This window comes from Monodelphis domestica, chromosome 3 (assembly GCF_027887165.1).
Source record: "Monodelphis domestica isolate mMonDom1 chromosome 3, mMonDom1.pri, whole genome shotgun sequence".
In the NCBI taxonomy this organism is placed as follows: domain Eukaryota; kingdom Metazoa; phylum Chordata; class Mammalia; order Didelphimorphia; family Didelphidae; genus Monodelphis; species Monodelphis domestica.
In genome coordinates this window covers 185,712,765-185,784,853 of record NC_077229.1, presented here as the reverse complement: position 1 = coordinate 185,784,853, position 72,089 = coordinate 185,712,765, and the positions used below count along the sequence as shown (strand labels likewise).

The following is a 72,089-nucleotide window of genomic DNA, read 5'->3' as shown; positions in this document are numbered from 1 at the left end:
ATATTTGATCCTATTGATTAGTTAGCTTTCCCCATGTGGGACAATGAAGTTGTTTCTAACATAGTCATAGTTCTTTCTCCAAAGACAGAAATCTGTAAGTTTCTGAAGGTACCCAAAGAGATGTCTATTACTCAGAATTGCTATTAATATGTCATAAAGCAATAATTTAGGCTAAGATGAAGTTAAGATGAACTCCTGACAAAAGAGATATGTATGTCAGTCAGGATCTGATATTGTCTCTTGATGGTAAGTCATTACTATTTTTAAACTGCTTAGAAGAATGAACTGCCCCCACTGAAAATGTGGCATCCTGTTTCATGCTTTATATGCAAAAGTGGATGCTTTCTTTTCCTGTTACACAGAGAATATCTTCCTTTTATACTGAAAACATCTTAGTGGAAGGGGCTATTTCTAGTTTACTTGTGTTTTTATGATGCCAAATACTACGTTAAAGAGATAGAAGTATTTAATGTGTCTGTTAAACATTAACTATAATTATGTAAATGTTTTCCTCCAAAAACCTAGTTGTTATCCCTTTACTTTCTCTATGTTCTTTAGATATGCACACTGTAAGCCTTAAACAATTATTTCTTCAGAAAGAATCCTCGCTTTCAGGACCCAAAGGAAAAATGTTCTTGACATATGAGGATTTATATTTGTGCTTTGATTTTTTCTCCATTGAGATGTCTGCCAACTTCACTAAACAAATTCTGACCTCACTGTAGTTTTTATCCTAAGCTTACAGTATCCATGTACCAAAGCATTTATGAATTCTCAAAAGACACAGGGGCTTTACAGCTGAGTTCAGCCCGCAAGAGTAAATAAAAGTTGACATGATTATTTGTCTACAAGGAGGAAACATTTGTTTTTGTTTCTTGCTTCCCCATGAGATAGAATCATGAACATTAATAGCAGTATGTACCATGATAGACTTGAAGATAAAACATTTGAAGAAGAGAAAAAATAAACTCATTATATACAAGTTTATGCCTAGGCATTATTGTGATAACTTGATTCTAGGGTTAAAAAGGAGGAAATTTACATGTAAAATTATAAGAAATATTTTAAAATGATAATACTTATAAAACAGAAAGCTATTGCAAAGCCAACAATAGATTGATAGTAATTTTAGGGAATTAGCTATGGTCCCATCTACATACTCATGCCTCTGATAGGTATGAGGGACCGAATGAGACTCTGACAACACTAAAAGGAAGAAGTTGAAGATTTACCCAGATAGAGTTATTGGTCAAAACATCCAGAGAACATCCACTGTCACACAGAGTGAAAGAGAAAAGTTAATATATTAGACAAAGTAGACGGTTTGATCACTAGGAAGCAGAGATCAAGAAGAGTTTAGGAAATCCAGGTATAAATGCAGACGTCAATAAGGAGATGATATGTAAATATAAAAAATGTTAGTTCATAGAAAGAAATTGAAAGTTGCTGACTAAAAATGGCTTCAAAACATTGTGGTTTCATAAGGTATTGAGATCACAAAATCATAAAGAATGCTCTAGTCATGTGGGATCATTTAACAACTAGTTTTAGATAAAGCACAGAACAGAATAATCTGTCTCCTAGAGAAAGTAGCAAAAATATTCAAGGAAAGTCTCTGCTTTCTACATTATCAGACATACATACATACATACCTACATATATATATGCATACACACACTCACATCATATTCTCCCATCAATGTACTCAATAGCTATGGTAAAAGTGGGTATCCATTTAATGGGAATCTGCTGGAAAACACCAGAGGGAGGTAAATATATGAATACACAGATTTCAACGTCATTGATTCATTGAGGAATATCTGCACCAAGTAAAACTACTTCTCTGCTCATTGATTAACTGCTGATTCTTACAACCCTTCAGCAGAGGATATCGTTTCTTCTCTATTGGGAGAATCTTTATAAATTATTCCAATAAATAATCAGCTTTAAAAAGGTTTAGCTTACAATAAGAATAGCACTTATCTTTAGTCAGTTAATTGACTAGCATTTATTTATTAAGCATTTGCTAAGAATCCAGCCTGGGTAATAAAAATGCAAGTAGATAGCCCTTGCCCTCAAGGAGCTTCAGTTTAATGGGGGGAAGATAATACAGAAAAGTAAACATAAAAGTGGGGAATGGTCACAAAGATATGTCAGTACACTGTGGCATGGTATAGATAGTAGGTCCTATGTGTAGCCTCAAGAGGAATAAAAGCATGGCTAAACTAGGGACCCTCCTTACATTGATATTTTGAGAGAAGTTATCCAAACACAGGGAAAAGCTATAGGAATCCAGAGTACTCCTAATTTGTGGATTTCCTGTCTAGAGCAAAGCCATGGGATAAAGACCTGGTGGTGCATAGTAAATGAAGTAAAGAGGGCAGCTTGGAGAACAAGGAGGCATGGCAAATATACCAAAACATTAGCAATGCTTACTATTCCATCCTCTAGCCAGATGTAGCAGCAAGGAGCAATAAATGCTTCTGAAAGGCTCCAACTCACTAATCCTAGGGGTTGCTAAAGGATACAGTTGAGTGGGGAGATCTGCCCATTTTTAGATTTAGTAACCAAAGGTGTTATAATAGGGTGACCATCCGTGTGCAATAGTGGGTGACCAATCAGAGTTAAACTGATTGCCTCTGGGCAGTCCTAAAGCAAAGTTTCAACTGTGATTGGTAGATATAAAATTAGGAAAAGGCACAGGAAGTGAAGGAAAAGAAAGTATCTTTAAAAGGGAGTTACAACTTCCTGAGTAGAGTTCAACCTGGACTTTGGCTTCTTCTGGAGATTTGAATTCGAGTTGGAGGCTGAAAGAGAATCTGCTTACTGGATCTAAGACCCTGTTCCTGATGAGACTGTTCATAAATCTCTTCCTTTGGACTGACACATGGTAAGTGAAATAGCTGACTCCTTCCTGGATTTTTCTGAGACACTAGCCTCAATAGAGACCTATCTTCTTAAGAGAGACATCTTCAGGTCCTCAGCTATAAGTGCTGAGGCCTCTCTGGTTAAGGACTAAACTTCCATGCCCAGGTTGAGCCAGGGGTCAGAGTAAATTACTTAGTGCTTAGGCTAGATATCTTACCCGAACCTCTCTCTGATTTTCTTACTTCACTATTTCTATATTTTGTAAATAAATTATAAATAAATCTCTTGGGAATAAAGTAAATTCCTGACAAACCTTTCTTAAATATAATTCCATCCAACCTTTTTATATAATTAACTCTTTTTCCCTTACAGAAGACACTTAACATCTCTTCCTTTACACATACTTAAACATAAATAAAACAATAAGATAAAAACTTTTCTGCCCTTTACAATATTATTTGCTCCTTATGAAAGTATTAAACAATGTACTTGCAATTACTTCCAAAGAGCTTACATTCATAAAAAATATTAAAAAATATATAAATATGCATATGTAGAATAAATATTAATAAATTAAATGTGCAATTAATATGAGATAGTTTATTCATATAAATATAATAGGAGTCTGGCATACCTACAGAGTAGCTTTAATGGAGTCTTCCCATAATAAGACCCGAACTAACTTTCTCTCTGTATCTAGGAGACTTATGATGACATGGAATTGCTTTATAGAGATATTATTTGAAACCTACGAACATTCTGTAAGTGGCTTTCATTTGCTAACATTGTAGAAAAAGGGAGGTTCATTCTCACCCTTCCAACTTCATAGGAATTGCACTTTGCTACCATACCATTTGAAAAATCAAAAGTCATCCCATGCCTTAATGAGAAAACCAACTTAATAAAAATGGCAAGAATATCTCTACCTCCCTTCCCACCTTGTATTTTTTCCTTACCACTGCTAGCATTATCAATAGAGCTTGAGAAGATATATTACTTTTAAAATTAAAGAATTAAGCCTGCCAAATTGAGATGAATCTCTTTAGTCTGGTGTATGTTTTGAGTTTGGAAAGGGGAATAAATTAGCTGGGAATGTCACTCCTAAACCAGAACAGTGTACATAGTAACAGCAATAATGCATGATGATCAGTTGTGAGTGAATTATCTGTTATCAGCAACGTAAGAATCCAGAACAACCTTGAGCAACTCATGAGGAAAATAAGCAATTCACTGCCATAGTAGGATCTGATAGAGTCTGAATGCAAACTGAAGTATACTAATTTTCACTTTATTTACTCTATCAATTTATCTTTAGTATAAACAATATATGTCTTCTTTCACAACATGATAAACATGGAAATATGTATTATATGATTGCACATGTATAATATGTCATATTAGGAAGGGGAAAGGGAAGTAAATAGGAGAGAACATGGATCACTTATGCAGAAGGCACTGTGTCAGATGCTATAAATACAATGACAAAAGAGTAAACAGTTTCTCCCCTCAAGTAGCTTACATTCTACTACTTTTAATTCCACTTCACAATCTTAACCAAAAAAACATACTGGAGCTAAGATCTTGTCTAATTTAAAACTTTCCTCAACTCATATGAAATGACAAACTAAGAGAATAAAGCCAATTGATCAAAGACTGATGGCTAGAACTCTATGTCTAGAATTTTACTAAGAGTTACAAAAATAGTCTAAGATATGGTCATTGGTTTAAAAAATATTATAATCTAATTTAGATAGTTGAAAGTAATTACATGATAATTCTTGGTGTAGCAAATTAAATACTTCTTGGCTCTCCAGTCTAAAAATACCTTTAGCATGCAATTGGCTATAACTTTTAATGAAGTTTCTGGAAATAGAGTGAATAAAGTGGCTTGAATTCATTCAGGTTATTCCAAATATTCCCCAAAGTCCTCTTAATTTATTTGAAATAGTCTTTGCTCACTTCAGGGAAGGTTTGTCTTCTTCTTGATTCCTACTTCTTTCAGAGAAAGGGAAGTAGTGGCAGGGTTATATGTTTCAGGTTGGAAAAAAGGCATCTGAATGAGACCTCAGCTTTTAAAATGTTTTGTCACCCTCTAAATCTGAGTGTTAAAGACTTTTTTTTGTTCTTTTGATCTGAAGTGGAATGGTTTTTAGTGTTCCTATAAAAAGTTGTTACTGTTAGCAAGCCTTTTACTATTGATTCATTTCCAGGTCTCCAGCTAATCCAATTTAATGATTAAAATTCTTTAAGTGTTTATTTTCTTAATGTTGCTGGTTGTAAAGGAATAAGAAAAAAGAGCAGATGAAGGAGTATATCAAAAAAGAAGACAATTTTCACCTATTTTCTTTCTTTTTAAAATATTGTCCTTGGGAGAATAGTTTGAATTTTTTGGGGAAGGGGAGTTGTCTTCTCTCTTCAGTATGGTTTTTGGCTCCAAACAGTGTATTTTTTTAAAATGATCACCTGAATAAAAGATCTATCTCTGGTGAGATACCATTTTGGAATTTTCATTTTTTAAGTTTTGTCTATCCTGAAGGGAAATCTAGACATTCAATTCCAGATAATTTTTCATAAAGTGTATTACATCTCTTTGAAGTCAACTATATGATATTTTTATAAGTCAAGTCATGTCAATGCAGTAAACATTTGTTAATTGTCTGTTATATGCATGGCAGGATACCAGGTGCTTATACCACGTTGCCCAGGAAATAGTTGGGGTCTGGGGTCATTTCAGACAAATTGGGGATGTATCTTGGTAGAAAGTTCTTTGCCTTAAGCTGTTCAGAAAATATTGCCACTTAATTCTTCTTTTCATAAAGCCAAGTCTAGGTGGGATATATAGAAAAAGGAAGGATATTTATACCTGATGGAATGAACAAGTGGATTTGCCATGCTCAAGGCTACACCACTCCTATAAAAAGATTTTCAAAACTGATAAATCTTATTACTTTTCTCCCCCTGCTTAAATGAGCTCAATCTCCTGGTCATAGACTAAAATATCAAACCAACTTGGATTCATCTAGAACCATTTTTGGCCTATGATCTTTGGATTTTTTTGGTACCTTACTGAAAGGCAAATATACTCTTGCTACAGAGAAACAGAGGTTTAGAGAGGCAGATATTACATAGAATTTTATCTGCAAAGTCAAGAGCAAGTCCCAAGTCTCCTAATTCTCAACAATTTTTGAACCACTATTTCTAACACAATATTTACCCAGAATATTTTGCATGCGCCATTTCACAAAGAAAGACAAATGAATAACAGACAGGTAAAACATCAGTATGATTATTATTTTACCCCAAATCACTCTATTTTCCTGACAATGTGCCTTTCATCTGACAATTTGAAAACTGCCGATCACATTCAGGTAAATGAATGTTTGAATGAATGAAAACAAAAATATTAAGTGATACTATTTGCTAAGCACTCTCTTAAAGACTGGTGATAAAAAAGCAAAAGCAAAGACAGTCCTCTTCCCCAAGGAGATGATATTTTAGGTGAATAAAGTGACACACCTAAGAGTGATGGCCAGGGAGAGGTCTAGAAAGTGAAAAGAACAGTGAGTGATGGCACAGAGGAGTGTGCTGACATATCCCATCCTAGTGTAATGACAGAATGGATATGATCTGAGTTAATAGATATGGAATGGAAGAGCTTCAGCAGAGAAAAAAAGGTCATGAGCCCCCTGTCAAGACTGTTGATTAAGGAGGTTGTGGACTATATGAGAAAATAAGAAATAGTGAAGTAGAGTATTGCTAGAACTTTCATAAAACAGGGATCTGGGAAAAGCAGTCACCAATCAGGGGACCATGCCCTCGGGGACAGGCATCCTTCAAGGATGTTGGTCTCTAGGAAGGGCAGCTACTTGCTAGGATGGAGGTTGGGTCTGACATTTGCTGGATATGTGATCCTGACCAAGGCACTTAAGCTCTTAGTGGTCTAGAAAGGATCCAACTCTGAGTTGCAGAGTTTCCGCACATAGGAATCCTATATACCATTGCTAATACAGATTCAATCTTGATCCTTATCATATCTGCTATTATATGATCTAGAGGAAGTATAGTGTTATGTGATGAAAAGAACACATCACAATAGGGGACAAGAGTGGTAGGTTTGGTCCTGACTCCATCAGTGATAGTCTAAATCATCTTGAACAAATCACAACTTTTCTGACATTGTTTCCTCATTAGGACTAGATAACTCTAATGAGCCTTCCAGTGCTAGTCTTCTATAATTTAACAATCTGGTTTGATAAAACTTAAACTTCTTAAAGGACACAAAATATTAATCAAATGAAGAATGAATCATTTTAACTTAATTAGCATTGATCTTTCACTGCTGAGTTCATTTTTATATTTGCAGATTCATTTAAAAACTTGCCCGGTGAATATTTGTTTATTTGTGTAACTGAGGAACCAATTAATTTTAGGAGTTGTTACTTTTCACATACAAAATTAGCTATCCAGTTCATTTCTACATGTAATGATTTATTACCTTCTGTATGGCCAGAACCTTGTTGGATTCCATTCAAGGAAAGTGTCATGAAAAATATAAGTCAAATTTGGGGAAAGAAGGTATATGGGCATCAAGAAGCAAGTAAATAACATCAATTGGTATGTAATTAAGTATTGGATTTGGGGGTTCAAAACTCAGAAAAGGAATACATTTATTTAATCTGAAAGTATTGGTCATGACATTACTTCATAGTGGTGGAACATTAATTAAAAGATACATGTAGAACATACAGGCAGGAAAGGAATTTAGAATGTGTTGTGAAATTCTTGAGTTTTATTATTTTTCTTAGAGATGATTTCTATCTTTGGCAGCTGACTTGATATTAATGTTTACCTTTGCTATAGCTTCTGTATCATGACCCAACCTTTATATGTATGGCAAATATTTTTGCTACAATTGTGGAATGCCTCTAATCCAAGTTGTAGAATTATGTGAAAATAATTCCTTTCTTTTTTTCTGACTTCTTTCTTTGATTCCAGATAATACCAGTCCTTTATTAGACTGATCCATCTGCAATCTTGTCTGAAACATTCTCTTGTACCTTCCTTTCATTTACTAAGCTGCTGAGATGCTGCTTTTTTTCAAGTCTACTTTGATCTCTTCATTCTGGCTTAAACTGAAATTCTCAAACAAATAGATGTCCTAACCCTATGTGAAGAGCAAGAAGATATTGTGAGAGGGAATTTTTATTGTCTATTTTAAGTTAATCAACCAAGAACTTAAAGTACCCTTTACTTAACACTTAGTAAGTCACTAACAAAGAAAGTTCATAACCTAAAAGGTCATAAGCACTGTCCCCCTTAACCCCTCAACCCACAGTGCTAGGCAGATTAAAAGGCTATGATTGGTTCCTGAGAAGGAGAAACCAGAGAGACGGTGTTGATAAAACTGCTTATAAAATAGCCATCCAAGAGCATTCTGATCAATTCTGTTGCCTTGGTGGTTCTCGCTGAGTGAGGATTTCTGTGTTGGTGTTTGCATTGGATTTCATTTTGCATTTGTGGCTCTTACTGATGAGACTACCACAACTTCTGGTTGGAGATCAGGACCTGAGGGAGCCTTTGTTGGAGCTGAGTTGGATTTCTTCGAATAGACAATTATAGGGTATTTAGCTAGGCAATATTTTCTACCTCTTTCCTACATTTCCCTTTCTTACTATCACTATTTTTCTGTAATAAAGCTACTAAAGCTACTAAACAATATTATGACTTAAGAGTTAATGTTTATAAATGGTGACCACAATACTTTTTAAAAGTCTTATCTTTGTCAAATCAAATTTTTAGTCATTACATTTGGGCCACCCAATTTTAAATATTACAATGTGATTTCAAATCATTCATATAGAGAAGAAATAAATTGCATGTCTGCTGACAAAATTAGTATACAATTGTTACTGTAATGATTGGTGAGGCTTGGGAACCCTCAAAACAAAAAATTCTCAATAACTCATATATGTGAGCATTACAGTTTACAAGATTTAAGACTTACTTTGTAAAATAGGTAATGTGAATATTATTAGCCTTCTTAATTATGAAAATAGTACTCAGATAGGATACAGCTTGTCCAAAGTTACATGAAACTCAAACCCAGATTTTCTGACTCAAGTCAAGGTCTCTGTCCATTATATCCCCCTACATACAATATTTAATGTGCAAAAAAATCTAAAGTAGAAATTAAGTGAGGCATTTGAAATATTCAGATTCTGTCTCCTTTCTTTTCTCGTGATAAACTATTATTTGAAAAATGTAGATAAGTAAAAATATATATAAATAATCATGGGAATTTATAACAAAATTCCTTGAAATATGTGTCTTCTGTCACCAAATTGAAAAAGGATGGCATGATGGGAAGAGTCCTGGATTTGAATTCTGAAGATCTACATATGAACCTCAGATCTTCCACTGACTATAATGCCTTAGGTGAGTCACTTGATCTCTTTAGATCTCAATTCCCTCTTCTATAAAATGAGGGGATTGGGTTAGATTATTTAAATCCTATTATCCTCTAACTACTCACTTCTGGGATTTTGACTACATGGTAATCCTATGTTTTTCTGTTATACCTCAGATATTGAACCCAAATTACCATGTTACAGTATAATCTTTAACCATGAATGCATATGAGAATGATGACCATGTTTGGACAGTCAATTCAAAATTATTTATCATTCCTAAATTGATTTTAGGCACAACCAATATATTCCACTGCTAAATAGACTATCTACAGAGAAGCACATAAGTCAGAAGAACTTCAAGTAAAAATCTTGTGAGAAGTGGAAACAAACATTATAATTTTTCCCTAAATCCCTTCCTGTAACATATTAATGAATTATCAACCATAGCCTTACGTCTATTCTTTTTCCTAAAGACCCCTACTTATTAGATCCCAACTCAATGTTCTAGAAACTCTTTACCAACTAGCCTTAACTTTACTGTAATGTATTTTGTAGTAAGCTCCTCCCATCTCTGGAGCTTAACTTCTTTTTATCTTTTAGCAGTAGCTATAATTCTTCTTACCACCATTTCTCCTAAAACCTTCTTTCTTCTCTAGAATAATTTCCTGCCCTACAATTCAATTATTAGTGTTGCCACATTCAGACCATTATCATCTCTCACCTGGACTATTGCAATAATCTCTTAATTTTTCTCTCTGCTTCCATCTTAATCTTTTCCAATTCTGTAGATGTTTAAATTATCTGTCTTAGGGTTGGTTTTTTTTTTCTTTTTAAAAGTAGCAATGGTAACACTTTTCATTATCTATCTCATATGGTTATTGTGAAGATGAAATCACAAAATTCATTTGAAATGCTTAGTAATCAGAAAATGTTCTATGAATGTAATTTTGCAAAACACTATTATTGCATTGTCATTATTCTGTAATTATCTAATACATTTGCATGTAAAGAAGGTCCTTACTGGATTTGGGTCAGTTTTACAATGAAAATTACTTCCATTTTTATTAACCATACAAATCTACTTTCTGTTTCCCAAACTCAGCATTCAGTCTCCACCATTGGTGCCTTAGTATAGGCCAAGTCCTAAACTCTGAATGCATTTTCACTTAACTTCCACCTTTTGTAGTAGGCTATAAAATCCTTGATAGCAGAGATATTTTTGGCTTGACTTTTATCTCTAAAACCTAGCTTACAGCAGATAATTAATGCTTTTTGGGTTAGACTGGATTTATTGGAGAGGTAGTAGACATAGAAGCTAGAGCACTGTATAATTGAAAATCTGTTACCCTAAAAAAAGAACTATATTTCCCAAGAGCCCACCAACTTCCTGTCATTATGTACTTCCTGTAGACAGAGGATATAATGTGAGGACAGGGAGAGTCCTGCCTCTTCTTGGGTTTTCAATCAGCAGTGATAGTGGTGAGTGGGGATTTTTTTAAATGGTTAACCAGCCATGGGCACATGATTTTTATTTTGTATCCTTTTTATTCTTGATTTCTAATGATCATTTAATAAATCCCCTTAAAATATATTTTTTATTATTGAGATTTTAATTTTTACAGCACTGAATTTTAATGTTCTGAAGACCTGGGTTCAGATCCTTCCCCAAGAACTTAAAAGTATTATCACTTTAGGCAGATCACATAATCTTCCTGGACCTCATTTTCCTATTCAATGAATGAGAGGATTGGACTTCATGACCTCTACTATATATTCAATTTAAAACCTCCAAATCTATAAATTACATAGCAAATAAGTTTAACATCATCAAAGTGAGCAAAAAAAAATCAATGGATTTAACATACTTTCTCTTCTAACTCTGCACGATACCCAATTTATATTTGTAGATAGTAAACATTTCTAATAGGGCTATGTCTGACTCACAAGCTTACTGCTGTGATATTACATGAAGAATCTTACAGTAAGGGATGTTAAAAAGTAACTTGACAAGAAAAGATAAATGTACAAAATGGTATGATAAAAAACAATAAAAACAGTACTTCCCAGCATTTACCACATGCTTCCAATTTTGAAAAACTGCCTTTGACATGAAGTCATAGTTGGCATGGGAAGGGCAAGCATATGATCTGATGTACCTAAAATGTAGCTGCCTGTGCAGGCTCATATTTTTCAAATGTACTTATTGTTGCTCCTCAGGAATGGGAAACTTCTCTATTAATATCCTCATTCTATCATTTGATGTTAGAAGCACAAGGTAGTCATTTGAAATCTCTTCATCTATATTTCCCAAATCACCAAACTATTAAAATAATTCAGGTACATTTCCCCCCATGGGGAATGGAGGGTATGGATGCCAGTATCTGCCATGCACACTCGAACACTTCTCATTTTCTCATTACTTTAGTGATGACAATGGCCATCTAACACAAAGCTCATGATCAGGTTACTCCACTAAGGCAGTATTGTCTCATATGCTCATGTTTCTTTTTTTTTTCTGTACCTTTTGCAGGCAATATTTGTGGGCATAAACACCTGCACATGGAACAAATTACAAATTAAAGATGAAACAAAATTCTCTCAATGTGGTAAGTAATGCAGGGATTGTGTTTCATTGCAATGAGGAAAGGCCTGGGACCACAGATGGTGATCTACGGGAAGCAATGCTGCTTTCCAGTTCTCCACAGGATTCTCTGCAGAACAACAAGAAAACAAAGATATTAGAATATTGTATAAAATGAGATCATAGACTACACAAAGACATGCAGGGACACCTAAATGACATCTGGTCCTGGAGCCTCCTTGCTAATCCTCCATAGGAATGACTATGAAAGGACTGTCTTCTGAGTGAGGTTTGAAATGCCAAATCATACTGAGTTAAAATATATACCCTTATGAAATGTAATTCTTTGATATTATTATACTCAGACCGAGTTGGAATTTCATTTGGTTGCAAAAAAAAAAGATGGAATCAGCAAATATTCTAGCAATATTCCATCCACCCTGTGGCAGGGATAAACTCTTCAAAAGTCAAAATGAAAAAGAAAAGTAGCTTTCTTCAATTCCATAATTGTTCCTAGAACTGATATGATAGAAATCTGAATTTTAAAAGGCTGACAGAGATCCTTAGAAGAGTCAATTGTTATTCATTTGAGTGGTGGTAGAAGGGGAAGTTCTTAAAAATGGAGCTCCGCCCCAATTCCCCTTGCTAGTCAGTTTCCTCAGTATCTTGTGCACTTCAGAAATGAGATGCTCCTAATGGAACAAATACATTTATCAGAATTCAGATAACTTTTATACACATATACAAGAATTTCCCTGAGAGACAAAAACTAAAAAGATCACAGAACTAAAATGCCTCTAGAAGTAAAAAATTTTAAAACTCAAAACAAAAGTATAAATCCTATGAAAATAAGATCTGTAATTTAAGAATCTATCTTTTAATATTAACTCTTAAGATTTAAATATACATTTATGTTCACAAAAGGAAGATGGTATTAGATTTTATTATCAAAGTCCCATTTCTAAATCTAGAAACGACATCATATTCCAGATAACAGAAAAGGAAGGAAAAGATAGACAGACAGAAATATTACACACAGACACACACACAGACACACACACACACAAAGACACAAAAAAGAGATATCTAGACACAGAGACACTAATACAGATGTTTTAGTTCCTCTATGCATCTATGTTTATAAAGGTAGAAGTAATTAGATAGTATTCCTGAAATCCCATCCATTCTGAGCCACATGATAGGTAATAGGACAGATAGAGTAAGGGAGACACACTCACAAAGACAAAGAGACAGATACATAGAGACAGAGAAAGAGAAGGGCAGAAAGAGAGAAAGAAAGAGACAGAGAGACAGGGACAGAGACAGAGAGTAGTGCAGTCTAAGTCTCACCAATTGACTACCTCCCTCATACATCCCTTTAAACATTTTTTCTTCCTTTTTATTATTTCTCTTTATTTTTTTTTATTTAGTCAATTTAGAACATTATTCCATGGTTACAAGAATCATATTCTTTCCCTCCCTCCCCTACCCCAACCATTCCTGTAGCCAACAAGCAATTTCACTGGGTATTACATGTGTCCTTGATCAGCAGCTATTTCCACATTGTCAGTGTTTGCATTAGGATGTTCACCCAGAGTCTACATCCCCAATCCCTCTCAACCCATGTGATCAAGCAGTTGTTTTTCTTCAGTGTTTCTAATCCCAGTTTTTCCTCTGGATGTGGATAGTGTTCTTTCTCATAGATCCCTCTGGGTTGTTCAGGATCAATTCATTGCCACTAATAGAGAAGTCCATCACATTCGATTGTACCACAGTGTATCAGTCTCTGTGTCTAATGTTCTCCTGGTTCTACTCCTCTCACTCTGCATCACTCCCTGGAGGTTGTTCAAGTTCACATGGAATTCCTACAGTTTATTATTCCTTTGAGCACAATAGTATTCCATAACCAATATATAATACAATTTGTTCAGCCATTCCCCAATCGAAGGGCATCCCCTCATTTTCCAATTTTTGCCACCCCAAAGAGTGCAGCCATGAACACCCTTTTACATGTCTTTTTCCTAATTATCTCATTTGGTTACAAACCCAGCAATGCTATGGCTGGGTCAAAGGGCAGACAATCTTTTAGCACCCCTTGGGCAGAGTTCCAAATTGCCCTCCAGAGTGGTTGGATCAATTCACAATTCTACCAGAGTGCATTAATGTCCCAACTTTGCCACATCCCCTCCAGCATTCATTACTTTCCTTTGCTGTCATGTTAGCCAATCTGCTAGTTGTGAGGTGATACCTCAGAGTTGTTTTGATTTGCATCTCTCTGATTATAAGAGATTTAAAACACTTTTTCATGTGCTTATTAATAATTTTGATTTCTTTAACTGAAAATTGCCTATTCATGTCCCTTGCCCATTTATCAACTGCAGAATGATTTGATTTTTTTGTACAACTTATTTAGCTCTTTAAAATTTGAGTATGAGATCTTTGTTGGAGATTTTTGTTATGAAGATTGATTCCCAATTTGTTGCTTCCCTTCTAATTTTGGTTGCATTGGTTTTGTTTGTACAAAACCTTTTTAATTTGATGTAATCAAAATTATTTATTTTACATTTTGTGATTTTTTTTCTAACTCTTGTTTGGTCTTAAAGTCTTTCCTTTCCCAAAGATCTGATATGAATACTATTCTCTAATTTACTTAGTTTCCTTCTTTATATTCAACTCATTCACCCATTCCAAGTTTATCTTGGTGTAGGGTGGGAGATATTGATTAAAAACTAATCTCTCCCATAATGTCTTCCAATTTTCTGAGCAGTTTTTATTAAATAGTGGATTTTGGTCCCAAAAGCTGGGGTCTTTGGGCTTATCATAAACTGTCTTGCTGAGGTCACTTTCTCCAAGTCTATTCCACTGATCCTCCTTTCTGTCTCTTAAACAATACCATATTGTTTTGATGATCACTACTTTAGAGTATAGTTTAAGATCTGGGACTGCAAAGCCTCCTTCCTTCACATTTTTTTCACTATTTCCCTGGATATCCTCCATATTTTTTTCTTCCAAATGAACTTTGTTATGTTTTTTTCTAATTCAGTAAATTGTGGTTCAACTCTTTTGATAGTTCAATGGGTAGGTCACTAAATAAGTAAATTAATTTGGGTAGGATTGTCATTTTTATTAGTTTAGCTCATCCTACCCATGATCAGTTGATGTTTTTCCAATTGTTTAGATCTAGTTTTAATTGTGTGGAGAGTGTTCTGTGGTTGTGTTAATATAGTTCCTGTATTTGTCTCGGCAGATATATTCCTAAGTATTTTATTTTGTATAGGGTGATTTCAAATGGAATTTCTCTTTCTAATTCTTACTGATGAGATGTGTTGGAAATATATAGAAATGCTGATGACATATGGGGTTTTTTGTATCCTGAAACTTTGCTGAAGTTGTTTATTATTTCGACTAGCTTTTTAGTTGATTCTGTAGGATTCTTTAAGTAGACCTTCATATCATCTCCAAAGAGTGATAGCTTGGTCTCCTCACTGCTTATTTTGATAACTTCAATTTCTTTTTCTTCTCTAATTACTACTGCTAGTGTTTCTAGTACAATGTTAAATAATAGAGGTGATAATGAGAATCCTTATTTCACTCCTGATCTTATTGGGAAGGCTTCTAGTTAGTCCCCATTGCAGATGATGTTTGCTGATGGTTTTAGATATATACTGTTTATTATTTTTAGGAAAGGCCCTATTCCTATGCTTTCTAGTGTTTTCAATAGGAATGGGTGTTGTATTTTGTCAAAGGCTTTTTCTGCATCTATTGAGATAATCATGTGATTTTTGTCGGTTTGCTTGTTGATATGGTCAATTATGTGGATGGTTTTCCTAATAATAAACCATCATTGCATTCCTGGTATGAATACTAACTGGTCATAATGAATAACCCTCATGATAACTTGCTGGAGTCTTTTTGCTAGTATTCTATTTAAGAGTTTTGCATCTATGTTCATTAAGGAGATTGGTCTATAGTTTTCTTTCTCTGTTTTTGACTGCCTGGCTTTGGAATCAGTACTATATTTGTGTTGTAAAAGGAATTTGGTAGAACTCCTTTGCTTATTCTGTCAAATAGTTTGTATAATATTGGGATTAGTTGTTCTTTGAATGTTTGAAATAATTCATTTGTGAATCCATCTGGTCCTGGTGATTTTTTTCTTAGAGAGTTCTTTGATGGCTTGTTCAAATTTTTTTCTGATATGGAGTTGTTTAGGTATTCTATTTCATCCTCTGTTATTCTAGGCAATTAATATTTTTGTAAATATTCATCCATGTCACCTAGACTGCCATATTTATTGCCATATAACTGGGCATAATAATCTTTAATGATTGCCTTAATTCCTTATGCATTAGAAGTGAGGTCTCCCTTTTCATCCTGGATGCTGTCAATTTAGTTTTCCTCTTTCCTTTTTTTAACTAGATTGACTAGTACATTGTCTATTTTATTTGTTTTTTCAAAGTACCAGCTTCTAGTCTTATTGAATAAATCAATAGTCTTTGACTTTAAATTTTATTAACTACCCCTTTGATTTTTAGGATCTCTAATTTAGTCTGAGGAGTTTTAATTTCTTCACTTTCTAGTTTTTTAATTTGCATTCCCAATTTATTGACCTCTGCCCTCCCTATATTGTTAATATATGAATCAAAGGATATAAATTTCCCTCTGAGTGCTGCTTTGGCTGCATCCCATAGATTCTGAGAGGATGTCTCACCATTGTTATTTTCTTCAATGAAATTATTGTTTCTATGATTTGTTCTTTAACTGATTTTAGAGAACTGTATAGATTAATATCCAATTAATTTTTGATTTGCATCTCCAGGAACCCTTACTAACTATTATTTTCATTGCATTGTGGTCTGAGAAGGTTGCATTATTATTTCTGCTCTTTTGCACTTGTTTGCAATGTTTTTATGTACCAGAACATGGTTAATCTTTGTGAATGAACAATGCGCTGCTGAAAAAAAGGTGTATTCCTTTTTTCCCCTATCTATTTTTCTCCACATATCTACTAACTCTAATTTTTTCTAAGATTTCATTCACTTCTCTTACCTCTTTCTTATTTATTTTTTGGTTTGATTTATCTAGTTCTGATAGAGGAAAGTTCAGGTCTCCCATTAGTAAAGTTTTTCTACCTATTTCATCCTTGAGCTCCACTGGCTTCTCCTTTAGAAATTTGGATGCTATTCCATTTGGTGCATCCATGTAAAGTACTGTTAAATTTAATTGTGGTTGGCCTCTGAATGTTTATATAGGTGGTCACCAGGGATTTAATTTCTAAATCCCACAATGAATTACCAAAGTAAATGGAATTTATGGTAATTTATTTATAATAGAGGAAAGATATTAAGGACTACGAGAGATAGAGTTCTGATTTCCACTGGTACCAGTTAGAAATTTTAAGCCCCAGCCTGGGGAAGAGAGTCTCAAGACAATTGGCCAAACTTCCTAGAAAGGCAGGGTCAATAAGTCAGCCTTTCACTCATCAATGGTGATTTTCTAAAAGGAAAAGCAGTCTGAGGTCTCCTGCACAGGTTCCTCCAGGGGTCCAGTTCCTCCAGTTCAACTCTGAGTCAGAAATCTTCCATCCAATATGAATGTAAAATTCAATCTCTCTTCTTCTGGTCTCTGATCATCTTTTTGAAGATCTTTTTCTCTTGTATCACCTCCTCTAAATTTCATGTCTACCAATCACAGCAGATGCTCCTCTCTAGTACTACCCACTATTTAGTTCATACCTTTTTTCGTTTGATTATACTTTTATTCAGTTACTTAACACCTTTTTTTGGTTAGTTCACCATTTGTACTTACTTAATACCTTTTTGTAGTTAAAATGGGTAGATCTACTTAAAATACTGAGTTATCACCTTTTGAGGATTAAATCTAAAAATTGATTGTGGATTTACAATTCAATCTTCCCAATAAAGGAAAAGCTAAGTACCTTCATTGTTACAATCTGGGGATTACATTTTAATCTTCACAATAAAGGAAGAGCTAAGTATCTTAATTGTTACATATATAGAATAGTGTTACATATATAGAACATATATACATACATATAGAAGATAGCTAAATCCATTCTTCACAGTACTGATATTTCCTCCTTGTCTATACTACCTTTTATTAGGATGTAATTACCTTCCTGATCTCTTTTGACTAGATCTAGTTTTACTTTGGTTTTGTCAGATACCATTATTGAGACTCCTGCCTTCTTTTTATCAGTTGATGCCCAATAGATTTGGCTCCATCCTCTTAAAACCCTATGGGTGTCTACTGTCTTCATGTGTGTTTCTTGTAGACAGCATATGGTAGGATTTTGGATCCTAACCCACTCTCCAATTCCCTTGCATTTTATGGGTGAGTTCATTCCATTCACATTTGGAGTTATGATTACCAGCTATGTATTTCCCAGCATTTTGATTTCCACTCCTAGTCCTGCCCTTTCTTCTTTCACTATTTCTTTTTACACCAGTGTTTTATTTTTAATTGTTACCCCTAATTCCCACCCTTATTTTACTTCCTTTTATACCCCTCCCTTCTTATTTGCCTCTTATTTTCTTTACAGTCTTTTTAAACTACCCTTACCCTCTCCCTTCCTTGTATTTCTTCTCCCCCCACCAGTGTGTTTGTTACCCTTCTACTTAACTATAGGGTGTAAATCAATTCTCTGCCCAAATGTAATTGATTGTTCTTATCTCTTTAAGTCAATTTCAACACACATAAGGATTGAGTATTTCCTATTTCCAAACTCTTACCCTTCCAGTGTATTGATGTTCTCCGTCCCACCACCCCCATCATTTGTTTCTTTGTGATATATAAATTTATCCCATTTTGTTTCTTTTCCCATTTCTCTTGGTATTAACCTCTTTTTTTTAAACTCTAGTTGTACATATATACATATATATGCATATGTATATCTTTATACATATTTATGTTTTGACATTTAATCCTATACAATTTCTCATTGTTCCCTCTGAGTATAATTCTTCTAGCTACCCAGGTGATAATAACAATTTTTATGTTATCATTATCTTCTTTTCTTGTAGAAATACATATCATTTTAACTTATTGGGTCCCATAAGTAAAGTTTGTTTATTGTTTTGCTTTTCTCCCCCCTCCCCTTTCTTAATTACCTTTTGATGATTCTTTTGAGTTCTGTATGTGGGCATCAAATTTTCTGTTCAGGTCTGGTCTTTTCTTTACAAATGCTTGGAATTCTTCAAGTTTGTCAAATGACCATACTTTCCCCTGTAATAATATAGTCAGTTTTTCTGGGTAGTTGATTCTTGGTTGTAGACCTAGTTCTCTTGCATTCTAGAATATCATATTCCATGCCTTTTGGTCCTTCAGTGTTGATGCAGCCAAATCCTGTGTTATCCTTACTGTAGTTCCATGGTATCTGAATGACTTCTTAGCATCTTGTAATATGATGATGCTCTGTGGATACTTTCAATCTTTCAATCTCTACTTTTCCCTCTTGTTCTAGGATGTTGGGGCAGTTTTCTTGGATAATTTCCTATAGGATGATGCCCAGGATTTTTCTTTTGTCTTGGTCTTCTGGTGGACCAATGATTCTTAAGTTGTTTCTCCTGGAATTATTTTCTAGATCTTCTGTTTTGTGAATGAAATTTTTCATGTTTTCCTCAATTTTTTTCATTCTTTTGGTTTAGTTTTATAGTTTCCTGCTGTCTTGTGAGGTCGCTTGCTTCTAATTGTTGTATTCTGGTTTTTAAAGACTAGATTTCATTCCTGGCTTTTTGGTCATCCTTCTCCTTCTGGTCTGATTTCCTTTGGAGGTCATCTTTCATATTCTTTGCCTCATCTTTCATCTCCTTTGCCTCATTTTCAAGCTGATTAATTTTGGCTTTCAAGACACTATTTTTTTGTGTTAGTTCAAATACCTCTGTTTCTAGTGGACTTATCTTGCTTTTTAAGTCCTTTTCTCAGTTGTCTTCAGCCTCCCTTAATTGTGTTTTGAATTGTATTTTGAGTTCTTCCAAAGCCTATATCCAATTCATTGGAGTTTCTGTGTTTTTGCTTGATGTTCCTTGATCTTCCTCTGTTACTTTTGCTCTTTGTTCATTGCTTGGATAGAAGCTGTGTATTGTAATTTCCTTTTTTATTCTTTTTTTATTGTTTGTTCATATTTGCCCTTTCTTTCCCCCCTGTAGTTGCCTACACTCTTGCTCCTTTCATTGTGTGCTGGATCTGTGGATTTGGGATTTTCTGTCAGCCTTCAACCTTGGAGCTTAGCAAGGCATTCAGAGCAGTCTGTGGGGGAGGGGTGTTAGAGATTGAACTTCCTGGACCTCAGAAAGCTTGATGAGATTAATCCCAGCTGAGTTGAAGTTGCAGAGTTGGATGTGCCCTGAGGCCAAAACTTCAATGGGGGGGTGGGGTGGGGCGTGGGGGGGGGCAATATGGAGTGCCTCTGCTGCTGTGTCTAGGCTGTGTCCTCTGTGCTTCTACTTGAGCTGCCTCCCAGCCCCCCATATTCTGAGCCCTACACCTTGCACAGCTTTGCCCACAAGGTACTCCCTCCAGACTAGTACCCTTGCCTGCCCAAGGATTCTAGCCACTGCTATAGGCTCAGTACTATGAATGGGGGAGGGTCCCAGCACCTTCCTTCTTCCTTCCCCTTAAACCTGAGTGTTCTTGAATTCAGGCTTTTTGGGGGCATACCTTTTAAGTTTAGTCCAGCAGGAGGGTTCCTTAGCTCTTTCTTTTTGTTAGATTTGGTTTTCAGTCTCCTAGGGGCATTTGATTTTGAATTGGTGAGGAAGGGTTTTCAGAGGTCTGAACTTTTGCTGCCTCTATGCCTCCATCTTGACTCTGCCCCTTTATCTTTTTTATATTAAAAACTTTTCTAAATTATCCCTACTCTGTGAGATGTCTTCTAACAAAGGAAAATAATTAAAAAAAATAATAATGCAATGACCACATCTGAAAATATATATGACAATCCATATCTGTAGCTCCTACCTCTAGTTTTTATAAATATATTTTAAAAAATTAAAACAAATTTATTGCCTTTCTCTTCCACTTTCCATTACAATGGAAAAAGAAAACCAAATTCATTGTAATTAATTTTCATAGTAAAGTAAAACAAATTCCCTTGTTGATTATATATTAATACAAATACATAAATGTATAGTTTCCTGCTGCCTTGTGAGTTCCCTTGCTTCTTTAAATGTGCATTTTTAAATGTTTAAATGTGCTAATATGCATATATGTGGTGCATTATTTTTTCTTCAAATATTTTACCTCTCTTTCAGGAAGTAGAGCATGTGTTTTATTATAATGTCTTTGGAAATGTAAATGGTCATTATAGTGACCCTATTTCTTACAGATTTCAAAGTGATTTGTCTTTGGAATTTTGGGGATACAATATAAATTGTTTTCCTTGTTCTGCTCATCCATTCTTTATGGGTTTGTACAAGTCATCACAATTGTTTTTTTTTAAATAATATTGATATTATTCTAGTTCATTAAAGTAACCCTTCAGTAGTTGGATTCGCAATGAGGTGCTGTTTGCTTGTTTAACATTATCTCTGAAGACTTTCTACTAAAATTAATTCCTCAGAACAATTTGTCTTGAGGATCTCTTCTGAGAGTTTGAGTGTCTTCATTTTCACTTTTGCTTTTACTTTCATCCCTAATGAGATTTAGATCCTGTTTACTGATTGTTTAAGGAATTGAGTTATTTGCCAACTGTATTGTTTAAAGGTGGGATAGAACTAAATTATATGTTTTTCTTTTGCTTTGCCTTCCTGGTCCTGATATTTTATCTATCCTATTTATTCCTAAAGAGAGAAAGAGGAGCATCAGGAAAAGGGAAAAGAAGATGGACTTACATTTGAATCTGGCCACCTGCATAGCAGGAAAAGCCAGAAGGTCTAACTCTTCCATATCTTTTTTTTCTAATCACTTCCCTGCTAGTATCCAGTGTAATCATGGGCAGAAGACAAAGATTATCAACCAAATTGATTACTTTCTACAAATTGTCCCTTAGCTCCACTAGAACTCTAGAGCTGATGACATTTTTTCCCATATTCTAAACTCAGTATAGTCAGATGTACCCTTAACAAAGAATCAGGTCAGATTGGAAGGTGGTGGATATTGATTCAAATCCTACCAGAATTTATTTGTTGGGAGACCATGGGGAATCCCTTACTCTAAGTCTCTCCAAAATAAGAAGTTTGGGCTAAATTTCCAGCAATGTCATTTCCAACACTTTTTTCTAAAAATAATTTGAGGACAGAAATCACTGTAATATTCCTATGGGGTGTGGTTGATTGAACATTTATTTGTATGTATACTTTCATGCCAAAGGGGACTGCCCCCTAACTGGCTTTTTGTCAATGTGTTCAGCAATTATTGGTTTGGTTTTGTTTTTTTCTTATCCTCAAATTATTATAATCTTTAAGTTGATTAGCCACGTGGACTGGGGCAGGAGGAGGGATCATATCAGGGGAGAGAGAAAGGGAGAGGAGAAGAAACAGATTTTTCAAACAGAAACTTAATAGCAATGGGCTGTTTAAAAGGATACCTTTTGACTCTTCTGGTAATTTCATTGACTTCACCTGCCTGTCAGGGAGCAGACTCAGCCCAAGGATTCAACTTTAACTTTGAAGGGGCAAATGGGTGGCCCAGCGAACTGGAAGCCAGGCCCAGAGACTGGAGGTCTCTAGTTGAAATCTGGCCTGAGACACTTCATGGTCCTGTGGCCCAGAGCAGATCGCTCAGATCCCATTGCCTTGCCCTTACCACACTGCCTTTGGACAATAGACATTTAAATGGATAATTAATTAAAAGAAAACAAAAACAAAAAATAAAAACCAAGGAACTTAAAGACTGGAGGTTCTAAGGCATTTCAGACTCCAATGGTTTATAAAAAGTCTCTGTATTTCTATTGCATTTTGATATTTGCTTGGTTTAAGATTTAACTTTGTGATGTTAAATTCATATATTACTAGATTGAATATTATTCTGTTACACTGAAGGTTGATTGAATTTATTTTGAATGTACTGAGTTTTAAAATTCTGTTGCTTTTCCCCTATTAACTATTGAACAAATATTATTGTAATTAAGCCGATATGAAAAAAAAACAGTTTTTCTATTTTTCACTTTGTAAATTGTCACAGAAGATGGATGGACTTCAGAACTGCTTACAATTGTATAAAACCTTTGGAAAATTTTATGTGCTAAATATCTCAACTGATTTTAAGGATTTTTTAAATATGATTTTTGTAATTTTTTTTAACAATTTCTGGTTATTTTGCCTGTCCCTACCACAAGGTAAGGCTCATTCTAGTAGCTGAAGTGAAATACATTTTATAACCCCCAACCTTCCCGCATTTCTAAATATGTGAATGGAAGTTGGGGCCGTTAATCTCAGGGCATTTGTATCCCTATAAGCCTCTGAAAAAGGAGCATCCCTTTATTTATATTCTTCAGCTCACTATTTTACTTCTACCAGAATGATATATAGGTTTCTTGATTATGTTCTTAACCCAAGATGAGTTTTACTTTGTTTAAAAATATGTTTATTACCAAGGTTGAAAGATTTTCTATGATTGTAAAAACTTGTGATAAATATCCATCAATTCATAGGTTTTTTAAAATGCCATACAACAACTTATGTGAAATATGAAAGTGTGTTTGTTTGTTATTGTAATTAATTGGGCTATTGAAAATTTTGGGGATATTGATAACTACATATTTGTACTACTGTATTTTTAAAAATGAAAAATTGTTACCTTGTTCAATTCATTTGCCTCATACTCACAGTGGAGTATGGCCAGATATTAAGAGGAAATGGATCTCATTTTTGGTGAGAAAGCCTTGTAATTTTTATTTTCTTAGCTGACACAGAGTGTCAATGATTATAAGCTATATTTTTAAATTTTTGAAGCTCTTTTATTATTATATTTTCTTGCATGTGCAATATACTATTTTAGTATTTTTTTATTTTTTTCTCTCCTTTTTATATTTGAAGCACATGTCACCAGCATTAAGATTTTCTTTAACTTTTTGACTTTTCAGCACTACAAGTTTAAGATACATTTGCTAATGCATGCCCAAAAAGGCTTGTGACTATAAAAATGATGCCACTAATTATTTAAATAAATTATGGGACTTTGCTTAATGATTCTGTCTGATTCCAGGACAAGAGATACACACAAGAGCCATTTCACAGAGCCAAAGAAAAGCCAATCCAGGATGGATTGATGCACTTCTAGGCCAATACAAAGGTCTTGAACCTATTGTGAAGACTCGAGGTTACTGTGTTTATCATTGCTAGACATAGGCTTTCCTTGTGTCCACACTCACTCTGAAGATACTCACAGAAGAGTATCCCCAAACTTGGCTCCTACTCGGCTTCTATAACCTGGTCCCTTTCTTTTCTGCCTCATAGTGTGGTGCCTTTCTGTAATCCTGGCTACTGACTGGGTAAATGCATCATTGCTTAGTGTTACATTTAAAATAGTGAGAGCCTTAAACTGTTATATTTAAAATAGTTGAAGATCTTAAACTGTGAGAATTAAAAGAGTTGGGGTCATAAACTGTAAGAGTTAAAATGCTTGAGGTTGTAAACTGTAGTGATTAAAATAGTGGAAGACTTAAATTGTGAGAGATATAAGAGCGGGTGAGTAAATTGACCCCAGAAAATATGTTTCACTACAGTGTCTTGTTTTAAATCAAATATAAGGTGGTTGCCAGGGAAATATTCCCAATTATGAATATACCCAAGTCAACTGGGTTTTATAGATAATTTAATTAATAATAAAATGTGGAATTAAAGAAAAGAGAGAAAGAGAGAAAAAGGAAATAACTATGAAGGGCTTTAAGCCAACATGGCCTAGACCTGAGTCTTAAGAGAGAGAGAGATCAGTCACGACTCACCACAAGGTCTGTCTAAGCAAGGATTCTAGTGACAGAGTCTCCTCAAAGAGAGTTCCAGCCAGAATCCTCCTCAAAGAGCCTTCCAGCCAGAGACTGTTTCAAAGGGCCTCTCTCAAGAGCCTCCAGAGGGACAGAGTCCCCTCAGAGGAGCTCCAGTGAGACCTCCTTAGAGATTGTCCTCCAAGAGCTTCCCTTCTCCAGAGCCTTTCTCAAGAGATTCTCCAAAAGGATTCTTCAAAAGGATTCTGCTTTTTCTTATATAGGAGGTTTTCTCCTATGTCACCTCCCCTAAGTTCTTCCATCTACCAATCACAGTAGATGTTTTCTAAAGGACAGCCCATTACTGCTGGGTCTACTAATCCCTTTAGTACATTTGAACCAGAAAAACCTCTGAATAAGTTTTCACCTCTTTGCTCCTGGCAAGTTTACAAGTTGTCTGACCTTTAATAGGTACTTAGCACCCCTTTGTATTACTTCTAAAAATAGGAATGGCTTAAAGAACTTTTTGCCTCACTATAAGTATGGGCCCAAGTACCCTCATTGTTTAGCAAGGAGTTTTTTCCCCTAAAGCAGTCCTAAGTACAGGTGGAGTAGAGGGTTTTAGTAAAAACATTGAAAAACTAGAGTTCATGCACATAAGGATGATTGAGTTGGTGAGAGGATAAGAGAGTATGAGATATAAGAAATTGCTGAAGGCATTAATACTCTTTGGCTTGAATAAAGATTCATCCAATAGAACTTTAAATGAGCTCTCTGAGGAGTATTGGGTTCCCCATCACTGAAGTTCTTAAAGTAGATTTTGGTTGACTACTTGTTTAAAGGGCAATCCTGATAAATGTGATTTGGATGAGATTACAAGGTCCCTTTCAACTTTGAGATTCTGTGATCCTGTGAAAGTATGAAAGATAATAAGATTTTTCTGCCAGCTAATAATAATCTTATAGATTTTGAGCTGGGAAGAACCTTCAAATTCCTCTAGTCCAATCCTTTCATTTATTGATAAGAAAACTGAGAGCCAGAACATTTTATTTTTTTGCCCCATATCACACAGTATTTGAACATAGATTCTCTGACCCTAAGTATAATGTGATATTTCTGTGGAAGGATAGACAAATTATTATCTAACAGATGAAATTATTTTAGGATCTGGTTTCCCTCTCTCTCCGCCTTCTCTCTGTCTCTCTCTGTCTCTGTCTCTGTGTCTCTCTCTGTGTATCTCTCTCTGTGTATCTCTCTCTGTGTATCTCTCTCTCTCTCTCTCTCTCTCTCTCTCTCTCTCTCTCTCTCTCTCTCTCTCTCTCTCTCTCTGTCTCCCCCACCACTCTCCATTTTCTGTTCTTGTCTCCCTCTTTCTGTCTCTCTGTGTCTTTGTCTGTCTCTCTATTGCTTCTCATTTTCTCACCCTTGTTCTTAATCATAGACCTGCTATTTCATCATTGTAGAGAAATCCTGCTGAAGAATATCCTATCAGTATCCCCCAATAACTTTTATGCATCTTAGAATTTTCTAGATTTCTTAGCAGGGGGTGGTGATATTGAGCAATTGCAATTATGTGACAGGCTTAGGGTTACACAGACATGTTGGAAACTTGACTTGAAACCACTTTTTCAATACTCTGAGGCTAGCTCTCTACCCACAAGGCCACTCAGAGATAAACTTACATATTCGAAATCAGATATTTCCTATTTGAATTGTTCATAAATCACAGCAAAGTGAGGATAGTAATATCATAAAATATTTATTTCTTCCATATATTATTTTGCTATATATCTATGCCAAAAATGTTGCATGGTGGCTATATAAAAACTTTTGATATACCACAATAATTATTTTCTTTCACATATGCTTTATTATTTCTAGAACTAAACTATGAGTGTATGCACTGTGACAGTTTTCTGGGATAAAAGAACTGAATTAAGAAACATTATTTATTCATCATTATAAATTTTATTAGCAGCCATCAAAATTCTCTAGGGGAAAATTGCATTTTGCTTTATCTTATCCCTTTTCTTTGGTCATGGACAATGGATGTGAGTTTCACAGAAACATGAAATGGACATAAAATTCCCAAAATATGAATCTTAATTGGTTAGTAACTTTTAAAAGTGTTCTCTATCTTACCATGTATCTGCTAAGATCAATAAATGAACAGATAAATAAATAAATCAACAATAACAAAATCTTATTTGGTCACTTCATAGTTTAAGAGATGCTTATTTTCTAAAGTTACTGTAGAGTTTCTGAGCCTTCAATAACCAGGATATAAAAGGTTATTTTTTACATACTTTGTAGAGAAGCATGATGCTTTTTATTGTCATGTGACTGTGGAAAGGAAACAAGACTGACAGATGGTGGGGGAAGGGCCCAACTGGGAGTGGCAGTTGGATCTTGTGACTAGCACTTCCTTCCTGCCGGGTGTGGCAGTTGGGTCTTGTGACTAGCACTTCCTTCCTGCCCTGTGGGACTTGCTTCTGGGTATTGGAGGAGAGAGGAGCTTGTTCAGCCCAGTCTGGAGTGGCATACTCTTCTTGGTTCAGCCCAAAGTGAAGGTTAGAATTTTTCTTGTTTGCTTTCTGTGTACTGCTAAGAGTCTGAATTAGAACAACGAGAGTAGACGGGAGTGGGACAAACCCTCCGCCAGCCTCTGGGGCCTGGCCTCAGGTCTGAAGCTGAGAAAAAACTCCAATCCCAACTAGTTATTAAACCTTATATTTTGAATTCGCAGTCAGATAAGTGGACTATCTTTACTGATCATAGAGGGAGCTGAAACTTCAGTTTCAGTCATTTAAAGACAAACAAACCTCATTGGACCCCTGCTGTGTCCTCTCAGCAGGGGGCATCTTCCTCCCTTGCATCACCAAGCAATATTCCCTCTCTCCCCTCTCTCTTCCATACCCTGCTACAAACCTACCATTATCCCCCTGTTTTCCAATCCCATTTCCTTTCCCAATATATATTGCATGACTAATTATTATAAAACAGAATCATAAATGTGTTTTTAATGTGCATGTCAATCTAATTTTTAATAACAATTTTCTTACATTTTGCAATCCATGTTCTCTCCCTTCTCACTCACTTCCACAATAGTAGATAATATGATATAGGTTGTACAACTGTTTTTTATGTAATACATATTTCCTTATTTATCATATTTTGAAAAATGGCCTATAGCAGTTACACTAGAGAAAAATTCATGGAGAAAATAAAGTATGGTATGCTTCAATCTGCATTCAGACTCTGTCAGTTCCCTTTATAGTGGTCAATAGCCTTTTTCATCATGAGTCTTTTCAAGTTGTTCTAAAGCCTTTCATTTGTAAGGATTAAAATTTAGGGGAGATGGGGAGACTGAGGCATCTGAGGCAGGTAGAAATTAGTTTCTCTCTGCAAGGAATATATATTTTTTTAGAGGTTTATTAAAGGTTAAAGATTAAGAATATACAAGTATGAAACATGTGCCTAGGCCAGAGGCCTAGACAAAATAACCTCACATCATGGAAGAGACCTCTCTGCTCCAAAAACGGAAGTCCAAAAAAAAAGCCGAGCCCTTCAAAAGCCTTTGCTTAAATATCTTCTCGATCTCGGCCCAGGTGAGATTACAAGGCATTCTGGGGAAGTGGAGCAAAGGCTCATGGGGATTGTAGTCCTGTATTCGAGTCTATTTTTTACATCCCCCCGTGTGATCATTTGTGGAAAAATTAATTTTTTCCCAAAAGGATCATAAAAACATAATAAACTTAAAAGATTACAATAGTGTGAGGATAAGAGAAAAAAGAATAAAACCAATAATTTCTGAACACATTGACAAAAAGCCGTTAGGGGGCAGTCCCCTTTGGCATAAAAGTATACATACAAATAAATGTTCAATCAACCACACCCAAAGTTCAATTTTGTGCAACTTGTGGTCTGGAGGCTTCTTCATGGTGGCTTCTCCAACAGTTCAGTTCTGGATTCAGAGAGGTAGCATCTTCTTTACCTAAAATTCTTCTCAAAAGGAATTTAAACTTGCAATTTAAATAATGATTTTTTTTACATTCCCCCGTGTTGTGGGTGATTGATCAAAATCCCCAAAATTCTCAATAGCCCAATTAATTACAATAGCAAACAAACACACTTTCACATTTCACATAAGTTGCTGTATGACATTTTTAAAACCTATGAATTGATGGACATTTGTCACAATTTTTACAAACGTAGCAATCTTTCAACCTTGGTAATAAACATATTTTTTTTTTTAAAACAAAGTAAAACTCATCTTGGGTTTAGAACATAATCAAGAAATCTATATATCATCCTGGTAGAAGTAAAATAGTGAGCTGAAGAGCATAAATAAAGGGGTGCTCCTTGTTCTTGGAGGCTTTTCCCAAGGGTACAAATGCCCTGAAATTAACTGCCCAACTTCCATTCACATGTGGGAAGGTTGGGGGTTATAAAATACATTTCACTTCAGCTACTAGAATGGGCCTTACCTCGTGGTAGGGGCAGGCAAAAATAACCAGACTGTTAAAAAAAATTCCAAAAATCATATTTAAAAAACCCTTAAAATCAAATCATTTGAGGTATTTAGCACATTACATTTTCAAAGGTTGTTAATACAATTATAACCAGTTCTGAAGTCCATCTATCCTCAGCAAAATAGAAAAAAGCTGTTTTTTCATATATGGGCTTATTCACAATAATATTTGTTCAACACAGTTATAGGGGAAAAACAACAGAATTTCAAAACTCAGTACATTCAAAATAAATTCAATCAACCTTCAGTTAACAGAATAATATTCAATCCAGTAATATATGAACTTAAAATCACAAAGTTAAACCTTAAACAAAAAATGCAATAGAATACAGAGATTTTTTTATAAACCATTGGAGTTTGAAATGTCTTAGAATGTAGCCTTTAGTCTCTTCAAAGTTCCTTGGGGTTTTTTTTTTTTGTTTGTTTGTTTTTAATTATCCATTTAAATGTCTATTGTCCGAAGGCAGAGTAGTAAAGGCTAGGCTATGGAGTTCAAGGGATCCGTCCAGGGCCCCATAGCTGGGAAGCATCGGAGGCCAGATTTTAACTAGAGACCTCCTGTCTCTGGGCCTGGCTTCCAGTTCGCTGGGCCACCCATTTTCCTCCCCAAAGTTAAAGTTGAATCTTTGGGCTGAGTCTGCTCCCAGACAGGCAGGCAAAATCAATGAAATTGCCAGAAGAGTCAAAAATCCTTTTAAACAGCCCATTGCTTTTAAGTTTCTGTTTGAAAAGATCTGTTTCTTCTCTCTAGTCTTTTCTCTCTTTCCCCTCTCTGATACCCCTGTGGCCAATACCCCCAGCCACGTGGAGGCTTAGCCTAAGGGAAAATTGCCCGGTCTCATTTCCCTCTCTTCTCTCCCCTCTGCCCACGTGGCCAATACTGTTACCAGCTGGTCGAAATGAGTCCTGAGCAATCTGCTCCAAGGATCTGGGTGATGAGCCGGCTGGGGTTGTGCTCGAGGGTCTGGGGCGCAGAAATAGGCCGGCAGCGGCTGGTGAGAGGCCAGGAGCTGGAGTGGCTGCAGGGGTGGGCAAGGCCGGGACCAGGGACCAGGTGAGGACGATCAGGGCTGCAGGCTGAGGCAGGAAGCGGCGGGGCAGGTCCGGAGCCTGTAGCAGCTTTGCGAGGGTAGAAGACCTTGGCCAGAGGGATATGGCTCAAAAAAAAAATTTTTTTTTCTAGGTACTAGATATTAAAACTTAATTTAAGATCAGAAAAGAAATCAGAAGACTGAAAGTTCTTTTTCCCTTCGTGGTCGCCATAACTGTAAGGATTAAAATTTAGGGGAGATGGGGAGACTGAGGCATCTGAGGCAGGTAGAAATTAGTTTCTCTCTGCAAGGAATATATATTTTTTTAGAGGTTTATTAAAGGTTAAAGATTAAGAATATACAAGTATGAAACATGTGCCTAGGCCAGAGGCCTAGACAAAATAACCTCACATCATGGAAGAGACCTCTCTGCTCCAAAAACGGAAGTCCAAAAAAAAAGCCGAGCCCTTCAAAAGCCTTTGCTTAAATATCTTCTCGATCTCGGCCCAGGTGAGATTACAAGGCATTCTGGGGAAGTGGAGCAAAGGCTCATGGGGATTGTAGTCCTGTATTCGAGTCTATTTTTTACACATTGCAGAGAATAGTTATATCCTTCAGAGTTAACCATATTCCTTTATTGCTGTTACTGCGTACTAAGATTTCTTGAATCTGCTCACTTCACTTCACATTGCTTCATATAAATATTTCCAGGGGTGTGTGTGTGTGTGTGTGTGTGTGTGTGTGTGTGTGTGTGATTATGTTGTTCATTTCTTATGGCACAATAACATTTAATTATAATCATATACATGACTTGTTAAACCATTCCTAATTGATTGACACCCCTTTAGTTTCTAGTTCTTTGCTGCCACAAAAAGAGGTGCTAATATATTTTTGTAAAAGTAGGTCCTTTTCCCCTATCTTTGAACACACCTAGTAGTGGTATGGCTGGGTCACAAATATAGTTTTAAAAAGGTATCCAGTGTCATCTAGTTCACATCCTCCTCCTTAATTTTTGAAATGAGAAATATGAGGTTTGGGGAGATTGGGTTTTGCCTAAAAGTTACATATAGAGTAAGAATCAGAGGTGAAATTCAAACTTTTGTCCTCTTACTTCAGAAGACTGTCTTTTCCCACATTGCATTTTACAGTCTTCTTATGCATGTATATTACACAAAATGAAGAGACATAAATGAAACAGATTCTGCATCCTTGGATGGAGGAATTATATTGAAAAGATCACATATATATTGAACTAGAGGAGTATTCTAAAGCTCATGTTGAAATGTATAGGGTTAAAAAAAAATGTGAGTAACCCAATAGGAAACCTCTGTAGTCAAGAAACAGACCCATTTGTTTTGACTATCAAAACCAAACTAGGATACCATGAGTAGAAGAAAAACAAAAGCAGAGCATACTCTTTTTCTGGGTTTGATCCATTTAATAGTCAGAAAAGAAAACACTGAGGTTAGACAAACTCCAAGATGTTCAACACCAGTAAGCCCAAAGGAGGAAAATATTTATCATCCTTTAAGATGAGTACTTTAAGTATTAAAAATGAGGTTGTCTGCTTTTTCACCAGGCTATTTTGTTTTGACTTCTATTTAGAATTTCTCTTATTTAATAGGATTTAAATAAATTTAATAATTTTTCTGTTTAATATTTTCTCAATTAGAACTAGAGACTCACCCATAAGCAAAACCAAAACAAAGCAATAAAAAAACCTTAAAATACATGAGTTTAAAGAAAAGGCATGTACAACATTTAATTGAGAGTTGTAGGCGTAGCCCATATCTTGTAGATTAAGACAAAGAAAAGATACAGGAAACAGTGTAGACTGGCAACTTTTAAATAACTTGGAGTCCCTTAGAGTTTTCTGAGGATAATAAACAGTTGGCTGATTTGCTTAGAGTTGCAAGTAGGACTCAGAGGCAGGACTTGTATCTGGTTCTTAAGTACTCAAGTCTCTCCACTATGCCACTTAAAGGGCACATGAGTGAAAAGTTAATTCAGACTCCTACTGGTAAGAAAGCTTTCAGTCTTCTGTCAATGTGATTAGGTTGTTCCACCAGAACAATTTCCTACTGATCTCCCTTGGCAAGTATTTGAGTCTTTCCTATAATCTCAATTGGATAAAGAGTTTCTACCAGACATAGTCTTTGCCAGGCACTCTTTCTGCCAGGCTTGAGCTGACGCTGTAGAACGTTGCTCTTGGTCAGCACTAGCCACTGCCAGGTAGAACTGTGTTGGGGAAAGGGTTTTAAGGCTTCTTTCTGCTGCCAGCTTCTCACTTCAATCAGGGTTTTGAAGTAGGACCATTTCCTCTGACATGGTCTTTCAGCAGAAGACCTAAAAGTTTCCTTCTTTTAGGAGAAAAGTGGAAACTAAGAAAATAATTTATCATTATGTGGGTGTGGCTATTTCTAAGAAAAACAACTCTCTCAATCTCCTCACCTCCAACAAGGAGCACCCAGTTGGATTCTCTCAGATCCTTGGAGAGAAAAGATTCAAATGTAGATGGGAAATCTTTGTCTTTGAGACACCAGAGTCATTTTGGGCTATTCTAACCATTAGATTTGAGTTTCATCTTCATAAAACATGTTTCTGTGAGAGACCTTGCTCCAGACTTGAGGTAGAAATTCCTTATGAGTGCCTCTTTAATTTTGATTTCTGCTATAAACTTGATAAACATTTAGTCTAGAGGCTTTGATCAACCAAAAAAGACACAGGGCTTTTGAAGTTTGTTATCCATACTTTTTCTTTAAAAAACAAAACAAAACATTTTTTACACATAGCTTATTTATTTATTTTTAACTTTTTTTTTAATTTTGGGTTCCAAATTCTCTCCCTTCCTCTTGCTTTACTCCAACCCACTGAGAAGACAAGTAATGTGATATTAATTATGCATATGAAATCTTGCAAAATATATTACCATATTAGTCATGTTGCAAAAAGAAAAGAAACATAAAGAAAGTGAAAAATAATTATGCTTCAATCTGCCCTTCATCAGTTCTCTCTGGAAGTGAATAGGATTATTCACATGGAGTCTTTCAGAATTGTCTAGGACCATTGTATTGATCAGAGTAGCTGAGTCTTTCATGACTGATCATTCTTACAATATTACTGTTATGTTTGAATGGTTTCTTACTGCTTGCAGTATTTTTTTCTTGACCTGAAAATTCTGGAATTTGGCTATAATATTCTTGGGAGCTTTTACTTTAGAATCTCTTTCAGAAGGTGATCAATAGATTCTTTTAATTTATGCTATACTGAGTATATCCAGGAAGATGTCTGAGTAGGATGTGAAGCTTTCTTGCCCACCTAAAACCCGCTACAAACAACCTAAATTAATTCCAAAAAAATCAACATTAAAAGAGGCAGAGACAGATGGGAGTCTGGAAGAAAGCTGAACAGCAAGGACAATGAGGGAGAAAGGTTCTTATGCCATAGGCCCTGGGAGAATCTATAAAGCAACCATGGAGGGCACAATTAGAAACCTCACCTTTTTTCTTGCACTGGAATCTGAATCTGCAGGTGAAGGGTCCTGGAAACAGTTTTATTGGTTCCAAAGACCCTGGTTGATGCATGCCTCAGGACTGAAGGAGTTGAATGAATGCCTCAGAGTAGAGCAGCCCTGGGTCCTATGGGCAGGAACTTAAGCCTCAATGCCAACAAAGGACTTTGGAGGCCTGAGAAACTGGGACTGGACATCCGTCCAGAACTGAGAGGATTGGACAGGGTGAGTAAGGAAGGGATGTGCACCAGTGAGTATGTATTTGGTGAGGTATTGGGGCCTGTCAACTGTGGTCTGATTAGAGTACCTGAGGTCAATCACAGACCGGGGCTACCTCTGACTCTGGAGCAAATATATATATATATATATATATATATATATATATATATATTCCCTCAGGTTTCAGGATTTTTTTGCATATTGTTTTTCTCCTGGGACCTTTAGTTATTATATAATATTATAATATACATTAACATACATTTAACACAAGAGGAACACCAAGACTCTAGGGGGAAAAAAAGCCAGTAATTAAGTCTATTTGCTTTTCTATAAGATTCCCATTAGATCTTAGCATGAACATACACATAATCCAAATATAGTTTCTGGTGAAAAAATAATGGTTTAAAGAGCATACGTATTCTGCAGAAATCTTACCTTAATGCCATCAATGTTATAATTCCCTGGAAACTGTATCTTAATTTATAATTATTTATTAAATAATTAAAAATTAGGTTAGAGAAAGAAAGGGAATCAGTCACATGTACCCAGCTGTTCCCTAAATTTTATCTGATTTGATTCAGCCTACTATTGTTCCCTTTCAAGCTGTTTTTGTCTTCTGACTATTATCCAGAGTCCAAAGAGATTTTCACATGTCACATGTAACATTAGCATAAAAAAGAAAGAAATTGCCTCTGTCTTAACAAACAATCAACAACTAACTACTGACTTGACTATTACTGCCATATCATCATATTGTTTGAGCAACAATCAAAATCATCATCAAATTCAAAGAATAGTAATGAGAGGGAAACAAGGTATATGATCAAACTAGTTCTAACCTAGTTTTATTTAAATAAATTTCTCTTGCTAAAAAAATGATAAGTGAGTAAAGGGAAAAGCATTTAGTTTTAGTCAATGTAAGTAATCCCCACAATAAGGAGATTAAAAAAGACCTACAAATATACTCAGAAAATAAATGTCTGCCTTTGTGTGATCATAGAATTTCAAAGGGGAAAGTACTCCTAGGATCATCAGTAGCAAAAACACACAAAACACAAAATTCCACAATACACTTAAGTGGCCATCTGACCCTTCTTTGAAGCTCTTCAGAAACAGAGAATTCACTACCTACAAAATTTGATAATTTAATTTTTGTATAGCTCTAATTATGTGAATTGTTTAAATTTTTGCTATATCTTTATGTTCTGGATCTAGTCCAGTTCCATTTCTATTCAAATATTGATTTAGTCCAATTTCTATCTTGTGAGAAAATTTTATTCAATTTTGGGAATTTTGAGAAAACTGCATTGCATTGTTTGAACTCAGTCCTGTGGGGCTGGGAAGTTGGACCACTTCCACTTATTGCTCAGAGATCCTTAATAAAGTATCAAGGCTATGCTTACTAGAAACATGTTCAAATCTGAAGATTGCTGCAAGGAGTTTTCTCATAATTATATACCTTAGCCAGCCCATATGTCTTATCTGAAAACTGGCCCCACATTGGTCAGTCAATTATTTTTTTCCATGTTCTTTTGATCAGTTTAGGGAAATGAACTTTTTGTGTTTTTCATTCCAATTTGGGAAGTCCCTAATCTTTCCTCCAATCAGAAATCAGATAATCTAATTTTGTATCCTGGTTAATTTTCTCTTAAGTAATCTTATTTGATTGTTTTTAATACATACTGTGTATTCAGAATCTTTGAGAAAACTGGGAAGCCCATTGACCAATTTTTAATAATTTTGTTTAAAATTATATAGCTCATATTGTTTCCTTAGTTATTTTTTTATTATCCCCACATTGGTCCTCATTTGACTTAATTGCTTACTAAATGCTATTTTGACTTGACAGCATTACTTCTAATAGGGTACTTACAGAAAAGCAGATTGGGGTGCTATGAATCATGGATCAAAGTTGCCTGTTTTTAATAATGAGATAATGTGCAATGAGAATAAATGTAGAGGGAGAAAGTCCTTGATGCAAAGCATGAATATAATAAGTGTTTATTAAGTTCTTACTTTGTTCCAGACCCTGTTTTAATCACTTTACAAACATCATCTCATTTGATCCTGTAAGGGGTAGAATGTAAGGCATTAATAATATAAAAGGTTGGAGTGGATTATTTAGGACTAGGGCTGCCAGGAATTTAGTCAAATTCCAAAGAGATTTATTTTAACAATTTATTTATAAAATATAGAAAGACTGAAAGTAAGAAAATCAGAAAGAGGATAGGGTAAGATAACTAGGTTACACACTATTTTGCTCTGGCCCCTGGCTCAACCCAGGCAGGGCTAATTAGTCCTTAGCTGGAGGGGCCATAACCTTGAGCCAGAGACCTGGGGATACAAGAAGCCTCTCTCAAGAGGGAGGTCTTTCCTGAGGCTAGTGCCTTCAGAAAATCCAGGAAAGGAGTCATTCTTTTTCACTCACCCCACATGGTATTTTTAAGGAAAGTAGAAGCAGTCCAAGATCCTCAGTCAGAGCTCCTCCAAAGTTAAGTTGAAGATAAAGGACCAAAAAAGACCCCTCACAGGAAGTTCTTTTCATTTTTAAAGACCATTCCTTTTAGTCACTTCCTGTGACTTTCTTCCATTTTACGTGCACCAATTATAGCTAAAGCTTTGCTTAGGACTGCCCAGGGGACAGTCAGTCGATTCTGAATCATCACCCACTATCACACACACACATGGGTCACAGACCTCCCCCACTCAAGTGTAAGTGGGGTGTATATGCTTCTGGAGATTAAATCAAAAAATGGGCAGGGGAGAGTTAATTTAATCTTCACAATCCTCAAGTTGGGGAAATAGGCAGACAGAGGTTGACATTCCCAGGGTCATATACCTCATAAATATATGAGTCTTGATTTGAATTCAGGACTTCCTGAGTCCAGGCTCAGCTTTTATATCCACTGTGCCACCTAATTGCCTCAATAATGACATCTGGCAGAACAGTACAGGTAAAGTGCCCAAATGGAACCCAAATTGATTTTGATGGTTATAAGTGAGCCTTTCGCTGTATGGTTCATGCTGATGTTTTATACATCAAAATTAGGAAAGTAAGTGATGATGATGCCTATGGTCAGAGGTACCCTGTAGCTGCCTATCTCAATTCTACAATCTAAGCTTTCTTTCAATCCCTGCTAGTAATGAGCATGTAATATACTGCTTCTAATGTGAGAATTCCATTTGAGTCTAAATACCTTTAAGGACCAATTAGCATAACTCATTTGGGATGGCACAAGGAAGCTTACCCAAAGTCCTCCTCATGCTCACATCAAGGATCAGGTCACTCTTTAGTCTTCAGCTGTCTTTTCAACCAAGCTCAAAATGCCAGGTGTAATTAGAGCCCCATCTAGGGAATAACTGGAATTCATTTATTGAAGCTCAAAAACATCCTGAGGACTTTCCCTACAGGTGTCCCAGGTGAAAGGGATAGCTAATCATGTCAGCACAAATGTCAGACCTGTAATAGACAACTCCCATCAGCAAGATCATTCTCTGAAGAATGATTCATTTGAAAACATTTCTCATTTGTGACAGTCCTGAGTTGTCTCAGATTGGAGATGCTTGCCTGCTTAATTGACTGAAATTAATCCCATGAAAAAGGAAAGTTATTAGGAATCCGAAGGCAAATGAAGATGCAGTAGGATGCTTTCGTAAATGTATTTCACTGAGTGTGAGATGCATTGATTGGGGAGGGAGGTGAAAGGAACAGCCACATCGATATTCGTATCATTTCAAAGCAGGCTTAAAGGCCACTCATGCTTTATGATGTTTATCACAAATAGTATCCCCCCACATTCTATGAGAAATTCTGACAAGATGGGTTATCAATCTGCATTTGTTAAAGTTGTAGTCAAGCCTGTTGGGCATCATACCAGGTGAGGATTTGCAAGCAGATTAAGGAAAGGTATTGAACAACTGAAAAAAATTGTGCTGGTTTTGGTTCATAGCACTGGTTATAGAGGAAGGCTCTGGTTTTCTGCTAGCCTACAGAATTACTAAAATATGTCTTCTTTTTCAAAATAAAACTAATTGCAATTTAGTGCCAATTGGAAATATTTCATTTGTATGTTTGCAGTATATGTTTTATTTTCAAGGCAATTCACAAATTACTCAGTATAATACTTTGTTAAAAGGTGAGATTTCCTATTAGATTTAAGGTATAAGTTTGAGACAATTTAAGATGTGATTGGGATAGAGAGGTATCTTGGGAGAAGTTTAACACATTAACTGGAGTAGGCTTATATATGCTTAAGTTTTAATTATACAGAATAATTTAATAGGTGCCTGGATCTGCTCTGATACCCTAGAGTTTTCTCCAGAATAGGAAACAACAAAAAGTTAGAAGTTCCTCAGCCTCTATTTTCACAGCTTTCATTGCCCTGATCAGCTACCAAATATTCTTAAAAAATTTCACATTTAATACCTGATGGGTATTGGCAGGGTAGACCAGGGAATTGACTAGATCAAGCAGTGCTCTGCCTAGACAATGTTCACTCATTTTTATTAAGACTGCCAACTTAATAATGCCAGTGTTTTAAGGCTTACAGAGTGTATTGCATATATTATATCATTTAATTCTCATAACTATCTTGTGTAGGAGATAGAACAAGAAGGAAACTAAAGCTAGAAAAGAAAAGAGATGTAGATTTATGTTTTCTGACTACAAACCTAATTTTCCCACTATATTTACAATTTAATCTTTTATTTTTTAAACCTTTACCTTCTGTCTTAGAATCAATGTTGTATACAGTTCCAAGGCAGAACAGTGATAAGGGCTAGGCAATAGGGGGTTAAATGACTTGTTCAGGGTCACACAGCTAAGTGTTTGAGACCAGAAATGTACATAGAACCTTCCATCTCTAGGCTGTGCTCTCAATCTAATGAACTATGCAGTTGCCTCTTCAGTTTAATCTTAAGGTTGAATTCAGTGCCCACATCCCCAGAATGATCACCCTAAACATATTTTCTATAGTTCTCTTTTTAAAAACCCTTAATTTCCATCTTTGAATCAATATTATGTATTGATTCTAAGGTAGAAGAGTGGTAATAGGTAGGCAATGGGGGTAAGTGACTTGCCCAGGGTTACACAGGTAGGAAATGGCTGAGACCTGTATTTGAATCTCAGGACTTCCTGTCTCTCAGCCTGGCTCTAAATCCGTTGAGCCATTTAGCCACCGCTTCTCAAAAATTCTAATGGACTTCAACCTTTAACATTAAAGATGAGATGAAGGATAAATAAGAATAAGTGTATGGATTGCCAAAGAATCCCCTAATAGATGAGTGAGGGGCACAATGAGAATGAGGGACAACTTGATTGTGCAACATTGGCTCCAAGTTGTGTCCTCTCTGTGAGCCCATTTGGGGTTTTCTTGGCAAAGATATTGAATTGTGTGACATTTTCTTCTTCAGGTCATTTTATAGATGAGGAAACTGAGGCAAACATGGTTATGTGATTAATCAGGGTTGTACAAAAAGCATCTGAGGCCAGATTTGAATTCAGGAAAGTGAGTCCTTCTGAACTTAAGAACCACTGCATCATCTAACTGCCCCTGGGAAAGGGTAATATAGGATTAAAAAGGGACAGTCTTTATCTATAGAGAGTAGCCATGTCTTTATGAGATCACATATTAGTGAAATCAGCAAATTAGGCATGATAGAAAATCAAAAGAAGATAAAATAATTTATTTGAGACAACACAGACTGGAGATTGAAAATCAAAACTTCATTTCCTGAGATTGGCAATCACCAATTTAGGTAGTTGTTTCTTGCAACCACTATGTGTCTCCTTTGATAAGTGAGTTCATAAAAGTCTATCACTCTGGATAGTAGTTAAGATGCACATTTATAACATATGAGTTATTCTAAAAGTCAGTATCCTAAATTTAAGTTCTTCTCCCAGCCCTGAATCTAAGCCACAATTTTCACTAGTTTTTTTTTATCTTCCAACTTCTACATAGATTATTCACCTTCATATATACCTTAAAAGTTCCTTTCTTTGTGGGGAGGCTCTTTGTATAAATTAATTCAACTGAAAAGGTAGGGGAGACAACTCATGCCCCTTTGGGATATTTTTAACTGTTTATTAGAGGTTTTTTTTGTTTTGTTTTGTTTTTAGTTCATAAAGCCAAAGTCTACCTCTCTACATTTTCTACTCTTTGTTCCTAGTTCAGCCACTGAGATTCTAAAAGATCAAATTGAATTCCTGTTTCACTTGATCATTTTTAAATATCTGAAGATTGTTCTCAGTTCCACCTTAACCCTATTCACCTCCAAGTTAATTAAACAAGGTATCAATACCTCTTAAAAAAATCAAAACTAGCCTAACTTGCTAGTTTTGTGGTAAGGGGAAAGGGTCAAAATATGGCTCCTATCTCTCTTAAATCCTCTACTGTTTTGCCTTCTTAATCATTAACTGATATTTATGGATGGAAATTTGAATTCCTATACCTGACTTTCCATTCTATCAGTCCTTTGGACTTGGATAACCCTGAGAAATCCAGGTTTCTGCTAAACTTTTGTGCTTTACTTATTTATTGTTCCTTCAACAAATAAGTTTCAATTTACATGCTGAAGACTATAGCAGAATTGATCATGTAATTAGGTATAAAAGCTTCACATCTATATGCAGAAAAGCAGAAATATTAAATGCCAACTTTTTAGGCTGTAATGCAATAAAAATTATATTCAACAAAAGGTAGCAGAAAGAAAAACTAAAAATTAATTGGAAACTAAACAATATTATCCTAAAGAATGAAAGAGTCAAAGAACAAATCATAGAAATGATCAATAATTTCATTAAAGAAAATGACAATGAAGAGGCAACATATAAAAATTTATGGGATGTAGCCAAAGCAGTACTTAGAAGGAAATTAATATTTCTTTATGCTTACATCAAAAAATTGGAGAAAGAATAGATCAATGAATTGGGCATGCAGCTAGAACAACTAGAAAAAGAATAAATAAAATATTATCAATTAAACACTAAATTTGAAATCCTTAAAATTAAGGGAGAGATTAATAAAATTGAAAGTATGAAAATAATTGAAACAATAAAAAGGTAAGGAATTAATTTCATAAAAATATGAATAGAATAGATAAACCATTGGTTAACTTGATTTAAAAAAATGAATAAAACCACATTTCCATGATCAAAAATGAAAAAAAAAGTAAAGAATATCAAGGGAACTGATGACAAAAATGTGAAGGATGGTGACCTAGGAATACCAGATCTTAAACTGTACTATAAAGCATTAATCACCTAAGTATTCTGGTACTGGCTAAGAAATAGAATGGTGGATCTATGAATAGATTACAGGTGAATGATCTTAGTAATCTAGTGTTTGTTAAGTCCAAAGATCCTAAGTTTCAGCATAAGAACTCACTATTTGACAAAAACTGCAAAAAATGGAAAACTGTATGGCAGAAAGTATGTATAGACCAATCTCTCAAACTATATACCAAGATAAGATAAAAATGGATATATAGTTTAGCCATAAAGAGTAATATCATAAGTAAATTAAGGGAACATGGAATAGTTTATGTATATCTATAGAAAAGGAAAGGATTTATGACCAAACAGGAGACAGAGAATATTACATGATGTTAAATGAATACTTTTGATTAGATTAAATTTAAAAGTTTTAAAAGGTACAGACAAAACCAATGTAACTGATTAGAAGAAAACAGCAAACTGGGAAAAATGTATAACAAATTTCTCTAATAAAGGTCTCATTTCTCAAGCATATGGAAACTAAATCAAATTTTAAGACCATAAGCCATTCTCCATTTGAAAAATGGTCAAAGGATAGGAACAAGCAGTTTTCAGATGAAGAAACCAAAGGTACCAATAAATATATAAAAAATGTTCTTAATCACTCAATTAAAGAAATGCAAATTAAAACAACTCTGAGCTACCTCCTCATACATATTACATTGGACAATAGTAAAGGAAAGTGATACATTTTGGAAGGGATGGAGCAAAATTGGTACACTAATGCATTGTTGGTGGAGTCATGAACTGATCCAAATATTCTGAAGGACAATTTGGAATTATGTCCGAAGAGCTAAAAAACTGTGCACATCCTATGATTCAGCAATTCCATTACTAGATCTGTATCCCAAAGAGACATTAAAAAACAGGAATGGACCTACTTGTACAAAAATATTTATAGCTGCTCTTTTGTGATGGCAAAGACCTGGAAATAGAATGGATGTTCCTCAATTGAGGAATGGCTGAGCAAATTGTGGTATATGATGGTGATGAAATGATAAAGAAGTATTGTTCTTTAAGAAATGATAAGCAAGATGATTTCAGAAAAACCTGGAAAGGCCTACATGAACTGATGCAGAGATAAATAAGCAGAACCAGGAGAACATTATAGACAGTAACAGCAACATCCTGGGATGATTAACAGTGACAGACTTAGCTACTTTCAGCAATACAATGATCTCCAGAACAATTTTGAGGCACTTAAGACATGCTATCCACATCCAGAGAAAGAACTATTGGAGTTGGAATGCAGATCACAGCATGTTTTTTTTATTCGTTAGTTTATTTGTGTTTCTATTTGGAGACTTTGCTTTTATCTGAGTATTTTTTTACAACAACGAACAATATGGAAATATGTTTTGTGTGATAATACATGTATAATCCACATTAAATTGCTTACCAGCTCTGGGAAGGGAGAATCATTTAACTTTAGAAAACTTATATGGGCAAAAAAACTTACTATATGTTTGGTAAATAAAATATCTTGACCAAAAAATATGAAAAAAGGTGAAATCACAACCAATGAAAAAGAAATTAAAGCAATTTCTGGAAGCTATTTTGCCCAACTATGTCAGAATCTTTTCAGCATCCTGATCAAAGCCTAGATGTCCTCTTGCTTGTCACTATTCTTCCTCAAAGGAACCAAGTCCTGTATAGATTTCATTATGGATCCCTTGCATTGTGGGGCTTAATTCAGTTTATCAGTGAGTCCATAAGCATTTGTTAAGAACCCACTCTGCACCAGGCCCTGTGCTACAATTTAAGGATACAAAGAAAGACAAAAGACAGTCCCTGACCTCAAGGAGCTCACAATCTACTCAGAAAAATTAGATTTGAACTCAGGAAGATGTCTTCCTGACTCTATCCACTGTTATAAAAGCTAACTGAAGTTAATTAGTTAAATTGAACTATTATTATCTCTTATAATTATCATTCACTGGTGGTTAACAGTGGGGTGAACAAAACCAGTGGGAGCCTGTGTTATTAGCATTAGAGAAAAGACCCCACAAATCTCTCAGAATCATGAGACTAAGATGTGGCAATCTAGATCTAAGAGAGTGTACCACGGCAAATTTGTTAGACAACTCTAAAATTTAATAATATCATGATTGTGCCCCTGGGAGCTACATCACTATTATTAAGTCATTTATTATATGATCTATAATGTGGCCATGGTGACCCTTGAAACAAAAAGGGCTCAGTCCTAATAGTAACCTTTCCTACTCTGCAACAATGATAACAGAATGGCAGAAAAGGGGAAGGTGGTTTATTAAATCAGGAAAATTTTAGAGCCTCTATTATAAAGTCTAAGCTACTTGTTACTCTGAAATCAAAGCCCTAGTCCCCTGCTGCAAGATTTGTCATACCAGTAAAGAAACAGAATTATCTCAGTTTTAGCTTTTTCTATATACATGAAAAAGGGAGAAACAAGACATTTGTGGCTAAAAGGAAGCTTGATTCCTCCATTCTATGAATTTCAAAACTACTCAACCCTGTTCAAACCATTCTTTAGAGGATGAGATTTGGCTATTTCCTGATCAATAACAATGGAGATACTTGGAATGACAGAATCAAGTCTTGGAAACCACAATCTCCACCCTACTCAGGGTAACAGGATTTAGGAAGGGCTGCAGCAAAGCTCAAGATTTAATTATTTGAGAATATGACCTTCAACAGACATGTGCAAAGGGGACAGACTTCTGGGCGGTCCTGGGTTAAGCTAGAGCCACCATTGGCACAGGGGAGACACAGGAAGTGAGGTAGAGGACAGGTGAGGAGTCTGGGGACTTCCTGTGTGGAGAAAAGGAGGTTGTTGGAGCCTGGTGCTTGGAGTGGAGGCACTCAGACTGTTTCTCCATTTTGGTCACGTGAGTGATAGGGACTGATCTCTTTGCCTCGGCTATCCAGGGCCTTGGGCCTTTGGCCCAGCCTAAGCAGAGTGGGTATTTAAGCCCTATTCCCTTCTCTCCCTTTTCCCCCTCTCTCTCTTTCCCTCTAATACTTTTCTTCCTCCTGTTTGTAATTAAAACTCCATAAAAGGTTGACTGCTGACTTGAGTTTTCATTTAGGAATTACATAGATGAATTCCTTGGTGACCTTAAATTAATATATATCAGTCTTTTAAAGTGATTTCCATATCACATTGTGATTTACATAAGTAAATAATAGAATTTGGGGATTTAGTTTCATCACCTGTCCTAAAGCAATGACTCTCACATTGAAGTGCTACTTTTCTTTGTATCACCTGCTTTGAATTACCATGACTAACTGACTGAGCATAAGCAAAAAGGTCATTATGAATATTTCTCTTACCCATTACATTGTATTGAAGATGAAGTTTGCCAAAGAATTTGATAATAGTATCTATACAAAGTCAACACATACTTTGATATTCAATTATTGCAATGTAAAGGCATGCAGGTAAGTGAAAATAAAAATTATTTAGGGAAATTTAGTTCAAGATTAGGAAAAAAGGAACCTTAATGGTTTGCAATGTACACAGAAAATTCACACCTTGTTGCCAGGAAAACTTTCTTCAAGATGTCAAGATCTTTCTTGAAAGATGTCAGACATGGGGAACTATAATTAATTTTTGTAATGAATAGTCTGTGCACAGAAAGTATAATCAGAGATCAGGAAGATCTGAGTTTAAATCCACTCTCAGATACTTACTAATTAGGTGACCCTGGGCAAGTAATTGAAATGATGTGTGCCTCAGTTTTGTCATTTGTAAAATGGGGATAATAATAACATCTTTCTCCTAGGTTTATTACAAGGATCAAGTGAGATAATAATCATACCAGAGTACCTGGCATATAATATTTGTTATATAAATGTTAGTTATTAATATTATTACCAAATATATTTTATCATAGCAGAATGGAAACTTTTATTGATGAAACTTGCTTGTTCAGTTAAATTGCAAGAGAAAAGATAAGAATAATAATTAAATTAGAAAAAATAAAGATGATAAATAAAAATGGCATCCAACTAAAATTGTTCAGACTTTGCTAACTTTTTTTTTAATATTTACAATGCTTAGTGGTGCACACAGTAAGCACTTAATAAATGTTCCTTGATTAGCTGACTTTGTAGCAATTTATTCACATTATTAATAATAAAAACTGATAAATAAAATAAAACTATGTACTAGCTTTTTATTGCAAAATTAGGGGGTGGAGACTAGATGGCACTCTAAGTGCTTTTCATCACTTGTTTTGAGCCTATCAGGATCATGACTATAACAGACAGCAAACACAATATATTCCTGAAAATGTACTAAAAAGTCATTCAATTTGTTAGACTCTGTCCCAGCTTATATTATACAGGCCCAACATTTACTTCTATCTGGATGAGGAATGAGAGAGAGAGAGAGAGAGAGAGAGAGAGAGAGAGAGAGAGAGAGAGAGAGAGAGAGAGAGAGAGAGAGAGAGAGAGAGAGAGAGAGAGAGAGATGATGTGAGGAGTGGGCTATGTGTTGCCCTCAGAATATGTTCTCCAAAAGCCCTCTGGCCAAGCAATGTGCTAGTTTCAAACATGCTGATAAGTGTTTCATTCCTGGAAATTCTAACTGTGACCCCTCTGCTTCTGTTAAGCTGTAACTCTGGGTGTGTTCCAATTTGCTACAGGTATTAAATTGTGGTTATGCTATTTGCTAATTGGGTCCAGAGCATCTATGCTGAGCTATAGGTGTTTAAACTGTGGTTGTTCTATTTTCTGACTGGGTAAAACTTTAGCCTGTAAGTTTTGGCTCCCAGGTTTCTGAGGGGCAGACAAGGAAAGGAGGTGGAGAAGTGGGGAGTTTATGGTTAAAGCCAATAAAAGGCTAGGTTCAACCAGAAGAGATGCATTTGCCTTATCATTAGTTCCCTCTTTCTTGAAAGAGAAATATTCTCTGTCTTTTCTGCTCATAAATTCTGACTCTGAACTTTTATTATAAAAAGTGGACTGCCATGATGTGGGGTGGCCTCCACCCCGTTCCTCACAGATAGATAGATAGATAGATAGATAGATAGATAGATAGATAGATAGAAAGAGAGAGAGAGAGAGACAGACAGACACACAGGCAGGCAGGTAGACAGGTAGACAGGCAGACTGATAGAAAGGCAGGGGGGTGGAGTAAGAGTGAACAGCCAAAGACAGACAGAAACAGAGAAATAGAGTATGACAGAGATGAAAGAGAAAGGGGAGGAGGAAGGGAGAGAGAGAGAGAGAGAGAGAGAGAGAGAGAGAGAGAGAGAGAGAGAGAGAGAGAGAGAGAGAGAGAGAGAGAGAGAGAGAGAGAGAGAGAGAGAGAGAGAGAGATGATAGTTATATTTCTGGACTTTCTAAAAAGTTTTTGACTTTTCAATTTCTTTGTCCTTAACCATAACATTTACTATAATTTTCACTGTCTTCCCCGTTCCATCTTTTGCCTTTACCTTATTTAGTACAAAGATATATATTGAGAGGCAGAGTCAAGATGGTGGCATAGAGGCAGTGGATGTTCATTCCTCTGAAAATCCTTCCTTACTGATTACAAACTAAATGCTCCTAGGGGACTGAAAATCAAACCTAACAACAAGTCAGAGCCAAGGAACCCTCCTATTGGACTCAACTTAAAATATATGTCCCCCAACATCAGAATTCGAGAACACTCAAGTTTAAGGGGAAGGAAGAAGGAATGTCCCAGGACCCCTCCCCCACTTAGAGAGCTAAACCTTCAGTGGTCTAGTCTGGAGGTAGTACCTTGCAGGCAAAGCTGTGCCAGGATCAGAGCATCCAACACAGGAAGAGGGAAAGCAGTAGGAGAAGAAATACAAAGTGCAGAACAGGCAGCAGTTGTAGCAGTGGAGACACACCATATTCCAACATCCCTTCCTCCCCTTACAAAAGTTTTGGTTTTAGGGCACATCCAGCAAGCCAGCTGGATTTAATCCCATCAAATCCTTCAGAGGGCATGAAAACTCAATCTCCAATACCCCTCCCACACAGACTGCACTGAGTGATTTACTGACAATACTCCAAGAGTGAAGGCAGAAAGAAAAACCCCAAACCACAAAAAAAATGAGAGTAACAAGAGCTCAGGCCACTACAGGGAGTAAAGAAGGGGGTAAATATGAGCATACAACAGAAAAAGGAAAAAGAAATTACAATCCACCGCTTCTATACTGGCAATAAACAAAGAGCAAACTGAACAGAGAAGGATGAGGGAACACCAAGCAAAAAAACAGAAACCCCAGTGAATTGGATATAGGCTCTGGAAGAACTCAAAATACAATTCAAATTCAATTATAAGAGGCTGAGGACAACTGGGAAAAGAACTTAAAAACTTAGATAAGTCATCATGAAACAGAGGCACTTGAACTAAAACAAGAAAATAGTGTGTCGAAAGCCAAAATCAACCAGCTTGAAAATGAGGTAAAGGAGATGAAAGATGAGTCAAAGAAGATGAAAGATGAGGCAAAGAGGATCTCCAAAGAAAATCAGACCAGAATGAGAAGGATGACCAAAAAGCCAGGGATGAAATCCAGTCTTTAAGAATCAGAATACAACAACTAGAAACAAGCTCAGGACACTATAAAACAAAATCAAAAGAATGAAAAAAAATTGAGGAAAATATGAAGTACCTTATTCACAAAATAGAAGATTTAGAAAATTGTTCCAGGAGAGACAACTTAAAAATGATTGGTCTACCAGAAGACCATGACAAAAGAAAAAAGCTTGGACATCATACTACAGGAAATTATCCAAGAAAACTGCCCCAATATTCTAGAACAAGAGGGAAAAGTAGAGATTGAAAGAATCCACAGATCAACTCCTGTACTTAATCCACAATTGACAACATCCAGGAATGTTATAACCAAATTCAAGAACTATCAGACCAAGGAAAAAATATTACAAGCTGCTAAAAAGTCATTCAGATACCATGGAACAACAGTGAGGATAACAGGATCAGGCTGCATCTACACTGAAAGACCAAAAGGCATGGAATATAATATTCCAGAAAGCAAAGAAACTAGGTCTACAAGCAAGAATCACCTAACCAGCAAAACTGATGATATTCTTATAGGGTAAAATATAGTGATTTAACAAAATAGAAGAATTCCAAACATTTGTAAAGGAAAGACCAGATATGAACAGAAAATTTGATGCCTAAGCACAAAACTCAAGAGAATCATCAAAAGGTAATTAAAAAAGAGAGGGAAAAACAAAACAAACAAAAATCCCTTTTTAAAAAGAAACCCAATAAGTTAAAATGATATGTATCCTTATAAGAAAAGAGATCATTGGTAACTCTTAAAAATTGTTATCACCTGGGCAGCTAGAAGAATTACATGGAGAGGGAACAGTGACAAACTGTATAGGATGAAATGCCAAGACATAAGTATGTATATAAATATATGTATGAATAAATACATATATATGTATGTATTTATATGTTTATGTACATATATATATATATAACTAGAGCTAAAAAAGAGGTTAATACTAAAAGAAATGGGAAAAGAAACAAAAGGGGGTAAATTTATATATCATAAAGAAATTCATGGCAGGTGGGGGTAGGAAATCAATACACTGGAAGTGTAAAGAGGTTGAAGATAGGAAATACTCAACTCTTATGTGCATTGAAATTGACTTAGAGAGGGAAGAATAATCAAATATGTTGGGGCAGAGAATTGATTTGCACCCTATAGGGAAGTAGAAGAGTAACAAATGGTTTGGTAGGGAGGGAAGCAGTACAAGGGAGGGAGAGGCTGGTGGGGTAGTTTAAAAAGACTATAAAGAAAATAAGGGGGTAATAAAAAGAGAGTTGGTAGAAAAGGAAGTAAAATAAGGGTGGGAATTAGGAGGACTAATTAAAAACATAACATTGGTGTAGAAGGAAATAATGAAAGAAGAAAAGACAGGACTAGGACTAGATATCAAAATACTAGAAAATACACAGCTGGTAATCATAACTCTGAATGTGAATGGAATGAACTAACCCATAAAAAGCAAGAGAATAGCAGAGTGAGTTAGAATCCAAAACCCTACCATATGTTGTCTACAAGAAATACACATGAGGAAGGTAGACAGGCATAGGTTAAAGTAAGAAGATGCAGCCCAATCTATTGGGCATCAACTGATAAAAAGAAGGCAGGAGTCTCAATCATGATATAGGACAAAGCCAAAGTAAAAATAGATCTAGTTAAAAGAGATAGGGAAGCTAATTACATCCTGATAAAAGGCAGTATAAACAATGAGGAAATATCAGTACTCAACATGTATGCACCAAATGGCATAGCAACCAAGTTTCTAAAGGAGAGACTAGTGGAGCTTAAGAATGAAATAGATGAAAAACTATACTCGTGGGAAACTGAACCTTCCTCTATCAGAACTAGATAGATCAAACAAAAAAAAAATAGAAAGAGGTAAGAGAAGTGAATGAAATCTTAGAAAAATTAGTTAGTAGGTATGTGGAGAAAAATGAATAGGGACAAAAAAGGAATATGCCTTCTTTTCAGCAGCATACGGTACATTCACAAAGATTGGCCATGTATTAGGGCATAAAAATATTTCAAACAAGTGCAAGAGGGCAGAAATATTAAATGCAGCCTCCGCAGATCACAATGCAATGAAAATAATAATTACTAAAGGTATATGGAAAATCAAAAATTAATCTGAAAGCAAACATTATGTTTCTCCAAAATTGATTAAAGAACAAATTATAGGAATAATTAATAACTACATTGAAGAAAATGACAATGATGAGATATCCTTTCAAAATCTATGGGATCCAGCCAAAACAGTACTCAGGGGTAAATTCATATCCTTGAGTTCATATATTAACAAACTAGAGAGGGCAGAGGTCAATGAATTGGGAATGCAAATTAAAAAAAAAAACTAGAAAGTGAACAAATTAAAAATCCTCAAAGGAAGACTAAATTAGAGATCCTAAAACTCAAAGGAGAAATCAATAAACTTGAAAGTCAAAGAACCATAGATTTAATAAATAGGACTACAAGCTGGTATTTTGAAAAAAAAAAAAACAAATAAAATAGACAAAGTATTGGTCAATCTAATTTTAAAAAAAGGAAAGAAGAAAAGCAAATTGACTGTATCCAATATGAAAATGGAGACCTCACCTCTAATGAAGAAGAAATTAAGGCAATCATTAAAAACCATTATGCCCAATTATATAGCAATAAATATGGCAATCTAGGTAATATGGATGAATACTTACAAAAATATAAAATGCCTAGACTAACAGAGGAAGAAATAGGCTACCTAAACAATCCCATATCAGAAAAAGAATTTGAACAAGCCATCAAAGAACTACCTAAGAAAAAAATTCCCAGGTCTATATGGACTCACAAATGAATTCTATCAAACATTCAAAGAACAACTAATCTCCATATTATACAAACTATTTGACACAATAAGCAAAGAAGGAGTTCTACCAAATTCATTTTATGACACAAATATGGTACTGATCCCAAAGCTAGGCAGGTCAAAAACAGAGAAAGAAAACTATAAACAAATCTCCTTTATGAATATAGATGCAAAAAATCTTAAATAAGATACTCTCAAAAAGACTCCAGCAAGTGATCAGGAGGGTTATCCACTATGACCAGGCAGGTTTCATACCAGGAATGCAAGAATGGTTCAATATTAGGTAAACCATTCACATAATTGACCATATTAACAAGCAGACAGACAAAAATCACATGATTATCTCAATAGATGCAGAAAAAGCCATTGACAAAATACAACGCTCATTCCTTTGGAAACACAAAAATGCATAGGAATAGAAGGACCTTTCCTAAAAATCAGACAATATATATCTAAAGCCATCAGTCAACATCATCAGCAATGGGGACAAACCAGAAGCCTTCCCAGTAAGATCAGGAGTGAAACAAGGATTGCCATTATCAGCTCCATTATTTAATATTGTACTAGAAACACTAGCTGTCAAAATTAGAGAAGAAAAAGAAATTGAAGGAATTAAAATTGGTAATGAGGAGACTTCCGGTCAAGATGGCGGCTTAGAGAAAGCTAAAGTTCAGATCTCCGGAAACCCTTCCCTACCGATCTCAAACTATAGGCTCCTAAGGCGCCAAAATTCAAAACGATCAACAGTGTAGACCCTGGAAATCCTCCTCCTGGACCTGGACCTGGATCAAAAGGTAAGGCCCCCCTCAAAAGCCAGAACCCAAGATCACTTGGACCTAAGGGGTAGGAGCGCAGAGACCAAGGCTCGGGGAAGCCGCAGCCCCTCCCCCCTCAGAGAGCAGGGTCATCTGAAACAACAGCAAACCTCAGGGCCGGCAAGACAGCCTAATGGGCTAGATCCTTCTATACAAGTCTCAGTGAAAGTCACTGCCCTCAGAGCTACAGGAAGCCTGGGCCCCTCCACCCTCAGAGAACAGGGTATGCTGAAACAACAGTAACCCTCAGGGCCAGCTATTCTAAAGGCAACTTCCAGAAAGCAACCCGACCCAGTCGAGAGGGCACCTTAGCAGCAGGGAAACAGAGAGAGCCGGGGGAGAGTGTGGCCCCCTGGTCCGACCCTTCCATTCCACTTCCAGTGAAATCATTGCCTTAAGGCATACTCAGTTTAACCCAGGGAAAGCTCATAGAAAGGACAATCTGCCCAGGACTAAAGCCTCTGAGCACCAGACAGAGATAAGAAAAGCTAATCCTCCCCATTCAGAGATGGGAAACTCCACAGAAGCTCAGAAGCCCCAAAATCCCAAGAAAAATAAGAAGAAAGGGGCAACTTTGGACACATTCTATGGGGCCAAAATACAAAATACAGAGGAGATAGAAGAAGATATGCAAGAAAATTCTCCAAAATCTTCCAAAGGAAATGGAAACTCTCCACAAACCCATGAAGAATTTGAATCAGAAATTACCAAAAAGATGGAAGCCTTCTGGGAGGAAAAGTGGTAAATAATGCAAAAGAAATTCACGCATCTACAAAACCGGTGTGACCAAACTGAAAAGGAAAACCAGGCTTTAAAGGCCAGAATCAGGCAACTGGAAGACAACGATCTTGTAAAAGAGCAAGAACTAATAAAGCAAAGCCAAAATACCAAGAAATTAGAAGAGAACATAAAATATCTCACCGACAAGGTGACAGATCTGGAAAATAGAGGGAGAAGAGATAATTTAAGAATAATTGGACTTCCAGAAAAGCCAGAAATAAACACCAAACTCAACATCATGATACAAGAAATAATCAAAGAAAATTGCCCAGAGATTCTAGAACAAGTGGGTAATACAGCCACTGACAGATCTCACAGAACACCTTCCACACTAAACCCCCAAAAGACAACTCCCAGGAATGTAATTGCCAAATTCCAAAGCTCTCAAACAAAAGAAAAAATCCTACAGGAAGCCAGAAAAAGACAATTTAGATATAAAGGAATGCCAATCAGGGTCACCCAAGACAGGAACTATATGAACACAACTACAAAACACTCTCCACACAACTAAAACTAGACTTGGGCAATTGGAAAAAAACATTAACTGCTCATGGATAGGACGAGCCAATATAACAAAATATAATAATAATAAAATATATATATATATATATATATATATATATATATATATAATATAATAAAAATGACCATCCTACCCAAAAGATCAGTGGAATAGACTGGGGGAAAGCAACCTTAGCAAGGCAGTATACGATAAACCCAAAGATCCCAGCTTTTGGGACAAAAATCCACTATTCGATAAAAACTGCTGGGAAAATTGGAAGACAGTGTGGGAGAGATTGGAATAGATCGACACCTCACACCCTACACCAAGATAAATTCAAAATGGGTGAATGGCTTAAACATAAAGAAGGAAACCATAAGTAAATTGGGTAAACACAGAATAGTATACATGTCAAACCTTTGGGAGGGGAAAGACTTTAAAACCAAGCAAGACATAGAAAGAATCACAAAATGTAAAATAAATAATTTTGACTACATTAAATTAAAAAGCTTTTCCACAAACAAAACCAATGTAACTAAAATCAGATGGGAAACAAGAAACTGGGAAAAAATCTTCATAGCATCCTCTGACAAAGATTTAATTACTCAAATTTATAAAGAGCTAAATCAAGTGTACAAAAAATCAAGCCATTCTCCAATTGATAAATGGGCAAGGGACATGGATAGGCAGTTCTCAGATAAAGAAATCAAAACTATTAATAAGCACATGAAGAAGTGTTCTAAATCTCTTATAATCAGAAAGATGTAAAGAAAAACAACTCTGAGGTATCACCTCACACCTAGCAGATTGGCTAAAATAACAGCAAAGGAAAGTAATGAATGCTGGAAGGGATGTGGCAAAGTAGGGACATTAATTCATTGCTGGTGGAGTTGTGAACTGATCCAACCATTCTGGAGAGCAATTTGGAACTATGCCCAAAGGGCGACAAAAGAATATCTACCCTTTGATCCAGCCATAGCACTGCTGGGTCTGTACCCCAAAGAGATAATTGTTCAAAAATATTCATAGCTGTGCTCTTTGTGGTGGCCAAAAACTGGAAAACGAGGGGATGCCCATCAATTGGGGAATGGCTGAGCAAATTGTGGTATATGTTGGTGATGGAATACTATTGTGCTAAAAGGAATAATAAAGTGGAGGAGTTCCATGGAGACTGGAACAACCTCCAGGAAGTGATGCAGAGCAAGAGGAGCAGAACCGGGAGAACATTGTACTCAGAGACTAATACACTGTGGTATAATCGAACATAATGGACTTCTCCATTAGTGGCGGTGTAATGTCCCTGAACAATTTGCAGGGATCTAGGAGAAAAAAACACCATTCATAAGCAGAGGATAAACTGTGGGAGTAGAAACACCGAGGAAAAGCAACTGCCTGAATACAGCGGTTGAGGGGACATGACAGAGGAGAGACTCTAAATGAACACTCTAATGCAAATATTATCAACATAGCAATGGGTTCAAATCAAGAAAACATGTAATGCCCAGTGGATTTACACATCAGCTATGGGGGGTGGGGGGGAGGAAAAAATGATCTATGTCTTTAATGAATAATGCTTGGAAATGATCAAATAAAAATTTAAAAAAAGAAAGAAAAAAATTGGTACTGAGGAGACGAAGCTATTACTGTTTACAAATGATATGATGGTCTACTTAAAGAATACTAGAAAATTAACCAAAAAGCTAGTCAAAATATTCAACAACTTTAGAAAAGTTGTAGTATATAAAATAAGCCCACATAAGTAATCAGCATTTCTATATATCTCCAACAAACCTCAGCAGCAAGAATTAGAAAGAGAAATTCCATTTAAAATCATCCTAGACAATATAAAATACTTAGGAATCTATCTGCAGAAACAAACACAGGAACTATATGAACACAACTACAAAACATTCTCCACACAATTAAAACTAGATCTAAACAATTGGAAAAACACTAACTGCTAATGGGTAGTACAAACTAATATAATAAAAATGACAATTCTACCCAAATTAATTTACTTATTTAGTGCTATATTCATTGAACTACCAACATAGTTTTTTACTGAATTAGAAAAAAACCATAACAAAGTTCATTTGGAAGAATGAAAGATCAAGTATATCCAGGGAAATCATGAAAAAAAAATGCAAAGGAAGGACGACTTGCAGTACCAGATTTCAAACTATACTATAAAGCAGTGGTTATCAAAACAATTTGGTACTCGCTAAGAGACAGAAAGGAGGATCAGCGAAATAGACTTGGGGTAAATGACTTCAACAAGACAGTCTATGATAAACCCAAAGGCTCCAGGTTTGGGGATCAAAACCCACTATTTGATAAAAAACTGCTGGGAAAATTGGAAGACAGTATGGGAGATATTAGGTTTGGATCAACATCTCACACCCTACACCAAGATAAACTCAGAATGGGTGAATGACCTGAATATAAAGAAAGAAACTATAAGCAAATGGGGTGAACACAGAATAATATAAATATCAGATCTTTGGGAAAGGAAAGACTTTAAAACCAAGCAAGAACGAGAAAAAAATCACAAAATGTAAAATCAATAATTTTGATTACATCAAATTAAAAAGGTTTTGTACAAACAAAATCAATGCTACCAAAATTGGAAGGGAAGCAACAAATTGGGAAACAATCTTCAAAAACAAAAACCTCTGACAAAGGTCTCATTACTCAAATTCAATAAGAACTAAACCAGTTGTATAAAAAACCAAGCCATTCTCCAATTAATAAATGGGCAAGGGTTATGAATAGGCATTTTTCAGTTAAAGAAATCAAAATTATTAACAAGCACATGAAAAAGTGCTCTAAATTTCTTATAATCAGAGATGCAAATCAAAACAACTCTGAGGTATCACCTCACACCTAGCAGATTGGCTAACATGACAGCAAAAGAAAGTAGTGAATGCTGGAGGGGATGTGGCAAAGTTCGGACATTAATGCACTTCTGGTGGAGTTGTGAATTGATCCAACCATTCTGGAGGGCAATTTGGAACTAAGCCCAAAGGGGTATAAAAAATTCTCTGTTCTTTGATCCAGCCATAGCACTGCTGGGTTTGTACCCCAAAGAGATAATAAGGAAAAAGATGTACAAAAATATTCATAGCTGTGCTCTTTGTGGTGGCAAAAAATTGGAAAATGAGGGGATGCCCTTCAATTGGAGAATTGCTGAACAAATTCTGGTATATGATGGTGATGGAATACTATTGTGCTAAAAGGAATAATAAAGTGGAGGAATTCCATGGAGACTGGAACAACCTCCAGCAAGTGATTCAGAGTGAAAGGAGCAGAACCAGGAGAACATTTTACACAGAGACTGATACACTGTGGTATAATTGAATGTAATGGACTTCTCCATTAGTGGCAATGCAGTGATCCTGAACAACTTGGAAGGATCTATGAGAAAGAATCTATCTACTAACCACATTCAGAGGCAAAACTGTGGGAGTAAAAACACCGAAGAAAAACAACTGCTTGACTACATGGGTTGAGCAGATATGACTGGTGATGTAGACTCTAAATGATCATGCTAGTGTAAACAACAACATGAAAATAGGTCCTGATCAAGGACACATGTAATACTCAATGAAATAGCATGTCAGCTTCTGGAAGTGTGGCGGGGGGAGCGGAGGGGGGAAAATAATGTGATTCTTTTAACCAAGAAATGTTCTAAATTGACTAAATAAATTATTTTTTTTAAAAAATGATTAAAGAAGAAGACACATATTGAGCTAGAAGGCTCTTGTAAGGGATTTTATTGAATTGCTCAATTTTAACTTCTTCAATATTCGCAGAAGATTTTAGAATTTTAAATTTAGAGTGAATTGGACCTTACAAGTCACTAGGTGGTAATTGTGTGGTGGTGGTGGTGGTGGTGGCAGTAGTAGAAGTGATAGTGACATTAGTAGTAGTGGTGGTCATAGTAGTAATGGTAGCAGCAGCAGCAGTCATGGTACAAATGCTCAGTGTTTTTCAATGTCTCTAGATATTGTCTGAGTCTCACAGCTTTTGCTCCTCACCCCTCAGATCTCTTTACCACTTTCATTGCAGGATTCTGAGACTGCATAGGACTGAGGCATGAGCATGAGTTTCTAATCTGATTTATTTCATGCATCACTATTTTCCAAGCTTAGCTGGTCCTTCGCTGGCAGGTAGTGTCTGTCTTCTGGCATTAACAACGTAAGCTCCCCTGGCCAGCCTTAGAGATATTATTAAGGTAGGTTAGTGGCTAAGGGCTAGAGCATTAAGCCCTGATTCTACTAGATTTAACCTGAAGTTCAGATGCACTTATTAGCTAGGTAAGCTTAGGCAAGTCAGCTAGCATATTAACCTCTATTTATTCATCTGTAAAATGGGAATCACAATAGCGCTTATGTCCCAGAATTTTTGTGAGGATTCTAATGCAAACCTTAAAGCACTGTATAAATACCAGTTTTTGTTATTATTATTCACTCTATGGCATGATTAGCCTCTGGAAGAAAACTTTGGTCACAGTTGTATTTCCTCCTTTACAATTTTGTTCCTTAACAGAAAATTTTTATTTAAGTTAATAAACATAGCCCATTGTTGGTTACACAGATAACCCAAACATTTCAAAGCACTTCTGTGGATTCGAAACTCTTCAACCATCTTAACAGCTAAAACAGTATTCAAATGTTTCCAAAATGTGACCACCAAAGTCCCATCTGAGTTCCTGGCCAAGAAACTTTACAGAGGGAGTAGGAACAGCAGCTGGCCTGTTCAAACATTTGCAGGAACATTTGTGCAGTTAGCTTGGGCCAAAAACAAATATATATATATTTTTCTTTCACAATGATAGAAATAAACATTTTCATTTGGGAAATGTTTGCCACCAAAACATGTATCTTTAACTGAAATAAACATTTAAGCTGGTAGGTTGTGGCCAAATATGTTTCTTTTCTAAAACAAATATTTCATTTTTAAAATGTTTGCCAATGCAGGTGCTACTATATAAGCTATGTGGGATGATGGAAAGAGCTACAGATTTGTACCCTGAGCATCTGGATTTGAATTCCCTGCCCTATGATTTAATACCTGAGTAACTTTGGGTAAGCTGCTTACCCTCTCTGGTCCCCAGATTTCATAACCACAGAAGAAGGGGATTGGATAAATGATTTCAAGGATCCCCTCTAGTTTTAGAACTATGTTGTAGGTGTGACAATGTTTCCTTTATTTTGAAATTCCTCATCAAGAACTAAAAAAAAAGATTACCCAAAGATAATACTGAGGAGAGATAGGTGACTCTGGATAGATATCCAGGCCTGTAAATGGAAGGTCCTGGGTTCATTTCTGACGTCAAATGCTTCCTAATTATGTGACCCTGGACAAGTCATTTAACCTCAATTGCTTGGTCCTTACTCCTCCTCTGTCTTGGAACTCATGATTACTATTGATTCCAAGACTGAAGACAAATGTATAGAATTAATAAGCAAACAAATAAATAAAAGGAAAACATTAAATAGCAAACTTATCAATAAGTTCATTAAAATTCATTAACCATCTCTTACATTCCCATTGTTGTGTTTCAAGGAAGAAGGAATATAATAAGTATGACTATGGATTTTGCCCTCCTTTAAGTAAGAAAAAATAATAAAACACAAATTAAATAGCAATGGATGGCATTTTATTTAAAGAAGTTAGAATTAATGAACTTAGAGCAGTAGAGACCGATGTAGGTCATAACAGTCGGGAAACGCCTCTTCTCTAAACAAACTCTGCAATCTCAACATGACAGATATTGAATCCAACATGACTGAGTTTTGAAAAAGACTAGATCATTGAATTGCCAAGAATTTTGACAGGAAGTAAGGTATAGAAAGAGAAGCCTATGCCCATGGAAGGTGCTCAGCATTGTCTCACAAGATGCCATTTGCAGAATTCAAAGAACATATGCTTTTGTTATAAATAACAATATCTAAAGTAATAGTTCTTAATTTTAAGAGTGTATGAGTATCACTGAATCAATAGATAGTCTGGAAAAATTTTTTAAAATTGAATTTTAATGTCTCTCCCTCCCACTCTCCACTCTACCCTCCCTTCAGGTAGTCTAATACTTCTTAAATTATCTCTCTATAATTTTTTTCTAGGACAGTTGTTTTTCCTATGAAATATTTCACATTTTCTTCTATTATTTTTCATTCTTTTGATGTCATTTGATTGTTTCCTAATGTCTCTTGGAGTAGTCAGTTTCTAATTGTCCAATTTTAATTTTTAAAGCATGATTTTCTTATGAGGATTAAATGGGATAATATATTTTATTAAATGTTGTCTTTATTTTATTACAATAACAAATTTACACTTACATTTTCCAAAGTTATATGATCCATGTTGCCCCTTTCCTTCCCTCCCTCCTAGAGTTGACAAGCAATTCCACTGGGTTATACATGTATTATCACTCAAAACATTTTCATACTACTCATTTTTGTAAGAGAATAATCTTATAAAACCAAAACTCCAAATCATATACCCAAATAAACCAGTGATAAATCATGTGTTTTCATTTGCATTTCTATTCCAACAGTTCTTTCTCTAGAGGTGGATAGCATTCTTTTTTCATAAGTTTCTCAGAATTGTACTGGATCATTGTATTATTAAAGCATGGTTTTCTTGAGTGACCTTTTGGACTTCCTTTTCTATTTGGTCAATTCTACTTGGTAAAAAGTTCTTTTCCTCAATGAGTTTTATAATAAAGGATTATTTGAGTGATAAATGATGACTAACAATCAGATCTGCTAATCTCCTTCCTTTTTCCCTTCTTCCTTCCTTCATCCCTCCTTCTTCCCTTCAGCCTCCTTTCTTCCCTTCCCATCCAGTTGATTCCTCTGTTGGTCTTTTTAAATCAACTCTGGGTGAGTTATATGATGTCTCAAATAAAATATTCTTTCTCTTCTTTAAGATTAAGTAAGGGCTTTATTTGGGAAGAAGAGAAAGATAAGGAAATGGAAGGACAGAGGTTTTGAGGTTTCCTTAACACTATAATAATTCCTAGATTGGAGGAAGGTGGAATATTGTTCAGATTGGGAAAATTGATTAACAGGTCTGGAAATTCAGTCACTGTAGCACAGCAGAGAAATCAGAGAGAGCTGGAATTTTATCCTTCTTTCTTTCTGTCCCCAAGCCAAGAGATCCTTCTTCCTTTCTGTCTCCAAGGCAAAAAAGACCAAGATTTCAGTTTGTCTCGTCCTTTCTCAACAGTCTTTTCTGGTTCTCATTCCAAACAGAATGTTCATCTTGAGTGACAGCTCATCAGTCTCAGATATTGCATCTCCGTTCCAGACTTTTACATTTTCCATCTTCCACAACATTACAGTTTTTGTATTTCTTTTTCCAAAGTGCCAATTCTACTTTTTAAGAAGTTTTTTCTCTTCAATGCATTTTTGCATGTCATTTCCCATTTGGCCAATCCTGCTTTATGGAGTTCTTTTCTTCTTTGGATTTTTGTGCCTTTTTAAAAGCAATTGGCCTATTCTTTTTTTTTTAAAGATTTTAATATCTTCAGTATTTTTTTGTGCTTTCTTTACTAAGCTATTCACTTTTTTTCATTATTTTCCTGTATCACTCTAATTTCATTCCCCAAATTTTCTTCTACTTCTTATTTGATTTTAAAATTCCCTTTTGAGCTCTTTCATGAATTCTTTTTGGGCTTGTGAATAATTTTCTTTTTCTTGGAAACTTTGGATACAGCAATTTTAACTTTGCTGTCTTTTTCTGAGTGAGTTTTCTCTGTCACCAAAATAAATTTCTATGTTGAGTTTCTTTTTTGTTATTATTTGCTCATTTTCCTGCCTTTTTACTTTTCTTTTAGTTAAAAAATAAGAACTATTAAAGTTCAGTATAGCACTGTGATAAAAGGAGGACTGTTTCAGGCTTCAAGTTCTTTGTGCAACTATCTTCAAAGCTGGTACTGAGGACTTCCAAGGTGGCATATGTAAAGAGAAGTATGTTTAATATTCTTTGGACCTATACTCTGGTCAATGAGAAACTCCCAGCACTCTTTTACCCCTTGGAACTGTGATCAGAGTATTCTACTCCCTTAAGTTTATAAGTGCTGGTATATGCTAGTGCTCCTACTCACTCTGTGACTGCATCCTAGGACTGATTGTCAATATGGGTGATATGACAAGAGTCTTGTACTCAGAGCCAGCAAAAGGACTCCTATAATTTCCTTCTGAGTTCTTGTCAGTATTTCCTCCCTCTTGTGATAGAGGCTGGCACTAGAGAAAAAGTGCCAGACTGAAGAGTATATGAAATCTATCACCTCGGTGGGGGAGGGGCCCCAGGAGTGGAATCCTAAGGAGAGAAGTCTCTGGTGAGGAGAGCAGTGAGAGTCTCTCTGACGTTGAAGAGAGAAGGTGGATAAAGACTTTCTCCTGAGGGTTATCCATTTTTCCTGCTGGTGACTGGAAATCTTTCCCCCCAACACTTCCCAATTGAAAGGAATTTCTGAAGAGAAATCTGAGCAGACTTTACCTCAGCTCCTGTTGCCCAGGGGTGAGTCAACCTGACTTTCTCTAGGGGGTCTCAGGCTGCCAAGACCCGAGTTCCCCCCAAACTCAATGAGGGAGGAAAAGGGTTTAGATAGAGACAGAGACCCCCTTTTCCCAGTTTCCTTTACCCATTCTTCCCTGCCCGTTATTCCTTTTGTATTACCTGACTGAGTTGACATTAAAAGTTATCTGTTCCCCAAGCTGAGTGTGAGTGAATGGATCAAGGGGAAACCTTTTGGTCTCAAGTAGTGGAGGGGACAAGAGGGACAAGAGGGAATTGAGGAGAGCAGCGTTGGCTAAGGAGGGAAGACAGAAGGGGGGAAAATCTTCAAACCCCCTCTCCTCTCTCTGAGACAAGCAGTTACATCTGCTGTCTCCCCTGAACCCTGTTTTGTGGAGAAGAGAGTTCTCTTCTCATCTCTTTCTTTCTCTCCATACAAAAAGCCCAGACCTCCTCGGGGTCCAAACCTCCTCCCTCTGTGGGGTACATTTCTTCCCTCTTTTTAATTTTTTTAAAAACACTCTCCCCCCCGCAATATCTATTATTGAAAGGTCTGGACATCTTGGCTGCTGCTTCAGTTGTTTCCAAAGCCTGTTTCCTTGGTGGGACCTGACCTGGTGTGCTCCACTCCATGTCCACCGAGGTATCCTAGGTCTCTTTTCTTGGCCTTCTAACTTGTTTTGGGCTGAAAAATTAGTTTACCTCGTATTTTTTGTGTGTGTGGGTTATGGTGTTCTAGAATTCATTTTATGGCATTATATCATTGTTTTTGGAGAGTGGTAGAAATCTGATGGGTTCAATTTCTCCACCAGCTTGGCTCTGTGCAGGGGAAGTTTAACTTCCCTCCTTTCCAGTGGTTAAGAGCGTGACCTCATCTCCTGTCAATTATAGAATGGCAGCTGGAAAAAAGGCAGCAATAGAGTCAAGAGATTGTAAGATAGGAGGCAGGGCAATGTCCCCTGCACTGTCCCCTGGACTTGCCCTATTGGGCAGCCCAAGAAAAATAGAAAGCCACAATTGACTCCAGGGATGTGATGTGTGAGAGTTAGTGGGTGGAGAAAAAGTTGTAATTTGAGGCAAGAACAAATTTCTCTCTTTTCTTTGTAAAAAATTAAAAATTAAATCTCAATAATAATATTATATTTTGAGATTTATTAATGATTATTAGAAATCAAGGAATAAAAAAGATACAAAAATAAAGACCACGTGCCCATGGCTAGTTAGCCAGTTTTAGTCATCCCCACTCACCACCATCAATGCTGACTCTACATCAGAGAGGAGGAACCTCCACAGCCCACACCCTTTATCCTCTGTCTACAGGAAGTAATATAGGATATGTAGTTCTTTTTTAGAGTAACAGATTTTTAATCATACAACTTCTGGTTTTGTTGCTGTCTAGATTTCCCAGTGACATGGCTGGGGGCCCTAATGGCAGCCTCATAATAGCAAGCTACATGGAGCATTGAAGTAAGTATATCTTTCTCTTATTTTCCCATCTTTTCCCCATACTACTTTTGATTAATAAAATTATTAATTTATGACTGGACTCATAATTTTCCCTATTGTAGCTCTACCCCCAAGCATCTCCCTTTTTCCCCATCTTCTTTCAAAAGGCATATTGGTTATTGATAACATATTATATCAAATATTTCCAATAAATATATATACATATAAACATGCATATATAATTGAATAAAGCTAATTTCCCTATAAACTAGCAATTTAAGTAAATGTAGTATATTCATTTCCATTCAAAATTCATTCACTGACCACTTACTCTCTTCAAGGCAGTATGATAAATATTACTGTAAGAAACTAATGGTTAGCAGACATGGTATTTGGCCTGAATTCAAGAAGAGATAAGACTTAAGTTTGCCTCAGACATTTACTAGCTGTGTGAGTCTTGACAAATCACTTATCCTCTAATTCGTCTCAGTCTCCTTATCTGTGAAATGGGGATAACACCAGCACCTCCCTCTCAGGGTTGCTTTGAAAATAAATTGTAATAATATCTATAGATTCACTTTGCAAAAATTAAAGTACTATGTAAGTGTTACCTCTTATAATTATCATGGATACCAGAACAAATAAGATACTATGGCTATTTCAAAGCAGATAAGATCTTATTGGCTCACAGAATAGAGCTGGAATGGACATTATAGATCATCCAATTCAAGTCACTTATTTTATTATTTTATAAAGTTGGACTTTTTATTGGTAACTTGTTTTTACATCAAAGATTTTTCTTGATATGTTTGTTTCTCAAAATGAACAAAAATGAATGAATGGAAATTATCTCAGTCTTATGTGATCCCATCATAATTTTTCAGGGACTGTCAGAGAGGCAGAAAATATCATTGAAGATAGTAAGAATCACAAATTTTTAGAATATCTGAAATTTTAAATTTAATTGTTGATTCTTTTACTGTGAGATCCAATAACAAATGAGTATAAATACTACTACAGGAAATGAATTATGCTAATCTTGATATACTTGCTAAAAATGAAATCAGAAGAAATAATTTATCACTAAATGAAAGATAATTCAAAGATTCTTTTTCAAGAGGAAAATAAAGAAGTTGGAAGCACTAGTTTTTATCATACATCCAAAAGTAGCAAAAAATGTTGTCATAAGAATTTTGGTACACTTGTGTTATATCTATATAAGCATTCATAAGAATACTGCTGTGAAAATAATGTTGCCATGTACCAGCAACAAATAAAGAGAGAGAAGAGGTAGGGAAATTCTATGAGGCAAATCATGATGCCCTTCATATTAAATCATCACATATTTTGATAAGTAGTATAAATTGATAAAAGTAGCAAGAAATATATTAGGAAATATTAGTGATGTGAAGATCAAATTTAACATTCCCCTGATTATAACAATGAAAATATTTAACACTCCACTGATTGTGAAGATTAAATTGTAACCACTGTGTGTGAGAGAGGATTTACAAGACAAGACAAGCATGCAAAACAAAGTAAAGGGCCTCAGCTGTCAATCAAAAAAGAACATTCCAAATAGAATGTTCCTAGGAAAGTCAGTTGGAGGCAAGCCAGGCTGAAGCGGGAAGAAGCTCTAAACTGGACCCCTGTTAGCTTCTGTCCTAGGCTAAAGGACCCTTGGGGGCACTTCTGGAGCTAGGCTGAGAAGAAATTAACTTTTGTTGGTGGCTTGGAGTGTGAAGAACTGATTGTATATTTGAGATTTGAGTGTGAAGGAAGAAGAAAGAAGATTAAACAGTTATCCTCCCATCTCCTTGACAGACTTGTGTCACAACTGTGACAGGACTGACATTTGCTAAAATCCTCCTAACCCTCCTTATAGACTAGGGACAACCCTATCCCTTTCACCTCATCTTCCATCATGTCCTATCTTTCCCAATAAACCTCCTTACCTGAGAAAGAGAACAAGAGTATCTTCTCTAAACCTCACAGTTCACCTTTGAGTTACATAGAAAGGTGTCTGACTGACAGGGGGGAGGGGAAGGGAGGAAGGAAGGCATGGGTGGAAAACTGGGAGGTGAAGGGTAGGAAATATCTTGATCTATTAGCCATCAATAGTGATCAATAGGCAACCCCAGAGTATCCCATCTATCTCTCAGAAGTATCTCTATCTCCATTACAACTAGGCACCCACAGGTTTCCCTTAGTATCTCTCTAGTTAAGTCAGAGTATCTCAGTTATTACAACCAGAAATATCTTCAGACTATCTATTTCTATTACACCTGTTTATTTTTAGAACACAGTACTTAAAAGTTAAGTATGGAGATCTATCCATTTTTAGATTTAATCACCAAAGGTGCAAACATCCCATTTCACACATTGAGTGTGGAAGGTTTGTGACTCATGTGTGCAATAGTGGATGATGAATCAGAATCAGCTGTGATTGGTAGATGTAAAATTTTGGGAAGACAGGAAGTGATGCAAAAGAAGTGTCTTGAAAAGGAGCTGTTACTTCCTGTGATATTCAGTTCTTCATTTTTTGGAAGTGGAGACTGGAGGAATTGTTCATTCTTTGATTTGCTGACTGGACCTGAGACCCTGTTCCTTTGAATTGGTGAACTTTGAACTCACATGGTGAGTGAAAAGCTGATTCTTAACTGCTTGATTTTTTTCTGAAAAAACTATCCTCTGGAGAGACCTACTCTTGAGAGATACTTCCTGGGTCCTTGGCTTTGTTGAGGTCGGTTAAAACTAATTCTCCCTTGCTTCACTTTTTCTATATTTCATAAATAAATTGTAAATAAAATCTCTTTGGAATTAATTAAATTCATGGCAACCACACTCTTAAATAATCAAGTCCAACCCTTTTAAAATTAACCCCATTTCCCCCTTACAGTGAATGGTAAGGAATGAACAAGAACAAAGACTTGTCTATATTGAACCTTAACACCAACAAATCATTTTAAGAAAAAAAAGACCTGATAATATTAAACAAACAAGATGCTAAGTAACACTGTTAAACTTAATCAATTATATTTAAACTGATAGGGAAAATCATAACTGACATTTGATAAATATCATAAATCATGTCTATGTATAATCATATAACTGACTCATTAGACTTGCCCTACTTATCAGAGAAAAGATCAAACTTAGTATAGTCAAAAGAAAGAAAAATAAAAATGGGAAACAGATTTAACATTTATTTTCATCTCTATATTGACCTATATCACCAAGTCATTGATGAAGAAAAATCAGATATAAATGAAATGTCTATGATAATATCATAAAGAAATTTAACATATATGAACCAATTTCACTATATAGTTAACAGAGAGCTAGGCATTGGGTCAGTATAATTTAGATTCAAGTTTTTCCTCTAGCACATTCTGTGTTTCTAAGAATGACACAATCTGTCAAACCCATGAAACTTTCTATATTATAAACTGCCAAATAGTTTCCACTTTCTATTGGAAGAGGGAAATGCATCACCAGGAATACCATGTACTTTGAAATCATAGATTAAGACAATGGAAGGTTAACAAAATAGTCTAAGAAGTACCTTAACAAATATATAAATTACTTGTCATCAATGTTGTGGCTATGTAATAGTGATTTAAAATAAAACTTGTTCTAGAATATTAAGAACAACGTTGGATGATTATGATTAGTATATTCTCATTAAAAAGAAAAGATCAGTGTTAGGGAAAATTAACTTAAAGAAATTCAGGAAAGACCTAACTAGGCAAAATTTTCCTAAGAGCACCCTGAAAGAAAAGGATAACAAACATAAGAAAAATGGAAAAGATTTATATGTCTGTTTTTTAGTTGCTCAACATATTTATTAAGTGCTTACTTTGTGCTAAGAATTGTACTAAATGCTGGGAATGCAAAAAATAACAGCAAAAAATAGTTTATCTTAAAGGAGCATACATTGTAATGGGGCAAGATCACATATAAATAATAAGGTATATTGTTTAATATGTAATATATTATTCTTAACATCCTATGGTTTATATCATATATATGATACAATAAGCAAGAAGGCAGAAAATGGGGAGGTCAAAAAAGGAAAGGTTTTGAAAAAGTTTATTAAATTTGGTAATTAAGAGATCATTGGGAACTTATGAGAGCATAATATGGTGGCTAAATTAGATAAGAGAAAATAGAGTCATAAAATGAACATAGTTTTTTCAAGAAATTTAGACATTAAGGGGAGCAAGATGTGGTATGGAGTGGGAGTGGTAGAACCAAGTCATGGATTTTTTTTTAAGGATTGAGGAGGTATATGTATATTTGTAGGTATCAAAGAATGAAACAGTAGTAAGAGAGATCAGGAAGTTGTAGTGATAGGGGAAGATGAGGAGAGTGGCATAAAAGATACATTTATTTCTCACATAGCTATACTCCTTGAAATTTTTCCATCATGTCCCTAGGAAAGTCATGATCAGAAACCTCATCATCCTGAAAGATTGCCTCAGCCTTGGTACTCACATCTCATCAGTATCCTCTACTCCTATGATTGGATGATGTAATAAAGAGCACCACCCAGAAACATCATTAAAGGAGAGATTCCAGGCAAGCCATCTACTCATGTCTCTTTCAGCTGTACTCCTTTGGAGTACTCACCATCTCATGTTTCTGCTCCAAGTAGCTCCCACTCTCTCCCCTTGCTTTTCAACTTCCTTTTCTGTGTAAGATTGTAAGCTTCTTGAATAGAGGAACTATCTTTCTTTTTATTTTTTGTATCCCCAGAATTTAGCACAATGTTTGGCATATAGTAGGTACTTAATAAATCTTTATTGACTGAGTACACTTTAAGTTTTTGGCCTTGGAAAAGAAAAGAATCACCATAGTGAAGGAAATGACTATGGGAAAGGATTTTTAAATAATATCATATGAGGAAGAAAGGAGTTTCCTTTGAATATCCTAAATTTTAAACAAATAAACTGAGGTGAAGTTCTGAGCTAAGAGTGGAGTCATCATGGGAACCTTAAGGAGGGACAAAAAGATTTAGCAAATTCACTGTGGAAAGTGAAATAGCAAATGAAATGCTTGCCTTTCCTGCAGTGAGGGTCCAGCTGATAATAGAAAACATGAATCTCTAGCATTCCCATTTAGCATTTTTTCATGATTTCCTCAAGCTCCATTCTTGGGCATTTTAAAAGAGTTGGATAATGGGAGCAAAGCAGCATTGTAGATTAGAAAGATGGAATCAACAATAAGATAAGGGGGCAAAGAAACTGAAAGTAGAGAATAGAGTTGAGTTGGTTCACTGAAGGATTAAGATAGGGAAAATAGGAGAGTGTGTACCAAGTGTGCAGATAATAGCCTGTAGTAAGTACCAAGAGGCAGAAGGAATAGGTATTACCATGAGGATGAAGAATGTGTTTAGGAATCACTAAGAGTACAAAATAAGGAATGAGAAAAGATGATGATCAGATAAAAAGGACTTCAGGGGTTCATGAACATAGATTTAGAACATTTATGGGCAAATATCACTTTGTAAAATTAGTTTCTGACAGACTGCTTTCTATATTTCATAGTTATTTCCTGTGGGAAATTCTTCCGGGAATAATTTATGTTTTGAAGTATATCAAGCACTGGATTCCTATTTTATATTGCTTCAAATTATTGATTATTCTGTTCCACGGATTAACATTTCTATTTTACAACCAGAAGAAAATTATTTAGATAATATCAATTTATCATATGATTTTTACTTTTTCAAATAAATTTTTATATTATTTTTTCTATTTCTTTAAAACATCATCTTGGTGAGTTGATTTACAAAGCACTAAGTTTTAAATGAATTTAGAAAGTATCACATTTTCCATTGTTTTACCATAGACCAACAATGAACAATAGTCATCTCATAGTATTTGAAATATTTTGTTTCTGGAAAGAGTAATTTGCATTTTTATAAACCTGCATAAGACCTGGTAGGTTAGAGCAAAGTTATTTTAGATTATTTTTTTATTATTGGAATGAAATTCTCCTTATAGTCATTCCCTTCTTGTTTTGTTTTATTTTGATTCTGATCATTTCTATGGATTTATTTTGTATATATCAATTTTGCTAAAGCTTGTATTCATCTCTATTAAGTTTCTTCCCTTTTTCTGGGAGTTGCTAAACAAATCATCAAGTTATCTTCAACTAAGGTTAATTTTTCTTCCCTTTATCAATGATTATGTTTAATTTTAAACTCTCATTATAGCGTTATAGCAAACATTTTTAGAACTACTTCATATAATAGGGAGAGTGAAACCTTTCTTAATCTCATTTGTGATTAAAAGGAAAGGGAAAACAAAACAAAAACTTCCTAGTGCTTGTCCACTGTAAATAATATTAGATTGACTGATTTCAATTTTAGTTATATGCTTTTGGTCATATTAAATAAACAACTTTTCATGTCAATAACTTTTTTGAAGGACTATGGGAATACTGATATTTTGTAAAAATGATCTTTTCCTGTATCAATTGACAAAATTATATGTTCTTTGTTGGGTTTCAGATTACATATGAATTATAATATTTGTCTTTTTAAATGATGAGTCTTTATTATAACACTCCTATGAACTCTGATTCCATATTATTTTCTGAATGTGTTGTTGTAGTTGCCTTTTGTTCTTTTAGTGAAAACTTTTTAATTAATATGTCCATTAGTAAAATTAATATATAGTCTTTTTTTCTTCTATCTTTTTCTGTATTATGATCAAATCTGTCTTATAAAGGGAGATTAATAAAGTATGTTTTTTAATATTTGAAAATAATTTTATAGCATAAGTATTTATTATTCTTTAGGGTTTGATAAAATTCATTTGGCATTTAATTAAATCAAAACCCATTTAATTTACAAAAGAGGAAACTGATACACAGAAAGACTAATTGACTTGCCTAAGGTCACAGAGTTAATAGATAGCAAAGCTAGAATTCAAATTTAGATATTGTGATCTCCAATTCAATAATCCCCTGCCCACAATTTCATCACATTTCCCCTACAAGAAGATAAGATATATACAAATAACCAGGAGTCAATCAAATGAATAGAGACTTTTAAAAAAAATTGATTTAACACTGAAATACCTAGATTGCAATTCCCTTTCTGGAATTTAGGAACTAAACTTGCACCAGTCATTTAGCCCTCTGCAGTTTCCTCATCTATAGAAAAAAGATGGATTTGGAATTAAAAATCTTTAAAGTCTTTCCCAATTATAATCTCAATTTTTATATCATGATGTATATATCTATGTATGCATGTATAGAAACATAGATAGATTATATAGATGTGCTTGTGGCATGATGAAATACTATGGGAAATGGAAAGGTAATGATTATTTCTAGTCTAGTTCCTTCTAGAATCTCTACAGACTTTATCTTCTCACTATTGGAAAACATTCTAGTGGGGTAGAATAATGAGACAAATATTTTATATTAAAATCTCTATAAGTTTAATATTGATAAATATCTAAACTTAAACTTGGGCACAACAAAGTAAATTTGATATGAAATCTATTTGACAATATTGGCAGATTGAAAGCTCAATATGAGTCAACACTATAATATCAATAACCCCCAAAGTGAGAGTGATTCTAGAATAAAATAACAAAATCTTAGTATTGAGAATTAAGAAAGTCACAATTCTTCTATACTTTGTTCTGGTTAGATTTTATGTGGAATGTTGTAATTAGTTCTGGAAACTACACTGACAATATTACAAATATCCAAGACTAGAAAAAAATGTTTCTTTGTCAAATGTTAAATATTGAAGTTGTGTCCTTATCATGAATATTATGTTACTGCAATTATGTTTGGTGGTCAGTCAGGAAAAAGACAATGTTTGAAAAACAAAATCCTCATTACTTCAGCCATCATTCATCAGATTTGAAAAATGTAAAAAGTGGTTCTTTTGGCATAAATTACATGTTTGGGTTGAATGGAACAGTTATTTAGAATAACATCATCAATATATTTGTATTATTTGTAGCCATCAGATTATAATTCTTTAAGTTCTTACTCTAGCCTCAACAAAAAAGAGTCATTCTAATACTTTTCTCTTTCCTACCCAGAAGGGTGCTAAGTATTGGTTTATAAATAGTTTATCTGACTGGAGGCAAGAATATTCAGAGACCAGAGATCTAGAGATCAAAAGGTATTTAGCTTCAAGTGAGGACCAAGGAAGGCAACTAGATGGCTCAGCGGACAGAGTGCTGGGGCTTGCAGTCATGAAAACCTGAGTTAAAATCTGGCCTTAGACACCAATGTGACCCTGGGAAAATTATTTAACCTCTGTTTGCCTTTAATCCAAATTAAAAGGAAATGATAATCCATTCCAGCATCTCTGCCAAGAAAGCCCCATGGTCAGCAAAAGTGTGCTTTTTATAAATCAAAGGGTCACAAGTTGTCAAACATGAATGAATGGCTAAAGAACAACAACAAGGACCTAGGTAGTGAAATGAAGGGTCTAGTCCAAGGTAAAAAAAAAGTAAATGTCATTATAAGATGTGAAATCAATAATTTAACTACATTAATTTATAAAGGTTTTGTGCAAACAAAACAAATACACCCAAGAGTAGAAGGGAAACAAAAAACTGAGAAAAATATTTGTATAGCAGCTATCTCTGACAAAGGTCTCATTTCTAAAACATATAGAAAACTGAGTCAAATTTATATAAATATAAAGCATTACACAGTTGACAAATGGTCAAAGGTTATTAACAGGCAGTTCTTAGATTAAGAAATCAAAACGATCTTTAGTCATATAAAAAATGTTCCAAATCACAAGTAATTAGAGAAATTCAAATTAAAACAACTCTGAGGTGCACCTCACATGTGTGTATATATATATATATATATATATATATATGTATATGTATATGTATGTATATATGTATATATATATAATTTAAATATATATATATATATATATATATGATTGGCTAATATTACAAAAAGGAAAATGATAAATGTTGAAGGGATGTGGAAAAATTGGGATACTAATAAACAATTGGTGAAGTTGTGAATCATTCCAACTATTCTGGAGAGCAATCTGGAACCATGCCAAAAGAACCATCAAACTGTGATACCCTTTGATCTAGCAATACCACTGCTAGGTCTATATCCTCAAAGAGATTAAGGATTGGGAGAAAGAAGCTACTTGTACAAAAATATTTATAGCAGCTTTTTTTGTGTGGCAAGGAACTAAAACCTGAAGGGATGTCCATCAATTGGAGAATGACAGAACAATATTGTACCACAAGAAATAACAAACGAGATGATTAAAAAAAAAAACACAAAGTAACCTGAACAGAACTAGAACACTATACACAGTAAAAGCAATGAACACAATGATCAACTGT

General features: G+C 35.3%; 1 long non-coding RNA gene across 1 annotated transcript; it reads left to right on the top strand.

The window, feature by feature from the left end:
* Window positions 1-27,190: 27,190 nt before the first annotated feature.
* LOC103095929 (uncharacterized) lies at window positions 27,191-69,432 on the top strand. The gene is made up of 3 exons (XR_008917579.1): window positions 27,191-27,309; window positions 62,681-62,748; window positions 67,167-69,432. It is a non-coding gene; the product is annotated as an uncharacterized LOC103095929 (long non-coding RNA).
* Window positions 69,433-72,089: the final 2,657 nt, after the last annotated feature.